At 41.5% G+C, this 72,089-nt stretch overlaps 3 protein-coding genes across 4 annotated transcripts; all 3 read right to left on the reverse strand.

Annotated features, from left to right (window-relative positions):
• Positions 1 to 624: 624 nt before the first annotated feature.
• Positions 625 to 29,261, reverse strand: dedd (death effector domain containing). 2 transcript variants are annotated; one of them, XM_046398216.1, is made up of 5 exons: positions 28,918 to 29,261; positions 27,050 to 27,653; positions 8,083 to 8,187; positions 7,477 to 7,581; positions 625 to 4,112 (listed from the first exon to the last, which is right to left on the reverse strand). In XM_046398216.1, the coding sequence occupies exons 2-5, from the start codon at positions 27,591 to 27,593 to the stop codon at positions 3,706 to 3,708; spliced, it is 1,161 nt and encodes a 386-aa protein (XP_046254172.1). In that variant the 5' UTR covers positions 27,594 to 27,653; positions 28,918 to 29,261; the 3' UTR covers positions 625 to 3,705. The 2 variants fall into 2 exon arrangements, with proteins under 2 accessions (XP_046254172.1, XP_046254170.1); XM_046398214.1 differs by having other exon boundaries at positions 7,477 to 7,614; positions 28,918 to 29,259.
• A 6,940-nt stretch (positions 29,262 to 36,201) lies between these two features.
• Positions 36,202 to 37,328, reverse strand: LOC124062711. Its single transcript, XM_046395584.1, has 3 exons — positions 36,855 to 37,328; positions 36,623 to 36,761; positions 36,202 to 36,457 (listed from the first exon to the last, which is right to left on the reverse strand). Exons 1-3 carry the CDS (start codon positions 37,060 to 37,062, stop codon positions 36,202 to 36,204), a joined length of 603 nt encoding a protein of 200 aa, XP_046251540.1. The 5' UTR covers positions 37,063 to 37,328.
• Positions 37,329 to 57,306: 19,978 nt separating this feature from the next.
• On the reverse strand, positions 57,307 to 67,750 carry tnnc1b (troponin C type 1b (slow)). Its single transcript, XM_046398221.1, has 6 exons — positions 67,621 to 67,750; positions 66,696 to 66,726; positions 63,218 to 63,364; positions 62,948 to 63,062; positions 62,532 to 62,668; positions 57,307 to 57,608 (listed from the first exon to the last, which is right to left on the reverse strand). Exons 1-6 carry the CDS (start codon positions 67,642 to 67,644, stop codon positions 57,577 to 57,579), a joined length of 486 nt encoding a protein of 161 aa, XP_046254177.1. The 5' UTR covers positions 67,645 to 67,750; the 3' UTR covers positions 57,307 to 57,576.
• Positions 67,751 to 72,089: the final 4,339 nt, after the last annotated feature.

The raw sequence follows: 72,089 nt of genomic DNA on the forward strand, positions 1-72,089 counted from the left end.
CATATTGAATCTGGACTGAGCTGCACAAAATTTAACACATTTTGACTGTCATGCAGTGTTCCATTTTAATCTAATTCCTTTTAAAAAGAGAGTATTTTACAATAAATTCACTTTAGAATAGAAATCTTTATCTTCATTATACTTTCTGTACACTTTCTTTAATTATTGCTTAATTTCATTTTATGCATGTGTTTAGAGGGCCACTGAACAACTTATATTATTATTAGATATTTTGCTTTTAGAGGGTAATATCACAAAAATGTTACAATTGCAATGCATTGCAGGAAATTTGGTGGTGAGTGTTTAAACTATAGAGTTAAATCTTTTTAACATGCTTAATAAAAAATATTAATTATTTCAGAATCATGTAGTACTTGTTTCAGAATTTCATCTGTAAATTTGAAATTTTTGCTAATATATAAATTTCACACTACATTAATTTTCACACTTCTGTTTAAGTTATAAATCAGATTGTGAAAACAGGGTTCATCATGTCAACCATGCACCACAGTGTAGTCGCGGCGATTAGTTAAATCTTTGTTTAATAATCAATAAATTAATTATCTATGGTATATAAAGACTGCTTACTTGTATTGATTAAAAAAATCAATATGACTAACCACGAAGTCATTTATCATTTATTCTTTTATCATACCTTGAAAGCAATACCATCATACTGGGAGAGTATGATTCACACTAACATACATTACATTCAAGTCTGCAAGAAAGTTCATGGCCCAAATAAACTTGGTTTGCCTAGTTTAACAGACAAACAGTGTTGCCTGGATTTGTCCTTTCTTGTCTTCTCATGTTATGCATGTGATGAGCTCAGGAGCAACAGATAAGTAAAAGGAATGAGTGTGTAAGAGAAATGAAATACCCCAGGACCTAATGTAACATAAACTACCATATAGAGATTGAGCATGTATTCAAAAATGCCACACTGTGTGTCAAAGTGGTAGCAAGTTTGGGCCAAATTTCTACAAAGATGGTAGTCAATAATAAACATTATATCCATGAGAAAAGTATCTGTTTAAATATGTCTATATTTTGTGATCTGGAAATCATCTATCCGTTTTCCACCGTATGATTAGTTTTAGTAACAAGATTAGTACATGACAAACAAAATAATTAGGACTGGGACTTAAACAAAAACCCATCCTTTTGATTTATTAAGAGTCCTACGTCTGTTTACATCTGTTTTCTTAAAGAAATGCAAAATTTAAGTAATAAAACCTGACATCCATTAAAGCTATTTACAAAATGTTATCACTGTGAGTTTCTATGACATTTCTGAAGATAACAGGTTACATGCAAACAAAGAGCTGTATTTAATAACACACACTCAGCAAAACATACACCATCCTATATAATAGATGCTAATTTGCAACCTTGACATGAAAATCCACTGGGGTAAATATATAAAATGCAGGCTTACTCAGCATAATTCACAGTAATAGTTGCCGGTCAATCTTGACTTGCATGTTCTGAAATGTACCCATAGACTGTGTGTTAGCAAAGATACAACTACGCTTTTTTTTTTTTTTTTTTTTTTTAAACCATGAAGAATATATTTGGTGAAAACATATAACTTTTAATAAGGTACACAGATTTACATGTTCAACTATTTGACTATATGCAGTAAATAACAGAAATATTAGGGAGAAATGTCAAATATTAGCATTAGAAGTTGAGATTTCAAATGAAAATTCCTACTAAAATGACATCAGTGTTATTACAAAATCAAAATCTCAATAAACACAAATTAGTACTATGCTTATATTTGACGCTGATATTTTTACTTTTAAACAAAAGTACTTTGAGTTTGTACCGAGTCATAACCAGTCTTAGTACAATACCAGTAACATTTCAAAATATCAAATTCTTTCCGTTTTTTTAAAGCCACAATTTCACAATTTAATTTAAATTAAAGTTTATGACTATGGTGCCAGCATGCATACCTCAAGAGTTATGTTGAATGGCAACATTCAAGAAGTACTGTGCCCCTAATGCAGCTACTAAAAACATAAAGGTGCAGAGATCAAGATTACAGAATGGTGTGTCTGCCTTTGATAGAGGAAACCAGAAACTGCGTCTTGCCACAGATGTGCAATTGACATTTGCTTATTTACTAAGGTAACCTCAACCTTTCTACAACTATAACATACTGGCTGGCATGCTCAGCTACTGTATAAAAGAAGAAATTGAATTATGTTGTCGTATTTCAGCATTTTGCAGTTTTGTCCAGTAACCTGGCAGTATTCCTACTGCTAAGTATCACAGTAAGACAATAAAGAAAGCTTACCATTTCAATTGTCAATTAGTTTTGCCATATGCTCTACATGTACTTTGGAATTTAAAAAAAAGTAAAAAAAAAAAAAAGCAAAAATATGGAATAACTATATGAAATCAGTAATTGACTAGGTTGAGCTACCATTTATTAGCACCCTAAAATAATACTCGAACAGTTAGTTGTTGATAAGGGACAACATAGGGACACACTTTAGGGGCTCAACGACACACAATGATGGACTCTTGGCTGTCTATTTCAGGATTTTATAATGTTTAGATCATGTGAACTCCATTACATCGTGCATGACATGTCTATGGACTAGACTTCTGAGGATGTAAAGTACAGCTGGTTGAAATATCCTTAACTTCACAAAAACATGTGAAGTAGTTTAATATTATAACATATACCTGCAAAGCTGAGATGGCTCTACACATATTGGCCTGCTGTTGAAGTATTACTGTCAATTCAAATTAAAAAAAACAAAAAAAAACAAGTTTAGTGCTAAATCATGAGTGAATATGAATGACAGAATGAGTGAGGCTTACAGGTGTAATCTGACTATGTAACACCAGTGAATGACTTACTGTAACATTAGATAAGATTCGACATCTTAGAATGACACACAGCATTGTAAATATCGGCAGTGCCAGACATTTAAAATTAGGCCAGAATCACATTTCAGTTTCCAAGGCATGTTTAAAAGAATTTGTTAAAACAAAACGAAAATAGTGATGTCAAAATTAACCAACAAAATAATGCTCCACAACGATCAATCTTCCAGGAAGCTCTGCAAAATCAAAAAGAAACAAAGCAAATTGTTAGTGAACTACAACCTGTGCTTTTTTTAAAAAATAACATACAGAACACTTCATTTGGTCAGTCCAATCAATCTGTAATGTACCTAAAAAACATGGGGGAAAAAAGGAACCACATATTTTCACAATAAAATACAACTCCCACTGGGAGTAACTTGTCAGTGTTAAACATATGTCCTATACTGAAAATAATTACACTTTTGAACATGGGTGAAGACTATCATTGGAGATGACAAACGTGTTTCATGGAGCTAACATACTAGAAACAAAAAATTAATTCAATGTACACATGACTCAGCACCTACATGAAGAAAATCAACAGTTCAACATTAAAAATAACAACCTGTATGCACTGTCTAACTCTTTTTGCTATAATACAGTTCCCCAATCACCTTGCATGCTACACTAAGTGGTGCCAAGTATATACTAAGGGTATGACCTTAGCACTGAAGGAATCAATATAGTGGCTAGTAGTTCTTTAGTTCCTTTCAGGCACACGCTTCAGGCACCTCAAATGACACAGCCACATCTCGCTCAGTTCCCTAAGGGTGAGGCACAACAGTGTTCCTCCCCTATACTACCAACTAAAGGCTATATCTAAGACACAAAGTCTTTACTAGCTCCCAGCGTGCTCCCTCCAGTTGAGACCAAATTACGGAGCAGTTTACGTCGACCAGCCTGGTAGTCCTCCTCGTCAACATTTACCAACAGTTTTATAGCTTCATGGCCCACAGCTTGTTTTAAGGAATCTGTGATAAAGACCCCCTTAAGGGCCTCTAGCAATGATCCATTGATGTAGTCCCTCCAGAAGGCATCCAAGTAGGTCAGCTCAGAAAACTTGATGTCACAAATGATGGAGCCCAAGTCTCGGGATTTAAGGATAGTGTTTGCCTGGTTGAAACGCTCAAACTGTCGCTCCACTGCCTCTTGCTTGTTAGAAAACACGTTGCCCTGAAGAGCAGACTCGTGCTGGCAGTATTCAGCACGAACCCTGAGGCGGATATCTGAAGGAGAAGAGCATAAGGTAAGAGTCAAACCATGGCTGAGCAACAGCTAGTAGCCTATATGACCTTGGACAATTGCATGTCCAAGGTGTATATACTGCCTGAAGACTCAAGGTCAAGGCCAGGGTATGCTCAAAATGAACTTCTTCTCAAAGGAAAAGTGTTTCTAGTTAGAACAATCTACCGAAGGCAAAATGCCAGCCACCATACCAGTCCAACAATATGGGTTATTGAGGCCCAGTAAATGATTAGCTACAGTCAGTAAATACCAGTTGCCTGATTGGACCACTGGACACACACACACACAGCAAAAAAAGTTTAATTTGAATAATTCACACCTTCAGCAGCAACGTTATTATTACTTTGCTCTGTTCTGCCTGTGACTGTTTTCAGCGGATTGAGTAGCAAACGATGCGATGTGAGATAATCACTTCTATAATAACCTACAAAGTCAGGTGAACTTCGACCTGACTCCATCACAGACCATCTCTGGCATGACATGAATGTTCCCAACCCATTAGCATAAGTGTGCATATAATTTTTTATCTATATATAAATATATGTCTATATATATATCTATATACATTAGATATAGATAGATATATATACACCGTACATGTACATATATGTATACACTATATTGCCAAAAGTATTCGCTCATTGGCCGTTACACACATGAACTTAAGTGACATTCCATTCTTAATTCATAGGGTTTAATATGATGTTGGCCCACCCTTTGCAGCTATAAGAGCTTCAACTCTTCTGGGAAGGTTTTCCACAAGGTTTAGATTTATTTTGACCATTCCTCCAGAAGTGCATTTGTGAGGTCAGACACTGATGTTGGACGAGAAGTCCTAGCTCACAGTCTTCGCTATAATCAAGTTGAGGTCAGGACTGTGTGCAGGCCAGTCAAGTTCTTCCACACCAAACTCGCTCATCCATGTCTTTATGGAACTTGCTTTGTGCACTGGTGCGCAGTCACGTTGAAAAAGGAAGTGGTCATCCCCAAACTGTTCCCACAAAGTTGGGAGCATGAATTGTCCAAAATCTCCTGGTATGCTGAAGCATTCAGAGTTCCTTTCGCTGGAACAAAGGGGCCAAGGCCAGCTCCTGCAAAAACTAAGGAAGTGTTGTTGCTCCAGGTGAGGTCGTCCGTTATGTGGACGCCCAGGTACCTGAAGCTGGAGACCACTTCCACCGCTGTCCCTCCAATGTACAGGGGAGGAAGGGGGAGATGTCTTCCCCTTCTGAAATCCGCAAACTTCACGATTAGGCAGCTTGGATGTTGTGCTGAGCAGTCGTGTGTTAGCAGGGTGAACAGAAGGGGGCTCAGCACACAGCCCTGGGGAGAGCAGGTGCTGAGCCGGTGCTTATTTTCTAGGTGGGTGAGAGCTGTGTGGACCACAGAAGATATGGCATCCTCTGTGGATCGGTTCTTCTTGGGGATGGGGATGATCTTGGCGGTCTTCAGACAGGTGGGGCCCGCTGCCTGTTGGAGAGAGGTGTTGAAGATGTCCGTCAGCACCTCTGTGAGCTGATGTGCACAGCCCTTCAGCACCCGCCCCAGGATGTTATCGGAACCATCAGCTTTGTGTGGGTTTATCTTCTGGAGGGTCCTCCTCACTTCTGCTGGGGTCACACTGAGGGGCTCTTCACCAGGTGGGGGGTGGGGGGTGGGGGGGGGGGGGGGGGGGGGGGGGGGGGGGGGGGGGGGTGAGTGGTGCTGAGGGGGGTGTCCGGGTCCTCAATGCGAGCAAAGACGTTGTTGAGAGCATCAGGCAGAGAGGGGTCCGTGGTGCATTGTGCATCTTTGGTGTTATAGTCTGTGATGCACTTTATGCCCCTCCACATGCTCCGTGGATCGTTGGATGTAAAGTATCACTGGATACTCTGGGCATATGCGGTCTTGGCCCTCTTCACTCCTGCAGTTACTGTTGCCTTTCTATCAGTTCGAACCAGTCTGGCCATTCACCTCTGACCTCTGGCATCAACAAGGCATTTTCGCCCACAGAACTGCCGCTCACTGGATATTTTCTGTTTTTCGGACCATTCTCTGTAAACCCTAGAGATGGTTGTGCATGAAAATCCCAGTAGATCAGCAGTTTCTGAACTACTCAGACCAGCCCGTCTGGCACCAACAACCATGCCACGTTCAGTCACTTAAATCACCTTTGTTCCCCATTCTGATGCTTGGTTTGAATTGCAGCAGATCGCCTTGACCATGTCCACATGCCTAATACATACATATATATATATGTTAGTGTATACATATATATACATATATATGTATACACACACACACACACACATATATACACGTGTATATACACCCCTGTATATCTTCACAGTTGCATGTGAAACTGGGAAACGTCAAACGTTAAAGTATGAGTTATTGCGCTTATATAGTTTTTTTCCAACTTTCCATTTCAAATCTTTTTTCAAGTTCATGAAACTTTTGGAACTGATTTTGCTCCAGACTCCTGATGGCTCAACTACTGGTGTGTGAGTGTTCATGTGAATTATTATCTTTCCTGATGAGTAGGTGGCACTTTGCATGGTATCTCTGCCACCAGTGTGCACATGGATAATTGCTGGCTTGTTTTGTAAGGAGCCTGAAGTAGTCTGCACACAAAAAACACTTGCCATTTCCATTTACTATTGGTGAGGGTAAGATGGAAGTTGAGCCAAGCACTTAGATCTCACCCTCACAGGCAACCCATGGCATGAGTTTAATTTTTCTCACAGCCCACAGATAGAAAATTTGGAAGGCAATTCTAATTTTTTTATGTTTTGACAAATATGAAAGATAATTTTAGAAAAGGTTATTTTCCATTTTTTATATGGATTCTTTTATACAAAGAATTGAACTTAAGAGTCTTACATCCAACGATACACAACTAAAAACAATATGCTATATAAGAATCCTCTTTAAAGGATACTGATGTGCCTATTGCCAGTTTTACTTACAATCACATTAATAAACTGAAAAATACATCTATATGTTTAAACTCTAGGTTGCAACAGTAACTTGGGTGGGCAGATTCAAGCTTGATTATTCAGTACCTTTACAGGTTACTCTGAGAAACCACTTCACACAGATAATCAGAATGCATTTAAATACGCTGTGGTAACCTTGTTATTGGTTATATGCTTACTTTTCCAGGGTACAACCAGCAAGTAAAAAAAATCAGACTCCTAACTATTTATTCTGATTTAATAAGCGTCCCAGTTACCAGAGTACATGTAAATGTGTTCCTAGGTTGTTCTAAACCAATATCTCTGGACTAGGCTAATTTTCTTGCCATCATTTTCTTTGAGGTCAGAGGAAAACAGTGATCCCTGTCTATGCAGTGTTTCTTTTTACCACATGTTTGCTTTTCTCTGCAGTCAGCTGAAGAATGACTTCTCCTTCGTTTGCAGTTCGGTACAGAAGGAACAGGCTTCATTCGTGGAGGGTCAACGTGGGGTCCTGAAGGGGAACAGCAAATGACCGGCTGAGGACCTATAAAGGGACCATAGTTTTGGCGTTAAACTTGTCTGTGTAGATTCTCAGTCATCCAGGTCATCTTGTGTAGAAGAGCATAAAGTAGGGAGTCCCAGGTATTAAACCTGCTGGCTGGACAATTGACTCACCCAGCCATCATGTGACCACAAGAGGGTATGGGTCGTCAGCCCAACCTTTCACCATGTGACTTAAACCCTCTTGTAGTCATATGAGGGCTGGGCGGGGCAACCATCTAGCCAGCAGGTTTAATAGCTGTTAAGGTGAAACGTCTTCGCTTTAAACTAAAGTCCAGCTGCCCCAACTTAAGTTCTTCTAGGTTAATCAAATTTCTGTATCATGGGACACAGTTTCTTTTGAAGACTTTCTATTGACTATTTGATTCAATATTACCAATCTTCTCTTGTCTTGCTGACTGAAATTTTAAGTGAAAGAAGAACTTACACACACAGACACAGGAGCACCCACCTGTTCTTCTGTTAGATGGAGTGTCCTTGCTTGGCACTGTTCCTCTTGGTGAAATGTAGCGCACTGATGTCTCCTCCAAGTACCTGTCAACAGGATCTGGGCATACTGAAAACAACAGTTGATTTCTGATGTTAATGTTAGTTGCAGTGCTAATCATTGCTTTGAAACCAATTAAGCAAAGTTTGAAACTGCAAAATAATATATGTGAATGCAGCTAAGCATTGGTATTTTGCCCATGGGGTGGCTGCGGCTCAGGAGGTAGAGAGGTCATCCACCAATCAGAAGGTCTGTGGTTCAGTCCCTAGCACCTGTGGTCTACATGTCAAAGTAGACATCCAGACCAAGACAAGACAATTTTGATTCTGATTGGTGTTGGTGAATGGTTATTACTCCTGATGAGCAGGAGGCACCTTGCATGGTATCCTCTGCGACCAGCGTATGAATCTTTGTGTCAATGTGTGAATTTTGTCTCATGTTGTAAAGCACGCCAAGTGGCCAGTCAGACAAGAAGAAACACAGAGTAAGATCATCCAGTATGCCACAAGCTAAACCATTGCATGCTTTATCTTCCAAATTTCCTGAAACCAATGAAACACAGGCTTGATAGGTATCACCCAAAAACAGAAAACCTTAATGTCAGCAGAATAGTACAAGTATATATGGAAAATAAAAATCACATAATTTTACAGCCACTGAAAAGTATGAAACGCAAGCAATCTGTCTTAACATCTTGGGAAAATAAAGCTGGAGAAAAGCACAGTTTTTGCATGTCCCACACATATTGCTCTGCCATTGCATTCTCCTTTGCAGTAAGAAGTTATTATATTTATTTTACATTTCCATTATCATAAATTTAGAGTCCATTGGCAATATGTTCAAAATATTGCAGTTTGTTGCTGTAAAAAAATGCTTAGTTTTATATTTCATTAACTTTAATAAGATTACAGTCTACAATAGTGATTTGTTCAAAACAAAGCAGTTGCAGTTTGCTACTCAGGAATGTTAATTTATATATGGTACATTTGAGAAAATAAAGTGACATTGGTGCAGACCATAGTATGGTACTATACAGAATGCTTGTAAGAAAGAGGTTTACTGTGTCAATTTTCTGGTTCCCAAGGAGACTTAAAAGTTCAAGTCCATCCTGAATCCTTACACTGTGAACAGGTGCACTGCAAAACTGTGAAGCAGTTACTGGAACTGGTTCAAAACCAGGGAAAACACGTACCTTCATGTTGTGGTGCTTTTGAAACACAGGAGCTTCGCTTTGCAGGAAATAGCTTATACAACTGACTTCCACTCCACTATGTTTGCAGGCATGTTCCTGATTCTCTGACACTTCAACCCATGTTACAGGGCAGACACATGTTGGTGACCAACAACTGCACCACAATAGCTTCTATCACTAGGCATGGCAAAATTTAGTCTGCTGCCCTGCTTAAGTTAGCCCAACTCTGAACTTCATGTCTCAGGTGTGGAGAAAAGGGGTGCTGACCTCATGTCCAGGAGCAAACCCGTATCAAACAAATGGAGGCTTCACCCTAAGACTGGTGAATGGATGGGTGTGTGTGTGTGTGTGTGTCCCTGTTTTCTTGGACATGAAATGCCTACATGTTCTACAGGAAGTTGACTGTGTGTTTGACCGTTGCAGGGTTAGGGCGGGGCCACCCAGATCAGTTATCCCTTGACTGGGTTGCCTGAGCCCCCGTCTTCTCGATTGAAGTGGCTTGGATTAAGAGAAAGTAGGTGGGCTGTGGCTGTTAGCCAGTCAAAAAGGTTATGATACTGTAACCCTAGTTCTATAAGCACAAGAGGAGCCCTCTACAAAAGAGCCTTTCCACTCCTGCAGTAACAATCCAAACTTCAAAATTAAAATTATTAAAGTAACCAAAAGAAAATGATCAAATCCTCACATTTTTGACAATGGATACAAATAAATTTTACTGTCACTACAACCATGCATGTGTAGTACACAGAGCAATGAGACAGTGTTCCTCCAGAATGCTACATAAAGGAGTGCGTATATGTGTGCATTCTTATCAATTCTGTCCCTGGGAGTTAAGGAGTCTGATGGCTTGTGGGGAAAAAACTGATAGTGCTGCTGGATCCAGAATCCTTTCCATAGCCCTGCCTGGATCCTGCTGCTCCAGCTCTGCACTGTTCTCTCTATCCTCCCTGTCTCTCCTCTCTCCCTCTCCTTTCTCTCTCCATCTCCCTGTCTCTCCTCTCCCTCCCAGCTGGTCGCAGCAGAAGGCCGTCTACACTGAGTATGGTTCTGCACAAGGTTTCTGCCTGTTAAAAGGAAGTTTTTCCTCACCACTGTCAGCAAATGCTTGCTCAGTGTGGGGTTTTGCCCTGGGACCTGTTTCTCTCTGATTCTCTTCCTTTTTTCGAATATGTTGTTTACACACCTGTAAAGTGTCTTGAGATAACTCTGTTATCAATTGACACTTTAAACAAAATTGAACTGAAGTGAAAAAAAGAAAAAAAAACTTTTGCAGAGCCTGGTTGTGAGGGTATGATTGCTCCGGTATCTCCTACCAGAAGGTAGGAGGGAAAACAGCAAGTGTGATCTCCACCGAGAAGCTGGTGAGGGTCAGGAGGCTGAGCACACAGCTCTGGGGGTCCCAGTGCTCAGTGTGGTGGTGTTGAAAATGCAGTCCCAGGTGGCTCAGCTTTCCAGTCAAGTGTTGAAGAATGTGTTGAACGCTGAACTGAAGTTGATGAAAAGCATTTGAACATGTGTCCTTATTGTCCAGGGTAAGGGCCAGATGGAGGGTGGTGGCAAGGGCATCATCTGTGGAGCAATTAGGACAATATGCGAACTGCAGGATGTCCAGTGAGGGTGGCAGCAGGGTGCTGATATGCCTCATGTTGAGCCTCTCAAAGCACTCCATGATGATGGGTGTGAGTATGATGGGATGGTAGTCATTGAGGCAGGACACGGGGGGGGGGTTCTTTGGTGGCAGTGGTTTTGAAGCATGTGGGAAAGATGGCACTGCTTGGGGAAATGCTGAAGATGTCAATGAAGACATCTGCTAGCTGGTCTGCACATCTCCTGAGCACTCTAATGGGAATGTTGTCCACCAGCCTTCCAGGAGTTAACTCTGCATAGAGCTCTTCTCATATCAGCTGTGGAGAGACAGAGCATCTGGTTGTCCAGGGTCCAGGGGAGGGGTGGTTGCTGCTGTGTCGTTCTGTGCCTCAAATTGTGCATAGAAGTGAGCCATCACTGCTACAAGTAGATGGAGTTGTCCTGTAGTTAGTGATGGCTTGGAAGTGGCAGTGGATTCTCTGGTATGCACTTTGCCACTCTGATGACAAGGGACAGTTTAGCCCTTGCTGTTCTAAGAGCTGTCTTGTCGCTATCTTTGAAGGCTGAGTTTCTGATCTAAATTACTGCACACACCTCCACAGTCATCCTTCTGGCTTCTGGTTGGGGTGTGTAGTGATGAACTTGGAGACAGTCACGTCATCAATGCATTTGGTGATGTAACTGGTGACTGATAACATGTATTCCCTGAAGTCAATAGAGTTGCTGTTGGTTGCAGTCTCCTTGAATAAATGCCAGCTTAAAACAGTCCTGGAGAGCAGAGATAGCTCCTGCTGGCCAGGTTTTCACTTGCTTCAGAACCAGTTTGGCATATTTGACAAGTGGGCAGTGTGCTGGTATTAACATAACAGAGATGTGGTCTGAGTGTCTGTGGTGGGGACAAGGCTCTGCACAATATACGCTAGAGAAAAACAAAGTTGAGCGTGTTCACCCCTCTCATTGGAAAGTCCACGTGTTGAAATCAAACTGATTTGAGATTTGCATAGTTGAAATCTCAGGCAACAATAAACAGGGGAACAGGGGGAATGGAGACACTGATTCCCATGGAAAATAGAAAGGTCTACATCTGACGGTAATAAACTCCAGCAGCAACAAGCAGTAGTTAAAAACAAGCATGGAGTTCCTGCACCATTCAGTGTTGATGTAAACACACAAGTCACCACCACGAGCCTTACTACACAGAGCAGCGTTTCTGTCGGCACGGAACGAGGTGAGCCCGTCTAAAAATATTTTTCTGGTACTGTGACAACTGAAGGAGGAAATGAGTACCACAGGGGACAAATGATCAGCCAATCAATCATAGTCACGGTATTGTCAAGCTGTGCACCAGAAACAAAGAGGAGTAGTAACCACAATAGCAACTGCTATAACCAAAACAGAAGCTTTTCTTAACACAGATACTAAATACAGGTCTAATCTAGTGCATTATATCATTGTTTAAATTTGTGAGCTGTGTGTGAAAGAACTGGCTCAGTTTCTGATAATATGTACACCCACTGGCGATCCACCGAACTCTTTTGAGCTCTGTGTAACAATGTGAACCTCTGAAGAATTTTGCAAGTTGTGTTTTGTTTTGTTTTTTGAAAGATGACATCAGGGTGGATAAAAAGCACTTTTCCTCATACATGGATTTTACACTGAGGAGATTCTACATCAGGGAAATAATGGCTGTGACTAAATTAGACCCAACCTGAGTCTGACTGTAGTAACTAGGTCACAATCATCTTATTCGGGTCATTTAAGTTGCTTTCCTGATTTGTCATCCAGTCTTCAGGTGGTTTAAAATATCAGATCTTTTTCAGTGTGTATAATATGTGGAGTAATACGTACAGTTAGGTCCATATTTGGACACTGACACAAGTTTTATTATTTTAGCTATTTACCAAAACGTATTCAAGAAATAGTTATATAATCAATACGGGCTTTAAGTGCAGACTCTCAGCTGTAATTTGAAGGTATTCACATCCAAATTGGAGAAAGGGCTCATAGCCATACCACCCTGTACACGTCTGATCTCGTCCAATCTCGGAAGCTAAGCAGGGCATGGTTAGTATTTGGACGGGAGACCGTCTGGGAATACCAGGTGTCGTAAGCTCTTGACTTGTCTCTATACTTATTCTACTGAATCTGCGCTGCCTTTGACATTGTGGATCACAGCATTTTATTACACAAGCTAGAACATGAGATGAGGATCACAGGGACAGCACTAGGCTGGTTTAAAATCATTTTTATCAGATAGATTTCACTTTGTTCACATTAATGTTTCCTCTTCACATACAAGGGTTAATCACGGTGTTTCACAGGGTTCAGTGTTCGGGCCGATCCTGTTCACCTTTATAATATTCTCTCCCTGGACGGCATTACTTTGGCCTCCAGTACAACTGTGAGGAACCTCAGCGTTATCTTTGATCAGTACATGTCATTTATCCATCATATTAAACAGGTTTCGAAGACTGCCTTCTTTCACCTCCGTAATATTGCTAAGATTAGGAGCATCCTCTCAGAGTGATGATGAAAAACTTGTCCATGCTTTTGTTACTTCTAGGCTAGACTAATGCAACTCATTATTATCAGGCTGTCCAAATTACTCTATTAATAGCTTGAAGCTGATCCAGAATGCAAAAGCTAGAGTTTTGACAGGATTCAGCAAAAGGGATCATATCTCCCCTGTCTTAGCTTCTCTTCACTGGCTTCCGATAAATTTTAAAATAAATTAAAGTTCTCCTACTTACATATAAGGCCCTAAATGGGCTAGCCCCACCATACCTGCAGGATCTAATAGTCCCATATATTCCTGATACAACACTATTACTCGTAGTTCCCAGAATTCAGAAAAGTAGAATGGGAGGACGAGCCTTTAGCTGTCAGGCACCCCTGCTGTGGAACCATTTGCCAATCTGGGTTCAACAGGCAGACACCACCTCCACTTTTAAGACTAGACTTAAAACCTTTCTGTTTGTCAGGTGGTGCAACCAATTTAAACCAAAAAATGATAGGTTTAAGTGACCAAATGGTTTCTAAATGTAATGTGTGTAGTTATTATACTAAATATATGAATTTCTGTATTTGTGTAATTATTTTCCTGTCTTTAAATGTAAAATTGGATGTTAACAATACGAAAACAATACAAAACCTGACCTACAGAATACAAAAATCTTAAATTATTGAAAAAAAACCCCCACAATGATAAAATAATAATGTGTTGCCCAGTGCAGACACCCTAAGGGATAGTTGCCAAAGAATTAATCTTAAGATAAAGATTAGGAATGTATATATATTTTTATAAATATTTGGTGGCGCCACCTGACATTTTTTTGTCATGAAGTTCAAAATACTGCTAAAAAATGAATTAAAACAGTTAGAATATTTATTCAGTAAATGAGACTTCAAACACATTGTTCTGGACTCAAAAATATGCATTACATCTCTATTGAAAATACTTTTTAAAAATACCTTTTTTTAAGCTTTATATGTCATTGACCCATCTACAGTGTCAAAAGCAGCACTGAGATCCAGCAGAACGTGTATGGAGACAAGCCTGCGGTCTGATGCCATGGTCATTTGTAACTTTAACCAGTGCTGTTTCTGTGCTGTGTTGGGCTCTGAAACCAGACTGAAACACTTCAAACAGACTGTTCCTGTGTAGGCGATCAGTTAACTGATTTGCAACCACTCTTTCAAGTATTTTAGACAAAAATGGGAGGTTGGATATCAGCCTATAATTTGCTAAGATGTCTGGGTCAAGTGAAGGTTTTTTAAGCACAGGCCTGATAACAGCAGTCTTAAACGCCTGTGGTACATAACCTGTTGTTAAAGACAAGTTGATCTGATCTAAGATGACACCAATCAAGGGAAAGACGTCCTTGAGGAGCTTAGTTGGGATGGGGTCTAAGAGACATGTAGTTGGGTTAGATTTATTAATGCTGGAGGTCAGCTCAGGAAGCTGTCCAGAGATGGATTAGGACTAAAAGAGGTTTCTAAAGATGGCAGTATACTGGCTATTCAGGGAAGATCTTGATTGATTTTTTCTCTAATGTTATTGATTTTATTGGTGAAGAAACTCATGAAGTCTTCACTACTAAGAGCTGCAGGAATACAAGGCTCAACAGAGCTGTGACTCTTTGTCAACCTGGCTACAGTGTTAAAGAGAAAACGTGGGATGTTCTTGTTTTGCTCTATTCCTGATGAATAATAAGCTGTTCTGGCTTTACGAAGGGCCTTTTTATACGTCAATAGACTATCCCTTCAGACCCTCTGGGATTCAATTGATTTGGAGGAGTACCACTTCCTCTCCATTCGTCTTGATGTTTGCTTCAGTGTTCGTATATTGAATTATACCAAGGAGCTAGCCTCCTATGATTTTTAACCTTCTTTCTCAGTGGGGCAAGCATATCTAAAACTGTGTGTAACACGGCCGCAGTGTTGTTGACAAGGCAATCAATTTCTGCAAGAGCAATATTAAAATCAGTACACTCTGTTGTACTGTTATATGGTGCTGAAGGGAGCTGTGATGGGATTGTATCCCTAAATCTGTCTACAGTATTCTCAGAGAGACATCTGGTATAGTAGACCTCTGTGTTATGTGCTGTAAAGTCTGTTAGAGTTAGCTCAAAAGTTGAAAGTGAATGGTCTGAAAGGAGAGGGTTTTGAGGGACAACTAACAGGTTCTTTATTTCTAGGCCGTAGGTGAGAACCAGATCGATTCAGATTTACTGTCTGAAGGAAACCTATTGAATCTAAGAGTGAGTTAAAGACTGACTTAAGACTGTCAGAGTCAACATCCAAATGAATGTTAAAGTCGCCCACTATAATGACTTTATCTGTACTGAGCACTAAACTAGATAAGAAGTCTGAAAACTCAGAGAGGAACTCTGAGTAAGCAGCAGCAGGTGGGCAATACACAACAACTAATAAAACTGGCTTTTCTGACTTCCAGTTTTGGTGAGACAGGCTGAGAGTGAGACTCTCAAATGAGCTATAGATAGATTTAGGTTTGGGGTTAATCTGAAGACTGGAGTGATAGATTGCTGACACTCCTCCTCGGCCTGTGCCTCGAGGAGCATGATAGGTATAACCAGGCGGAGTTGATTGTTTAAACTAACATACTCTTCATCCCGTAACCAAGTCTCAGTGAGACAGAATATATCAGACTGATGATCAATAATTAGATCACTGACCAGGAGGGATTTACGACTGCTCTGCTATCCACCCCACAAACATGGTCGTTAAGTTTGTGGACGACACCACTGTGGTGGGTCTCATATCTAACAAAGACCCACTACAGAGATGAGGTCCAGAACTTGACACAGTGGTGTTCCAGGAACAACCTCATCCTGAACATCAGCAAGACCAAGGAGGTCATAGTGGACTACAGGAGGTCCAGGAAGACCGATCACGCTCCCGTCTGTATACTTGGGGAGGCGGTTGAGCGGGTGGACAGCATTAAGTTCCTGGGCTTCCACATTTCCTCTGACCTCTCCTGGTCAGTGAACACCTCACACTTGGTGAAAAAGGCCCAACAGTAGCTCTTCTTTCTCAGGAAGTTGAAACGGACTGGACTGTCTACTAAGCTGCTTGTGAACTTTTACAGAGCCACAATTGAAAGCATCCTGTGTCTCAGTGTGACTGTGTGGTATGGCAGTTGCACAGCACAGGACCGGAAGGACTTAGCCTGGGTGGTGAGGACAGCACAGGGGATTGTGGGCTGCAGTCTACCAGATCTTGACTCAGTTTACACTGCCCGAGTCCAGAAGAAGGCAAGACGCATTGCCACAGACCCCACCCACCCGGGCAACGAACTGTTTGTACCGCTCCCATCAATAACCCCCCTACAGTGTAACACTCACATCCCACCCCCTTACAGGACTTCACACATACACCCTCCCCCGTCTAGCTGCATACACACAAACAGCATACCACAGACTGACACTAAGTGCACTTTATCTACCTCATTTTGTATTTTATATTTTTATATATATATATATATATATTTTTTAAGTGTGCAATTTTAATTTTCTGCTGCTATTTATAGGTGTGCTTTTAAGCCGAGAATCTGCACAAAATTTCGTTACACTTGCATAATGACAATAAAGACTCTTGAATTTAGAGTGGAGGGGTCGTACATTTAATAATCCACATCTGATTGTCCTATTTTTTGGCTCTAAATAATTGCTAGTTTGTATTTTTATGAGGTTATTTTGATTAACACTTCTTAAATTTTGTGCTAGTTGGACTATGGGAGGACGAGGCACTGACACTATTTCTATGTGATTGTCAAACTTAGTATTACTGTGTGCATTTATATTTATATAACTTTTAACGGAGGGCGGCAGTCCTACAGAAGCAGCACAGAAGTGTGTAAGACAGCAACTCTGCTTCCTGGTCTTGACCCTGGGTTGTCAGGGGGTTGGTAGTCTAATAAACTTGGCTATATCGGTAGAAATAAGAGCCGCACCACCCCAGGTGGGGTGAATGTCGCCTCTGCTACTAAGGCCAGGTTTTCCCCAAAAACTCTCCCAGTTATATATAAAGGCCACATTGTTTTCTGGACACCACCATGACAGTCAGCGACGGAGCGATGACATGCGGCTAAACATGTCATCACTGGTCAGATTCGGAAGGGGACCAGAGAACGCTACAGAGTCCGACATAGTTTTTGACAAATTACACACCGACTCCATGTTAACTTTGGTGATCATTAGCGCCGACGTGAATTATAATCTTACTATATTTACTCTTCTCCCTCGCCAGCAGCTTTAAATTGCCCTCTATGTCGCCCACTCTGGCCCCCGGGACACATTTGACTATGGTCGCTGGTGTCGGCTTCATGTATCGCAAAACAAAATCGCCAATAACCAGGGTCGGTTTCTCAGCGGGTGTGTTACTAAGTGGGGAAATGCGGTTACACACATGAAGCGGTTGGTGGCGAACCACAGGTCTTTGTTTTGGGCTACGCTCCTTTCAAACCGCTACCCAACCTCCCTGACTTCCCGGCTGCTCGGGGGCTGACTGACATCAGCTAAGGCCGGCCAGTCCGCACAGGCTAACTACTGCTGGCTAGCTGTCGGGGCTACTGGACTATGATCTACAGTACGGAGCCGGGCCTCTAACTCACTTAGCCTCGCCTCCAAAGCTATGAATAAGCTACACTTCGTACACATCTCACTCTCGCTAAAGAAGGCAGAGGAATAGCTAAACATTTCACACACCTTGCAGAAGACGGGAGAGGGAGAGACAGAGGGAGAGGAAGTGGAAGAAGCCATGCTAGCACTAAGCTAAGTTGAGCTGAGCAACAGAGATAGAACGGGGATCGGGGAAGGAAAGAATCCAGGGGATCGTGCAGTTAATAAACTTATCCTAAAGTGCTTGTGTACTTATTTGTCAAAACCAACCACAGTGAAAGCTAACATAAAGTATGTCGATTGAAGTAAATCTACAAAACCAAGCACCAAACGCAGGCAAATGTATGAGTAGTACAGAGCAGAGCAGAAACAGGAAGTGACGCAATACGTTACCCAACTGTAGACTCTGGCTACCTCTAGCTGCCTCTTTTGTAAGGGACCAAGGGTCATTGGACAATTGACTCAAAAGTGATTTCATGCGCTGCATGGGCTATTCTCTTGTTAACCAATCTCCAACTAAGCAGGTGAAAGGTAAAAGGCATTTGGAAGCTGTTGCTGTGAACCTATGTACTCAAAGAGCTCTCAATGGAAGTGTTAATGATACATTGTCCACACTCACAAAAGTTAGTCACGGAGTTCCACAAGGTTCTGTCCTTGGGCCAATATTATTCACCCTTTATATGCTCCCCATCTGCGATATTATTGGGAAACACTCCATACGTTTTCATTGTTATGCAGATGACACACAATTGCACTTGTCAATGAAACCAGATGAAACAAATCAGTTAGTCAAACTTCAGGCATGTCTTAAAGACACAAAAACCTAGATGATTTGCAGTTTGCTACTTCTAAATTCAGACAAAACTGAAGTTATTGTTCTGGGCCCTGAACACCTTAGAAACAAATTATCCAGTGATATAGTAATGCTAGATGGCTTAGCCGTGGCCTCAAGCTCCACTGTAAGGAATATAGGAGTTATCTTTGACCAGGACATGTCTTTTAACGAATACATATCGAATATTTCAAACACCGCATTCTTTCACCTCCACAACATTGCAAAAATTAGGCACATTCTGAGTCAGAAAGATGCAGAAATATTAGTCCATGCATTTATTACCTCCAGGCTGGATTATTGTAATTCCCTTCTATCAGGCTGCCCGAATAAATCTATAAAGACTCTCCAGCTAATCCAGAACGCTGCAGCAAGATTACTCACAACAACCAGCATGAGAGATGACATTTCTCCTGTTCTGGCTCCTCTACATTGCTACCTGTAAAATTCAGGATAGATTTTAAAATTCTCCTCCTCACATATAAAGCCCTGAATAGTCAGGCACCATCCTATCTTAAAGAGTTGATAGCTCTCTATTATCCTACCAGAGCTTTGCGTTCCCAAAATGCAGGACTACTTGTGGTTTCTAGAGTCTTCAAAAGCAGATTGGGAACCAGAGCCTTTAGTTATCAAGCTCCTCTACTATGGAACCATCTTCCAGTTTTGGTCCGGGAGGCGGACACCCTCTCTACATTTAAGAGCAGACTAAAACCCTTCCTGTTTGATAAAGCTTATAGTTAGGTCATGCTGGCCTAGGCCGGCCCCTAGTTAAGCTGCTATAGACTTAGACTGCCGGGGGTCCTCCCATGACGCACTGAGCTCTTTCTTCCTCTCCCTCTGCACACATTTATGTCTTATTAATGCATACTACTAAGCCAACTTGAATGGAGTCCTTGTGCTTTCTCGTCTCGCAGGTTACCATGGATCGTGGTTGGACCTCCTGCTGCGGTCCTGCTCGAAACTCACTGCGATTACTACTGTTGTCATAATCTATTTTAATTTTGTTACTACTCTGTACAGCTACTACCATCATAATCACCGTAGTGCCTCCTATATGCTTCATTATCATTATCTACAGTTCGAGTATTTCTATTATTATTACTGCAGCTATGAGCTCTTGAGCCAGGGTCTGCTCCGAGGTTTCTGCCTTCTGAAAGGCAGTTTTTCCACTGTTGCCAAGTTTGCTCAAGGAGGAATGTTGGGCTCTCTGTACTACAATCTAATTAAAGAGTTTGGTCTAGACCTGCTTTAATTGGAAAGTGTCATGAGATTACTTTTGTTGTGAATTGGCGCTATATAAATAAACAGAATTGAACTGAAACAGACCATCCTTGGGCAGGGCTGGGTACCGAACTTCGGTTCTTTTATGGTACTGACCGAAATGCTCCGGTAGTACCGAGGATCGAAATATGCCTCGACTTTTGGTGCCAAGTTTCGGTACCCAGAGGTTAATCACGTGATCAAGACCTGATCATGCTGCCAATTGGCTGTAATGTTACATGTGATTGCGGCATGCAGACGGGGTTCACATGCATCTGTGTTGGAAACTGTTTGTGTGTGTATTGTCGAACCGGTTAATTAAAATGCCACTGAGGTCAAGTGTGGCTCCATTTTAGCAAGATTGATGCCACTGATGCAAAAGGAAAATGCTGATGCAAATACAGAAACGCGCTATGTGTACTATGTATTCTTTTTTCTTTTTATCTGATGTTGATACGTCTGTTGTCTGTCTCTAGGGAAGCTCAGCACTGCCCCTAGAGGCCTGGAGCACTTTCGTTTTATGACTGGATATGCAGCGTTTTACTTTTGCATCCGTTTTCTTATAGTGCGTTTCTGTGTTTGCAACACCTGCCTATGCAGCGCGTTTGTACTTGTCACCGTACCAAGTGGCCTGATTCAAAATCTCCACCTTTGGAAATGCACTGGAAATTATTCGTGGTTTATTTTTTCTGTACGAAAACTGCTTGGAGTGGGAAAAATACCAAGGCTGAAAAATAAAACTCAAGATTTGTACTGTAATGTGTAATGTAATTTTCTTTTTGTTACTGTTACAACTGATATTACAAAATTGGTAAGTATCGTTCAGGAACCGGTATCGAAGTAAAGGTATCAGTATTGGTACCGGTATCGATTATTTTTGATTGATACCCAGCCCTATCCTTGGGCAAAAAAACAAAAAAAACAAAAAAGAAGAAATCCATCAGAGAGACAGAGGAAATGTCAGGAGTGGCCAAATCAACAGTTTGGTACATTCTGAGCAAAACAAGAGCGCACTGGTGAGCTCGGGAACTCAAAAAGGCCTGGACATCCACGGAAGACAACAGTGATGGATTATTGCAGGATCCTTTCCATGGTGAAGAAAAACCTCTTGATCACATCCATCCAAGTGAGCAACACTCTCAAGGAAGTAGGTGTTTCAGTATCTAAATCTACCATAATGAGAAAACTTCACAAGAGCACATACAGAGGGTTCACCACAAGATGCAAACCATTATCCTCCACAGAGGATGCCATCTCCTCCACAGTCCATCGGAGCCTGGAGCATCTGGAAGGGGAAAACACACATGTGCGGATGCTGTTTCTGGATTTCAGCTCCGCATTCAATACCATCATTCCACAACACCTGATAAATAAACTGGCCCCCCTTGGATATAACACCCACCTCTGCAACTGGCTGCTTGATTTCCTCACCAACAGACCTCAGCGTGTGCGGGTGGGAAACAACGTCTCCAGTGTCATCTCTCTGAGCACCGGCTCCCCTCAGGGCTGTGTCCTGAGTCCGCTGCTGTTCACACTTATGACACACGACTGCTACGCCAGGTCCACTACCAACCACATTGTGAAGTTCGCAGACGACACAACAGTAGTGGGCCTCATCACGAACAACGATGAGCAGGCCTACAGAGAGGAGGTGAAACACCTGGCAGTCTGGTGTGACACCAACAACCTGATCCTGAATGTCTCTAAAACAAAAGAGATCATTGTGGACTTCAGGAGGAACCGGCCCAGCCACACCCCTCTCACCATCAACAATGTAGCAGTGGAGATTGTCAGCAGCACCAGGTTCCTGGGGGTGCAGATAACTGACTCTTTAACCTGGTCCAATCAAACTGGCACGCTGGTAAAGAGGGCCCAGCAGCGCATGCACTTCCTTCGCCGGATGAGGAGAGTACAACTACCCGCTCCCATCCTCACCACCTTCTACAGAGGAACTATAGAGAGCATCCTGACCAGCTGCATCTCAGTCTGGTCAGCGGCCTGTAGTGCCTCTGACTGGAAATCACTACAGAGGGTGGTGAGGACAGCGGAGAAAATCATTGGGACTCCACTCCCTCCTCTCCAGGACATTGCAAGGAAACGCTGCCTGACCAGGGCCCACAACATCACCAGTGACCCCTCCCACCCTCACCACGGTCTGTTCTCACTGCTGAAGTCTGGCAGAAGATTCCGCAGCATGCGGTGCAGAACAACCAGACTCGCAAACAGCTTCTTTCCATATGCCATAAGACTACTTAACTCTACATGATCACTTCCCCTCCTCAACCACACAAACACCACTCAGGACTACAGCCCATTTATTTACTGTGCAATATATTTATATTCTGTACATCCACAAAAGTACTATTTATTACAAATACTCACTGTGCAATAATAATCACATATGTATATATGCTGACTGACTTTTTATACAAACTACCTCACTTTCAAGTACTTTTTACTGCATATTTATTTGTGTATATATTATATTTTTACTTTTTCTTTTATAAAGAATATGTCGGTAATTCCTGCTATGCTTGAGCCACTGTACCGAAATTTCGTTTGTGATGAAAATCCAAATGACAAATAAAGAAAGTCTAAGTCTAAGTCTAAGTCTAAGTCTTAATCAGCCTCAAAAATAGAAAGGCCTGATTAGACTTCAAAAGATCAAACATCAAAAGAAGTCAGCCCAGTTCTGGAACAACATTCTATGGCCAGATGACACTAAGATCTTCTGTAAAACATGGTGGAGGCAGTGAGATGGGGCATAGGCATGCATGGCTTCCAGTGGCACTGGGTCACTAGTGTTTATTGATGATGTGTCAGAAGACAGAAGCAGCCGGATGAATATGAATGTGCAACCAAAATTTTCTGGAGTACGACTAATATTTTTTCTAGGTCGCACAGGTGCATCTGACACTGCTCAGGTGAAAATATTAATTTATTTCACAAGTGCAACATCTCTCTGTGTGCTCCTGTGAGCGAACCACACTCATGGTAGGATCGTATCGTGGTCTAAACCAATAAGAGGCAGAGCTCGGACGGGTCTTTGCCTTTGATTGGCTGTGGTCATGTTCACTGCTTGTGTGTGTTTTAATATTTAGTTAGCGAGTTGCCTAACTGAAACGAAAAAAAAAATTAATGCAACCAAATGAGGAAAAATGAAGAGACGTCGATACATTGAAAGTTAGAGAGCTAAGCCTTCAACCAGCCCTGCTATTGTCATTCAATCCATCCAAGACACGGAGCTGTCGGTCCCAGCTAATATGCTAAGTTCCGCTCCTTCAGCTATAGCATCATACTCAGAACCAGAGGAGACAACCAAGTCTGAGATAGAGCCTTACCCGAGACTCAAATTAAGAAGATAACAATTTATTCTTTCAGACAGGACTGACTAAAACAATTTCCCTGGCTGAGGTACGACAAAGGACGCAATGCACTACGTTTACTGTCAGGAGTGCGCTCAGAATATGGCCGGTAATAGTGCATTTGTATCGAAACTTTAAAAAAAACACAACATGTCTAAAAAACACACTATATGCTGTGACAAGTGTGTAGAGAAAGTGGCCCCTCTCCCAGCTGCATTTCAGCATTTCATGACTATTTACATTGCAGATTCTCACTGAAGGCATCAAAGCTATGAATGAACACATGGAATTATGTAGTAAACAAAAAAGTGTGAAAGTACTCAAAACATGTTTTAGATTCTTTAAAATAGCCATCCTTTGCTTTGATTACTGCTTTGCACATTCTTGGCATTTTCACGATGAGCTTCATGAGGTAGTCACCTGAAATCGTTTTCCAACAGTCCTGAAGGAGTTCCCAGAGATGCTGAGCACTTGTTGGCCCTTTTGCCTTCACTCTTCTGTCCACCTCATCCCAAACCATCTCAACTGGGTTTAGGTCAGGTGACTGTGGAGGCCAGGTCATCTGGCGCAGCACTCCATCACTCTCCTTCCTGGTCAAATAGCCCTTACACAGCCTGGAGGTGTGTTTGGGGTGACTGTCCTGTTGAAAAATAAATGATGGTCCAACTAAACGCAAACTGGACTGGATAGCTGTGGTAGCCATGCTGGTTCAGTGTACCTTTAGTTTTGAGAAATCCCCAATAGTGTCACCAGCAAAGCACCGCCAGACCATCACGCCTCCTCTTCCATGCTTCACAGAGGGAACCATACATGTTGAGAGCATTCGTTCACCTTTTCTGCATTGCACAAAGACACGGCGGGTGGAACCAAAGATCTCAAATTTGGACTAATCAGACCAAAGCACAGATTTCCACTAGTCTAATGTCCATTCCTTGTGCTTCTTGGCCCAAACAAATCTCTTCTGCTTGTTGCATTTCCTTAGCAGTGGTTTCTTAGCAGCTATTTGAGCAAAAAGGCCTGATTCACGCAGTCTCCTTTGACCAGCTGATGCAGAGATGTGTCTTCTACTAGAACTCTCTGTGGCATTTATCTGGGCTCTAATCTGAGGTGCTGTTAACTTGCAATATCTGAATATCTGTTAGTGACTCGGATGAACTTCCACAGCTGCTGAGGTGGTCCTCATGTGAGCCAGTTTCGTCCTAGTGCTTGATGGTTTTTACAACTGCACTTGGGGTTTTTGCAATTTTGCGGACTGACCGGTATTCAGTTCCTAAAATAATGATGGACTGTCGTTTCTCTTTACTTAGCTGATTGGTTCTTGCCATAATATGAATTCTAACAGTTGTCAAATAGAGCTGTCATCTGTGTACCAACCTGATTTCTGCATAACACAACTGATAGTCCCAACCCCATTAAGAAGGCAAGATATTCCACAAATTAACCCTGACAAGGCACACCTGTGAAGTGAAAACCATTTCAGGTGACTACATCATGAAGCTCATTAGGAGAAGGCCAAGCATTTGCACCACTGTCAACAAAGCAAATGGTGGCTACTTTGAGTAATCTAAAATATAAAACATATTTAGAGTTATTTAACATTTTTTTCTTTGCTACATAATTCAATATATCCTGCTTCATATATTTAATGTCTTCAGTATGTATCTACAATGTAGAAAGTAGTAAAAATAAAGAAAAAAGACTGAATGAGAAAGTGTGTCCAAACTTTTGACTGGTAGTGTATAGCATATAACATATTATATAGCATTATATGAAAGTTATAGTGAAAAAAGGTGACCTTAAAGGCGACACAATGAAAAATTTTGGTTGCACCTAAATTTTGTGTTGGTGCACCTTAAAAAAAGCTGGGCACACCAATGCAAAAAGTTAGTCTGGAGCCCTGGGATATACTTTCTGCTCAGAATCAGCCAAATGCAGCAAAGTTGATTGGACGGCATTTCACAGTACAAATGGACAATGACCCAGAACATACCGCAAAAGCAACCCAGGAGTTTTTTAAGGCAAAGGAGCGGAACATTCTGCAATGGCCAAGTCAATTACAAGACCTCAACCTGATTGAGCATGCACTTCAATTGCTTAAGACAAAACTTAAGGCAGAAAGACCCACAAACAAGCAACAACTGAAGAAAGCTTCAGTAAAGGCCCAGAAAAGCATCACAAAGGAGGAAACGTCTGGTGATGTCCATAGGTTCCAGACTTCAGGCAGTCATTGCCTGCAAAAGACTCTCAACAAAGTATTAAAAATGAACATTTTACTTATGGTAATCTTAATTTTTCTATTTACTTTTGTGCCCCTGAAATAAGAAGACAGATAAAAATGGCTGCAATTCCTAAACATTTCATAGGATATTTTTGTTCAACCCCTTGGATTAAACCTGCAACACAAATGTTCCTACTAAACCCTACATGTAAAGGGTACTGCTTCACAGCAGTATGAACTTTATACTATTCATGTTTTGCGATTAATATTTGGCAGTACATTATAACTTTTCTCCCGTTTTCTGGGGGATGCACGTAATGCATGGACAATTGTGTAGTCATTTAGTCTCAGCAAATTTTTAAGGCATCTCTAAAAATATGGCACTGTCAAAAGCAGCAGGCAGGAGGTCAACAGACTGCAATGCGGAAATGACATTAGAATCAACTTTTGAAGTCATAAAGAATATTCACGATAATAGGAAGCTTATTACATCAAAGATTTTCCAAATTAGTACAAATGACCACAACAATGGGTGCACGAAACCAAAAACTATTTAGTTGCAGTGCTTTTCCGGATGAGCATTACCTTGACCTCCACTGTAAGAAATGTGGGACTTATCTTCACAGAAAAAAGGAACGGAGAACAGTGGAATGCATCTCCCAGTCAGTGGTGATGAAGCGACAGGTACTTGTGATGTAGCTTTTGTTTGTGGACTGTCCAGCAGTCAGTGGTCAAAGCCAGCTTGTCTGCCCTGGCTAGCCAAACTTTCAAGCTGATCTTTCTCCTCAAAGTGCTTCTCATTGTGTTCAGTCACAGTAGCTCTCAATGACATAACGTTATTGGACTCAAGTTAGTATGCTAGTTCTTTTAATCCCCCGTCCTCTACCACACCGCTCAGCAGCATACAGCCTACACACTTCATTTTCTACCCCTGGCCAAAGGCAAAATGACTTTAAGCTGCAAGTCATCCACGGACATTGCAGCCAGGTGCTTGTTCTTCATGTGGTACAGCAACTAATCTGAAAAGCAGCACTACACCATTTACATTTACAATTACATTTGTCAATTTTCTGAAGAAAATGATCCAAGACTGTGACTCATTTAGAGCATTTCTTTTTTTTTTTTAACCTCAGAGTGCTCTAGCAAGGTTTGTGTGTGTGTTTGTACATATGCAAATGAATCTACAGACTGAAATGCATACTGAAATTCTCAGACGTTAACCAATTAACGTCTGAGAATGACCACATTCATAACTGATCCATAACTGAAACCACCATGTTAATTATTATATGCATTTAAGGCCTGGTGTGAACATAGTGATGATGTCGCTATACTCACCAGCCTGCCGTTTCCTGAGTGTGACGTAAGGCAGCAGGTCATGGCGGGTGATAATTCTTAGAAGCTGAAGAATGTGTCGGAAGTTGGTCTCATCACAGCGACCCTGGCGCTCTAGGGCTAGCAGAAAATCCCTTCCACTCCTGATGCCACCACGCTCATACTCATCTATCACATCAACAAACAGGAACGAGAGTACCCTGACATCCCGATGTGTTAACTGGGCTCCAACTATATCAAACATGCGGTGAAGGGAGTACAGTCCATGAGAGTTGTTCACTGTTTCCTCAGGCCATGGCTCAAAGCCCCCATCTCTTCTTGACAAGCTGGACTTCCTGTTGGCCACCTCCCCGCTGGTTGCTGCCACACTGGTGCAGCCTGGCCTGCCTGTCAGAGCTCTGTGGTCCAGAGGTCGAGCAGTTGCACTGCTATGACTCAAGTCCAGCTGATTAATCTGAATGTGGGGATGGGCCTGCTGTGCAGAGGAGTTTTGGGCAAGGTGGGGATGAATAACAGCATCTGGGAGCTGTTGCTGCTGTGATGTCATCTCAGGGCCCCTTGGTGATCCCTGTAACTTCTGCCGCCCTTGTCTGCTTCCACTGATGAGCTGTGTAAGGAAAATGAGGGGGGAACACATATAATGGTTCAGTGATTCTAGAAAACTCAGTGGCCATCAGAAGCCTTCATCATTTACCAAAAACCAACTATATAGACATTTAGGATTTTGCATGGCTAATTACTGTGAAGGCAAGCCCCTTCTCCTCAGGGCAGAATCCATAATTAACCTTTCATGAAATATGAAAAAGGACACCTATTTAATGAAGGAGGCATTTGTTTCAAATAGGATTAGGTGACATTACAATATGTATGGTGATTTAGCATATGGTTTGGCACTATATGAATAAACTGAAATGAACTGAACTGAATGTGCCATCACAGGTGCCACGTTCTTTTTTTTTTTTTTAAACAACTTTAACTTACTACTATCTTTCAATTTGAAATTCTGATAATAGTAAACATTTTAATGCCAGAGCTGATAATAATGAAATTAATGACAACTCATTTCCATTTAGTTGTTTTAGTTTTATGCTTCTAGTATTGGGAATGCTGGCTCACCGTCACAATGTTGTGGCTTACAGAAACAGTTAAACTGAAGGGAGTCCCCATCAACATCCTTTTTCATAAGTCCACATGTCTAGCTATAAAATCATTCTTAATTTCTATTTGACTGAGGAACTGTATAATAATTGAACAATCATTCACTTACCAACACAATAAGTTTAATTGGGGACATAAATGTTACAGAGGAGCAAAAAAACAATAAAAAGGAACGACAGGAAAAAGAATTAGTGACGCAGAAATTCAGTCTAGTTTTGACATGAAGAGCAACGCTATTTTTGTCTACATAAATACCACAACTGTGTTCTTATAAACACAGGGAATCACAATTATAAATAACCATACTCATAACAAAGCCGTTTAGAATAATAATAAAATAACAGATAATAACAGAAACCTTACCGCTAGCAAAGGCTAATTTAGCTAACGAAAGCGGAGGGTATCTAAACACAAGAATCGAATCTTGTCATGGTAGACTGCAGAGCAAACAAACTATACAACAAAATGGGGAACTGGTGTGTGATTCGCGCTACAATATTCGCGACTAAATTGCTACGAATTTACACCAGTACCGTAAATCTGCTAATAATGACATTCCTCTCTACTCGAGCCTTGGTTTGCTGAGTGTTTATCGCTAGCCTTAGTCCACGTTTGCCATAAGTGATAACGCATCCAAACTAAGTGACAAAAAACAAAATTAAGCAGACAATCAAAACAAGTAATATCATGATTTAACAATAACTTTACATTACCTCCTGTATTTTGGGGTGTTCTTGACGAGTCCGATACTATCACAGTTCGACAAGTAAACGCTAACGCTAAGTTAGCTTCCCTGTGCCCAATGAAAAAGTCGAGCTTCTTTCCGAACAGAAAAGGTTCTGTTTAACTAACTGTTTTGGTCGAGGACTAATGTTAAACAGATAACGTTATGTCCCCAATGTCTCGGTGTGCGGCACGGCTTATTTCGTCCAGAATGCTTTTGGTCCTCAAACAAACATCAGGACAAAAATATGCATACAATTTTCGTTCTCCAGCTAAAATGAGAGAACTTCCAGGTCACCACACAGTTCAGTTCAGTTCCGGTGTTATGCTGAGTGGACAAAGCTGCAGTTTCGCAGATTAGATAAACACACCCACTTCATTACACGTCACACCCCCTTGAGATTATGGATTCAAGGAACTTTATCGTCATTTCACACATGTAGAAACGTGGAACGAAATTAGTTTCCCCGGTCCCGGTATTAGCCCAAAAACCTAACAAAATACCTAATGCTATAAATATAAAACAACACAATATAAATATAAAAAACAATCAGAATTAAAAAAATTATGTTCATCTTCCAGAGAATTTCTAACAGAAGAAATTGTAAAGAAGAAACCGCAAAGTTCATTTCCTGTTAATGCCACTGTGGCCAAAGAAACTATAATATAGAAAGAACTTTCACTCCTGAAAACTTCCGTTTTTTGGGAGGCTGCTTGCAAGTGAATGGGGGGCTTATGGAGCTGTAGCCCCAAAATGTAACTTTTATGGTGCAAAAAAAAAAAAAAAAAAAAAAAAAAAATCTGCTAATTTTCTTTGTGTTTTCGGTGTGAGCGATAGAGACAATAGATACAGTTCTATTAGATTAAAATTTCATGGCATTTTTCTGATGAAATACCTTTTTGTGTTATTATTTATGTATCTGCGGCATATGCACCAGTTTACGGTAGTCGCAATATTGGTTTCACGCATCAATCAATTACAAGTTTGTGTTTTGTTTTAACCAGGCTTCTACGTCCGCTGTTGCTTTCGTTAGGAAAATGTATAATGACAATAATAAACAAAACCAAAACTGTATTATTGTGGTTATGTTCACGTAATGATAACTGAAGTTAGCCTACCGTAACGTAACACTGCTAGTCGTAAATCTTTAACCGACCAATCAGCATACACTAGCAGAATGCTAAAACCTTGTGCCCTGTGGGGTTTAATAGGGAGTGGACAGGCTGTCCTAAGAAGGGCTGTGATTGTGCCACTGTACCGAAAAGTGGCTGCAATTCACCTAGGGGGCACTCGCAAGTAGTCCTCAATGAATGGGAGTGAATGGAGCTAAGCGGCTAAATTAATTATTTACACCTATCTGTGATACAGTGGCATGTTTTAAAAACATAATGTTTTAAGAACATAATGAACCCAGAAGGAATCAATGACTACAGTGTACCCCCTTGGAGTAAAAGGCAGACCATATTTGGTGAGAAATTCTGTGTTATCCACCAGAAATCCATAATCGTTAAATAACTGTGTAACCAATGTAGTGTTATTTGTGAACCATTTCTCATAAAATAAAGATTTATTCTCATACAATATATTTCTGTTATTCTACATAAAATATTTGTGAGGTGCATGTAATTTGCTAGCTGTTGCATGTGTGTTCATTGCACTTTCCAGTTGGAACAGGTCTAGACCAAACTCTTTAGTGTAGTTTTTATATAGAAAGAACCAACATTCTCCCATGAGCAAGCACTTGGCGACTAGGGTGAGGGTGAAAGGACTTCAGTTCTTGGTGGGCAGCCATCTGCCTTGACCAGTTGGGTTGTAAGGTTATTATGATAACAATAATAATTGTAAGAGTGGTAGTAGTAATAATTATATTAATAATAAATTTGACTAACTGGCAATAATAGCAGTCAATGCCAAGCAGGACCACATCAGGAGAAAAGATAGCACAAAGACTCAGGGGACAAGGGAAGTAGCCAAGCTAGTGACATGCATTAATGGGACATGAATATGTACAGAAAGACAGTTAGAGGAGGAAAGTAGCTCACTGCATCATGGGAGGTCCCTTATAACCCAAGCCAGAATTTTATAGGCAGCTAGATCCACAGAGGATGCCATATCTTCTGTGGTCCACACAGCTCTCACCCACCTAGAGAATAAAGACTCCTATGTCCGTCTGCTCTTCGTGGACTTTACATCAGCTTTCATCATCATCATTCCACAGACACTGATCCACAAACTCCACTCTCTGCAATTGGGTCCTGGAATTCTAGTCTGTAAAGATCAACGACATCTCCTCCTACGTCACCCTCAGCACTGGCTCCCCCCAGGGCTGTGTGCTGAGCTGTGTGACCCATGATTCAAAATCATGGGTCACAGTCTTCAACTCGCAGGCCGAGAAACAGACTGCTGTGTTTTTCTGTAGCTTTCTCCTTTTTTTTTCTTCCAACGTGGATCGCCGCAATCAGCTGATCGCACGTTAACGAGGACTGTGCGCCGACTTTGTTAAGGATGAAACAAAGTTCGTTTTTTCTTCACCAGTGATTTTCCCCACTGCCACCATGGGACACATTGTGCTGTAAGTGCTGTATTGGTTTAATTTTGTTACTGATCACCCAAGCTCATCAATTTCGTGAGCTCACGCATCACCAGTTAAAGGACCAATATCTGATCAGATAAACTTCAATTTACTGACTCCACTATTGTCTGGTGATAGTGTGGGACTCAAAAGAACTGAAGTAGTAATTTTTACTGGGCTTTTTATTTCTTCCGTGTCCTCCTATTCCTATCTCTCTTTCTCACACTTTTTCCCCAGGCAGCTGAGGTCAGGGCCCGAACACACGATCACGAACCTCCTTAAGGAGTACATGACGTTTGAGGGTCCTTGTCCCTTTGTCCTCCTTTGTTGTCATGTAAGCCATACTAAGTGGGCAATCGCCATCTTGGCTCTGAGCAGCACGCCTTGTGTGCCACTCTGCTGCCTTCCTGGTTCTTGCTGACTCATCACTCACGTGGTCACCCGCCATCTTTTCTTGCTGATTCACCACTTACATGGTCATCCGCCATCTTGTTTCCTGTTGACTCCCCACTCACGTGATCATCCGCCATCTTCCCTCTCTCCTCACACACACACACACACACACACACACACCCTCTCTCTCTCTCTCTCTGACCGGCATCTCACATATATATTGATACACACACTTATTTACCTACATTTATAAATATATCCTTGCTGCAGTGCCTTTGTTATTCCTAGTTAGTCGTTTATGTGTGTAGATAAACTTGATTATAATAGTGTTTATTGTAAGTGATAATTATCTCTGGATGGTTGTTGCTGGTTAATAAATCCTGTGATAATTTAACTTGTCGTTGTGTGTGGTTGTTGTTAATGTACTTGTAATAACAGCTGGATTCATGACAGTCAGTGCTTGGATTTACCCTTCCTATTTTTAAGAGACTGTTAATTCCCACTTATTAATTTGGCTATTGGTCCCTGGTGACAGGGTGGTGCCCCGACTTTACGTGTATAAAGCATACACTGATTTTGCTTTAATGATTATTCTCCATAATCATTGACTCTTTTTGCCAATAACCAAATTGCCCCTACTGGTGCACAACACCTGCACATTGGAGGGACAGCGGTGGAAGTGGTCCCCAGCTTCAGGTACCTGGGTGTCCACATAACGGACGACTTCACCTGGAGCAACAACACTTACTGCATCATCAAGAAGGCACACCAGCGCCTCTACTTCCTCAGGAGGCTGAGGCGTGCCGGACTGGGGAGCTCAGTCCTGAAATCTTTTTACAGATGTGTGGTGGGAAGCGTCCTGTGCTCCTGCATCACTGTGTGGCATGGCAGCTACTTTGCAGAGACAACAGAGAAGAAGGCTCTTCAGAGGTGGTGAAAAGCTGCACAGAAGACTGTGGGACGCAGCCTATCCACAACCAAGGACATTTACACCTCCAAATGCAGGAAAAGAAGAAGAAGAAGAAGAATCAGCTTTATTGGCAGTATATATATTTTTACATACACACACTGAATTCGTCTTCTGCATTTGACCCATCCTTAGTTGAACACACACATGCAACACCCGGCAAATTACATGCAGTGACACGCACACTCTGGGCAGCATCAAGCGCCCGGGGAGCATATTGGGGGGTTAAGTGCCTTTCTCAAGGGCACATCAGTCGGCTAATGGAGGGGTGGGGACCTTTTTTTCGCATTTATCACTCCACCACACTCAAATTTTTCCTGCCTGTCCGGTGGGGGAATCGAACCGGTGACCCTCCGATCACAAGCCGCTTCTCCAACCTCTAGGCCACGGCTGCCCCCAAAAAGGGCCTCCTGCATCATGAAGGACCCCACCCACCCCTCACACAAACTGTTTGCCCCTCTCCCCTCAGGCAGGAGGCTGTGGACAACCACCTACGGAACATTGCAATCTTCTTGCAGCCATCTTGCACAGAACTTTACACTGCTCTTTCATTTGCACTACTCTGTCATTTGCACAATACCGCTGTAAATATTGTTGTCATCCCTAACACTGTTTATATTTTTTTATTCTGGTTGCTTTTACATTTATATGGTGTTGTTTTACATTTATAGCAGCTACGTATTTTGTAGGTTATTGGGCTTATACCGGGACCAGGGAAACTAATTTCGTTCCACCTCATGTTCCTATTAAATGTTCAATTAGGTGGTGATGATTTATGTCCCTCATGGGAAATTTTGACAGCAAACTGATGTAATATTACCTTGAGCACATCACTTGTGACAGCTGGACTGAAATGCACTAAAAATAGGAAAGAACGATTTGAGTTTGCCAGAAGGCATGTGGGGAGCTCCCCAAATGTGCGGAGGAAGGTGCTCTGGTCAGATGAGACTAAAATTAAAGTTTTCGCCACCAAGAAAAACACTATGTCTGGTGCAAACCCAACACATTTCATCACGCAAAAAACACCATCCTCACAGTGAAACAAGGCGGTGGCAGCACCATACTGTGGAGATGTTTTTCAGCAGCACGGACTGGGAAACATGGGAAAGATGGATGGTGCAAAATACAGGGACATTCTTGAGCAAAACCTGATTCAGTCTAACAGTGATTTGAGACTGGGATGGAGATTCACCTTCCAACAGGACAATGACCCTAAGTATACAACACGCAAATGGTTTAAGGGGAAATATTTAAATATGCTGGAATAGCCCAGTCAAAGCCCAGACCTCAATCCAGTTGAGAATCTGTGGTCAGACTTAAAGACTGCTTAAAGATTTTTTTTTTTTTCGAGAAAGAATCATTTACAAAATGTTAAGACATATTAACAACAATATTGAAAACTCTGGGCACTTTTAAGATTTGAACTGAAATTGTGTAGGTAATGTTGGAATCTCTGGCCATGCGCTCTGGAGAACAATAGAGCGGCCTACATGTAACCCGTAAAGCCTGAGTTACAGAGACTAACAGTTAGAGACCCCCACCCATGACGTACACCTAGTCGTAAATTCCTGAGTTCAAACTCAGAACCGGCACGGACATTGGCTGCGTGCCAGCCATCTCCGCGGATCCAAAGTGACGTCACGCAGGTAATAAAAGGTCACTGCGACCATCAGACCGGGCTTTTTCCCGTGCGTGCTGTGACAGTGAGAGCTGCTCCAGGCTCTCCAGGTGTCCAAATCGCCGAAAGGGAGCAACAATCAGACGTTTGATTGTCATCATCTTAGATCCCGGGTCACAGTTCTGCAACTCGCAACCCGCCGAGAAACCGACTGCTGTATTTTTTTTTTCTGTAACTTTCCCTTTTTCCTTCTTCCGACGTGGATCGCTGGGCAATCAGCTGATCGCACGTTAACGAGCCGCGCGCCGACTTTGTTAAGGACGAAACAAAGTTTGTTAACTTCTTCACCAGTGATTCTCCCCGCTGCCGCCGAGGGATCAATATTCCGCACCGCCTGAGATAACGGACCGTGAGCATCCCGCTGAGGACGACGCTGCGAACGTTTAAGCGGATTATTTCAAACTCCGAAAGATCGGAGCAACTCAAAGTAAGAGGCTTATGCCTGGGCAGAAACAGTGTAAAGTAGGGTTGTTTACACATGATTTCCTGTAACTTGTAAGTGCTGCATTTGTTGATTTTTGTTTCTAGTCGGTCACTTCTGCCGTTTCAACGAGACCGCGCGTCACCGGTTAAAGGACCAATAGCTGAGCAGATAAGCTCCGGTTTACTGACTCTGCTATTGTGTGGTGATACGTTTTGCTGAATCATCCTATATGTGGTTGTTCATTTTGTGTGCTGGTTCCCCCTTGTGTCGTCATTCACAGTTTACCCTCGCCTCGCTCCATAAGGCTACAGCCACGCCAGAGAGAGGCAGAAGACAACCAGCTCCCGTCGTGGATTAATCACTCAGCTGCACCAAAACACCAAAAAACAATCAGCTGGGAACTGAGAGACAGACCTGCTGGACAGCGGACAATCGCGGACTTACCGAAAGGGCAGGTGAGCATCTCCAGGAAAGACTTCCAGCGGGGAGCAGCGTCAGCAAGTGGAGTCTGTCCCATCAGTGATATCCAAATGCAAAGAAATTTGTGGCAGTACAAACACCTCAAAATCATGCTCCAAAATCTGTCTTGTGCTATTGTATCCTGCAGGGCAAAGAGCACATGCTATGAAGACCTACACTGTTCTTGACGACACCTACACCTAACACCTTACCTCCAGCCACACCAAGGGCCGCAACTAAACTACAACAGGTAACCCAAACAAAATAGAATTATGCATGGACATAAAATGTAATTGCATGTTGGATTATCCTAGATATTTCCATCAAATAATGTATATAATGTATAATGTTTGATTATGTCTGTAGGGCCCATAAGAGAACAAGGGCAGTTGTGGAGCGTGGCATTGGCCAAATGAAGAGACGCTTTCATGTCCTCCATGGAGAGTTGTGGCTGACCCCTGACAAAGTCTGCAAAGTCATCGTGGCCTGTGCAATACTGCACAACATTTGCAAGGCTCGGCAGATTGCAGAACCTCTTGAGGGTGATGGTGATGAGGAGAGCGATGATGGTGGTGGTGGTGGTGAAGAAAACATTGACTTCCCACAGGGGAACTTGGCTCAAAGTGGACTACCTAACAGAGCCCACTTTACAAATTTACATTTCAGGCAAGTTACGGTATATGTAATAAGAAAATGTGTGAATGCATCTAATCAATGATCCACATAGTTTTACCAAACATCACTTACAATAGTTACATACATGACACAAAGACACAATATCTATTTGCCACTCAATTTATTTTTTAGGAACTGAATTTTCAGTCTATAGTACTCCTCCTGTAGGCAGAGAACTCTTTTCTGCTGCATTAAGACATCCATCGTCAACTCTAATCTTCTGTCCTGCAGGGATGGTGTTGGAGCAGCAGGTGCAGCAAGCAGGGATGGTGTTTGAGCGGCAGCAGCGGGCAGGCTGGACTCTGTCTGATGGTCATACACCTGTGATGTTGAGGGGTCCGGTTCCTCTGATGGCTCCATGCTACAAAAAGGGGAAGACATTTAGTTTAATTATTGTTTTGTTTTAATTGATTTAGTAGAAGGAACATGCACAAGTAGTACGCTAAATGGTTTATGCAATGAATAAACACTGTGCTTAATATTTTGTTTTCCTGCCTCTTGATATATGAAAACTCATTTGTTCCACCGTTGTTGCATTTCAATGGCCTGCAACATTGAGGAGTCAATGCTTTCCCTCAGCCCGGTGATGCCAACTTCTGACTGCCCCAGTATATCAAATACTGTTTCTGCAACCTGGGACAGCTGCTTAGAAGGTGGTCCACCCCCTAAAAGGAAATCCAGTAAAACAATATATACACAATAATTAGGCATTTAAATTAACTTTGCCAGCAGGTGTAAGGAAGTGGTATATCACTCACCTGTGCGTGAAGCTTCACGTTTTTGTGCCGCAATCTCCTTATTTGCTTTTGACTGCAACACAAACCACCGCTTCTCGCAATCCTCACTTGTGCACACAACCAATGGAAAGGAAGCATTTATCTGTTGTGCTATAGTGTCCCAGGCTTGCTTCTGGGCTTGCACTGTGACACTGGGGCTAAATTTACCCCTCAAAACACTTGTGCTCATTGATCAATTGAGCCAAAAGCAAACACTGTTCCTCGGTCCAGTTGGGTTTTCTTGTTCTTTTTTCCTCCATTGTTGTTCACTAGTTTGTAGCAGATGTAAAAGCCAGACAAACCTACTTCTTATATACCTGTCAGCAATCAAGGACATTGATGAAAGCGGTGCTGTGTTACTCTCGTTAATACCAAATTAAGTTGAGATGTTGATAGTTGAAAGTACAAAAGCATGCAATTAATAAAAGCAAATTAATATAACCATCACTATGTGAATATGTGTACATTCAGTAGGATTATTTTTTTTTTAGTACAGTTTACTATTGATTTAACATGTATTTTCTTTTATGTGATATGTTATTTACAATTACACAGTTTTCATAAGATTAGATTCCATGATTAAGTTTATCAATTTGAGGGTTAAGTTTTTTATCCAGCTTTTAGGATCAACCAATCACAGCTTTGGAAATGATGACTCATACCTAGCAACGGGGTCAACCATACCTCCTCACTAAGATAGGTGTTTCTGTCCATTCCTTGCTCAGAGTTCTCTGAGAATGTTCTGGAATCACTCCTAAGCTAAGACTCCTTACTGGGAATTTTTAGGCTAAGTTAGGAGCTCTCTGAGAGGATTCTCAGAATCTTTAGGAATACGGGCCCTGAACCCCGATGCAGAGTCAAAAAGGCAGGCGGGCGTGGCAGAGGTCCAAACTTTTAGTCTTTATTTAACAAAATCTAAACTCAAACTAACTCTAACTAAACTCTAAACTCCTGTTTGTCATGCCTGATGGTTTTTGGTTATGCTTTGTCTCTTGATTTCAGTCCATGTGCCAAGTTTCATGTTTGTCTTGTCATGTGTTTCCATGTATTATGTTCAAGGTTTTAGTCATGTCCTGTTTTATTTTGAAAAGCGTCACTTCCCCTGTGTGTCCTGTTTTCTTGTAGCTTTGCTTTGGTTTTCCTGATTGCTTTCTCCCTCCTGATGTGTGTCACCTGTGTCTCGTTGTCTTGTCTATTTAGTCCTTGTCTTCCCAGTCACTGTTGTCTGAGCGTCTGCATTTTTTTTTCCCCCAAGCCATGCCAAGATCTGCGTTATTTCCATGTCATGCTAGGAACCTTTTGTTGTACTTTGCCATCTTTTCCCAGGAGTTTTTGCCACAGTAGGTGTGTTATTTGAGTTTAGTTTTGTAATAAAAGACCATTGTTTTTGGACCTCCACCTCGCCTGCTCCTTTTGACTCTGCATCGGGGTTCAGTAAATTTCTGCGTCAGCGACGCCGACCCATTCGTGACACTGTTGCTCATAAGGGACAAACTTAAGCAGTCAATACACAACATATCCCTTCCCCTTTACTTTTGATGTTCCCTTAACCGAAGTAAAATATTTCACTACCTCTGTAGTCCCTCTTAAAAGCCTTTGTTTCAAATATAATACACGTTTAACAAACATGTAATGGCTGAATAACTTTTGCCTGAACTATGGAGAGAGGGTACCTCAATCCGGACTGAACCCAAAGGGGATTATTCTGCCCCAAATAATGGTTTAGTTACTAGACTACAATGACAGTCTATCTGTTTCTTCTGGGATAAGTGCGACCTGTAGGAAAGTCAGTCATATTGTCTCTTGGTGAAGATTGCAGGAGCTCTGGACTGGAAGAGATGCCTGGGGTAGGCACCTGAGCAGGTTTAGGTGTGCCTGAGGCACAGCCCATTCCTGCAGGTTGCTTCTGGGGTTCTCCTGATGATGGGTGTTGCCTCGGTAGGCCTCCAGCTCTGGAACAAAAGATGTTGGCTGAGGTGAGTCATTACAGGAACCAGAAGTGTGGAGTAGTTGATCAACGTGTCTTCTCCAGCTGAGATGATCACTGGTTTCGACTGTATAGCATGATGCAGGAACTGTCTTTGCCATTACGGTTGCCGGTATCCACTTTACACCACCAGTATAGTTCTGGGCAAGCACCTTACCCACCTCCAGCTGTGAATCTCCGGAACTTTGCTTTTGATCATCTTTCCATTTGAGCTCTCTGTTGAAGATGCACAACCTCTTTTCTCTTTTGTTGTCTCAGGAGGTCAAGTTGAGTGCGGAGCTGTATTTTGAGCACAGACAAGGCAGGACTCACTTTTGTTGTTGCATGTGGTGTGTTTCGATATGACAACAGAAAAGCATTGAGACGCCGGTTGAGAGACCGTGTGCCTTGAGAGGACTTGAGAGCTTGCTTCATGGTTTGTACAGATCTTTCAGCGAGCCCATTCGTAGCTGGGTGATATGGTGCAGAATTGATGTGCTGAATACCATTCTTTTTCATGAATGTCTTGAATTCTTCAGACATGTGTTGTGGGCCGTTATCACTAACAAGCTGTTGTGGTAGGCCAAAACGGCGGAAGATAGACCTTAGCCCGTTGATAGTTCTCTTTAAGGAGGAGGCCTTCATAATGGCAACTTCTGGCCATTTGCTATGAGCATTGACTGCCAATAAGAACATGTGGTTCTCCAGTGGTCCAGTAAAGTCGATGTGAATTCTTTGCCATGGTTCTTCAGGCCAGTCCCAAGGTCGTAATGGTGCCAGCTGTGGATGGTTTCTCAGTTTCTGACAGGCAGAACAGGACTTTGCTTTCTCTTCTATAGCTGCATCCAGGCCTGACCACCAGAAATAGCTGCGTGCAATTTCTTTCATCCACACCACTCCACAGTGTCTAGCGTGAAGCTCAGCAAGCACTTTCTATCTTAGGGGTGGTGGAATGATGACGCAATAGCCCCACAATAAGCATTCAGACTGGACTGAAAGCTCATGTTGTCTCACCAGGTAAGGCTTCAAGCTTGGTGTAATCTCTCCTCCTCTCCCATGAGTGATGATATCCATAACCTCTTACAGGACTGGGTCAGTGTGTGTGTGTTTCTTCACATGCGTCGAGGTTACAGGAGCAGCCGTAACTTCCTTGAAGTAGAAGATTTCAGCTCGTGTGGGCTCAGGGTGTGTGACAGGCAATGGGAGCCCTGAGAGCCTGTCAGCATTCTGGTGCAGATCTAACGTCTATACTTGATGTCATACTGGTGGGCTGACAACAACAGAGCCCATTGCTGCATACGGCTGCCTGCCAGTGACAGGATGCCAGTGTGAGGACCAAAGATGGAGGTTAGCGGTCAATAGTCTGTCAGTAGTGTGAATTTTCTGCCGAAGAGATATTTGATGGAATTTCTTGACTCCAAACACTATAGACTGTGTCTCCCGCTCGATCTAAGCTTTCCGCTTTGCTCAGCATCCTTTATGAAAAGGCGATTGGTCTCTCTTCTCCTGATGGCATAATGTGAGACACGCCCCATAAGGTGAGGGCTTACATGCCAACTAAAGTGGTAATGTGGGGTCAAAGTAGGCAAGGGCCTCAGATTTAGAGAGGGGCATCTTTACATATTTGAATGCAGTCTCACATTTTTTCCGTCCACTTCCATGTCTTTGTTTTGTTAAGCAGCTCATGCAGTTAATTAGCAAGGTTAGGCACAAATCTTGCATAGTATGTCAGCAAACCAAGGAATGACCTTAACTGACTCACATTTTTTGGGGATGGAGCCTCCACGATAGCCTTCACCTTTGATGGTGCCTTGTGGAGACCTGTGTTGTCAATCACATGTCCCAGGTACTTGACAGATGGTCGGAAAAAAAACACTTGGTTTTCCTGACTCTCAGAACTAATATTCTTAGTAAATTATGGCGACTAAGACATCGGCAAGGGATGGTCCCATTTCTGTCACCAGTTTTTTAGCCGGTGGGGTTTTTCGCTGGAGTGGTAATCAATGGATGTCCGGTACCTCTATAGAGCAGCGTTACTCAAAATTAATTGAGGATAATGAGTGTGGCGAGGTGTACACTACGGAGCATAAAAATCGTGGTTGCAACAACGCCACCTGGGGAATTGCACCCCAGGAAATCTGAGCCCAACTGTGTTGGTTATTTAGACCAAGGTCACACAGATTCAATACCACGGGGCGAGACGATTCCACAACAAAAGCAATTTATTAACAAATGAAATAAACAAAATACAATTCAAAAACAGTCACACCAATTAAACACACAATAAAATAAACCAGGGGGCAAATGAAGCTGGCCGTGGCTACTGTGCGGCAGGACAACCACAAGACAAGGAGGAGGGAGGTTCTCAAAAGAATCACCCGTGAAACTGCACACACACGCACACACAAAACCAAAAAAAAGAGGGGGGTTGTGAAGAGCACACCACCACCAGGGATTAACTGCCACAGGGAGCCCACGACACCTGGCAACAAAAGAAACAACGATTAATAAAACAAGCCCAAAGGTTAATATAACTGGCGTGAACTAAACAAACATTTACCTAAAGAAAGAAGAAAGAAAAGCAATATAATAAACTCATCAATACAATAAAAGAACCAACACAGAGAAAAAAGGAGAAACAAACTCCACATAAGGCCAAAACAATAATAGCGCCCAAAAACGGCAGTAGAGCCAAAACGGCAGCGCAGACCCAGGGAGGGGTGGCTGATATTTGCCGGCAGTTTACCCTCGCCTCGTTCCGTAAGGCTACAGCCACACCAGAGAGAGGCAGAAGACAACCAACTCCCGTCACGGGTCAATCACTCAGCTGCACCAAAACACCAAAACAATCAGCTGGGAACTGAGGGACAGAGCCGCTGGACGGCGGATAATCGCGGACTTACCGAAAGGGCAGGTGAGCATCTCCAGGAAAAAACTACCAGAGGGGCGACACATCCCCACAGCCCGGCAGCCGGTCGCGCTCTACAGAGCAAAGATCGCGTCACCAAAACCACCGCGCTGTGCATACACCAGCAACGAAAGAGTAGCAGAATGCATTACCTGAGCGAAGAGGATCATACGACCACGTCACACAATCACGGTGGCCACAGGAAGGAAGCGGAAGAGGAAGAGGCAAGTGCATCGCACATCTATATATAGAGACGCATCGCACCGCCCCTCAATCAAGGCGCTCAGTCCTTTGGCACAATGCCATATAGTGGCAGGGAGAGAGATGACCGGTCACACCAGCATAATCTCAGGTTTCCCTTCAGCACTGTAGCCAGGCTGACAGAGAGCCATAGTGCTATCAAGCCTTGTATCCCTGTGACCCGTAGCAGCAATGACTTTATAACCTTTTTTAACGACAAGATCTTAAACATTAGAGACAAAATTCAGCACCTACTGACCTCAGCTGGTACTGATGTAACATTAAACACTAGTGTCTTAGAACCAACAGTAGAAACAGATAATCATTTTGACTGCTTTTCACCGATTCATCCAAGCCAACAACATGCCTCTTAGACCCCATCCCTACCAACCTTCTCAAAGAAGCTTTACCCTTACTTAGCACCTGTCTATTAGACATGATCAATCTGTCCCTGATAACAGGCTATGTACCCCAGTCCTTTAAAGTAGCTGTAGTCAAACCTCTCCTTAAAAAACACACACTTGACCCAGAGGTTTTAAGCAACTACAGACCAATATCTAATCTTCCATTTCTTTCCAAGATCCTTGAAAGAACAGTCGCCAATCAGTTATATGACTTTCTTCAAAAATAATAACTTATTTGAAAATTTTCAATCTGGCTTTAGAGCTCGTCATAGCACAGAAACAGCACTGGTCAAAGTCACAAATGACCTCCTCCTGGCATCAGACAAGGGATTTATCTCTGTCCTTGTACTGTTAGACCTTAGTGCTGCATTTGACACCATTGACCACTCTATATTACTGCACAGATTGGAACACCTAATTGGCATCAAAGGAACTGCATTAAGCTGGTTTCAGTATTATTTATCAGATCAATTTCAATTTGTTCATGTTAATGATACATCGTCCACACTCACAAAATTTAGTTATAGAGTTCCCCAAGGTTCTGTCCTTGGGCCAATATTATTCAGCCTGTATATGCTCCCCATTGGTGATATTATTAGGAAACACTCCATACATTTTCGTTGTTATGCGGATGACACACAATTGTACTTATCAATGAAACCAGATGAAACAAATCAGCTAGTCAAGCTTCAGGCATGTCTTAAAGACATAAAAACCTGGATGACCTGCAATTTCCTACTTCTAAATTCAAGTTATTGTTCTGGGCCCCAAACACCTTAGAAATAAATTATGCAGTGATATTGCATTGCCAGATGGCTTAGCTGTGCCCTCAAGCTCTACTGTAAGACATTTCTTTGAGTTATCTTTGACCAGGACATGTCCTTTAACTCACACATAGCGAATATTTCAAAGACTGCATTCTTTCACCTCCGCAATATCGCAAAGATTAGGCACATCCTGAGTCAGAAAGATGCAGAAAAATTAGTCCATGCATTAATTACCTCTAGACTGGATTATTGTAATTCCCTTCTATCAGGCTGCCCCAATAAATCTATAAAGACTCTCTAGCTAATCCAGAACGCTGCAGCACAACTACTGACAAGAATCAGCGTGAGAGATCATATTTCTCCTGTACTGGCTTCTCTACATTGGCTACCTGTAAAATTCAGGATAGATTTTAAAATCCTCCTCCTCACTTATAAAGCCCTGAACGGTCAGGCACCAACCTATCTTAAAGAGTTAATAGTACCCTATTATCCCACCAGAACTTTGCGTTCCCAAAATGCAGGGCTACTTGTGGTTCCTAGAGTCCTCAAAAGTAGATTGGGAACCAGAGCCTTTAGTTAACAAGCTCCTCTACTATGGAACCATCTTCCGGTTTTGGTCCGGGAGGAGGACACCCTCTCTATATTTAAGACTAAAAACTTTTCTCTTTGATAAAGCTTATAATTAGGGCTGGCCTAGGCCGGCCCCTAGTTAAGCTGCTATAGGCTTAGACTACCGGGGGCCCTCCCATGATGCACTGAGCTCTTTCTTCCTCTCCCTCTCCTTCTGCACACATTCATGTCCCATGTCCCATTCATGTCTTCCCTGGAGTCCTTGTGCTTTCTTGTTCCACAGATTCCTATCGGTCGTGATTGGACCTCCTGCTGCGGCCCTGCTGTCGTCCTGCTCAAAACCTACTGCGATTACTACTGTTTAGTCATAATCTGATTTAAATCTGTTACGACTCAGTACAGCTACTACCATTATTGTTACTACTATTGTTATCAAATCTCCATAATACCTTCTGTATACTTCATTGTCATTATCATTATCTACATTTCCGATACTTCTGGTATTATTACTGCTGCTATGCATCTCTGCTTGTGTGCTCCTTCTCTCACATCCCACCCCCTCTCCCTCTCTCCCTTCCTTCCTCTTCCTCTCTCTCTCTCTCTCTCTCTCTCTCTCTCTCCCTCTCTCTCTCTCCCTCTCTCAACCCAACCAGTCAAGGCAGATGGCCACCAATCTAGAGCTGGGGTCTGCTCCAAGGTTTCTGCCTTCTAAAAGGCAGCTTTTCCTCGCCACTGTCGGCAAGTGCTTGCTCAAGGGGGAATGTTGGGCTCTCTCTATTTACAGTTTGATTAAAGAGTTTGGTCTAGACCTGCTCAAATTGGAAAGTGTCATGAGATAACTTTTGTTGTGAATTGGCGCTATATAAATAAACTGAATTGAATTGAAAATTACCCTCACCGCTGGTGGTGCATGGCTTCGATGTATCCATAGCTACAGCATTAGCATAGCTGTGGAATGCTTACTTGTCATCTGCGTTAGCATTAGCAGTTTTGAGTTGAGAGAAATCTTTGTTGCTGTGAATGGACATAGTCTTCATTGGACTTCCTTCTTGTTCACTACTGTTGTGCACTAGTACGAGCAATTTGGTTATTGGCAAAAGAATCAATGATTATGGGAAATAATCATTAAAGCAAAAATTAGTGTATGTTTTATACACATAAAAATCGGGACACCACCCTGTCACCAGGGACCAATAGCCAAATTAATTAACAGGAAATAACAGTCTCTTAAAATTATGAAGGATGATTCCGAGCACTGACTGTCATGAATTCAGCTGTTATTACAAGTACATGCACAATAACCACAGACAACGACAGGTTAAACTATAACAGGATTTATTAACCAGCAACCACCATCCAGAGATGGTCTCACACTATCACCACACAATAGCGGAGTCAGTAAACCGAAGTTTATCTGCTCAGATATTGGTCTTTTAACCGGTGACACGCAAGCTCACGGAAAGGATGGATTTTGATGATCGGTAACAAAAATTAAATGAGTGCGGCGCTTACAAGCGAAAGTCACACATTAGCAACTCTATCTTAATAATGCCGGTACTCAAAAATTAAATGATTGCAACACATATAAACGAGAGTCACACGTTAGCAACTCTATCTAATGCTGGTAACAAAAATTAAACGATTGCAGCACATATAAGTTAAAGAAAATCATGTGTAAATAACCCCACTTTACACTGTCTCTGCCTTAATAATGCGTCTGCCTTAATAATGCCTCTGCCCAGACATAAGCTTCTTACTTTGCGTTGCTCCGGTCCTTCGGAGTAAACATTCACCACATTCAAGTCAACTTTCAAGTCAAGTCAACTTTATTTGTATAGCCCATTTTTACAAGCAGTTTGTCTCAAAGGGCTTAACATAACATCAGCAACATCCTCTGCCCTTCGACCCTCACATCAACTAAGGAAAAACTCCGAGAAAAACCTTTAACAGGAAAAAATGGAAGAAACCTCAGGCTGAGCAACAGAGCAGGGATCCCTCACCCAGGACGGGCAGACGTGCAATGGATGTTGTACAGGCAGGAAAGCAATTAACAACATGAGAAATGACATTACTAAAAAGATAAGTAAAACAAAATCTTAACTGTTTAGTTTCACTTTTTGATACCACCTCAATATGATTTTAACATTTCACAAGTTATAAGAAAATTATAGTAATGAAAATTATAATGAACTGCTGTAACATTCATGTATTCTTTTTTTTATGTGCTGTTGAGAATCACTATCCTATCAGTTCCATTTCGGCCCGTAGGGAGAACCACCCCGCCCATAGTCGGTACACAGAAGAATGACAGGGAGATGTCAACAATACACATTGGGTTGGTCATAGAGCCGGCTACAGTTCAACTTGAAGATCTGGATGGAGAGATACCTGCAGAAAGATACAGAGAGAGAAAGGGAGGGAGAGACACAAGACTACGAGGAGAACTGGACACACAGTTAGTGACATAAAATAATGAGCTGCATGTTAATCTGACGAGGGGAGAGGATAGAAGAGGAAAAGGAGGAGGGGAAACTGCTTGGTGGATCATGTTTGTGTCCCCCGCCAGCATAGGCCTATAGCAGCATAGCTATGATAGAGATTTAAAGATTAACAGTTAGTCAGACCTATTCTACCTGTGGCTATATAGCATGAGGTGAGTGAAACTATGCCTACCAGCCCTACACACTTTATTTGGTGCTAACTATATGCTTTACTAAACAGAAAGGTTTTAAGTTTAGTCTTAAAAGTGGAGGTGGTGTCTGCCTGCCGAACCCAGATTGGCGACTGATTCCACAGCAGGGGTGCCTGATAGCTAAAGGCTCGTCCTCCCGTTCTACTTTTATGAATCCTGGGAACTGTAAGTAAACCTGCACTTTGTGATCTGAGTGATCTATTGGGAATATATGGGACTATTAGATCCTGCAGGTATGATGGGGCTAGTCCATTTAGGGCCTTATATGTAAGTAGGAGAATTTTAAAGTCTATTCTGAATTTTACCGGAAGCCAGTGAAGAGAAGCTAAGATGGGGGAGATATGATCCCTTTTACTGATTCCTGTTAAAACTCTAGCTGCTGCATTCTGGATCAGCTGCAGGCTATTAATGGAGTAATTTGGACATCCTGACAATAGTGAGTTGCAGTAGTCCAGCCTAGAAATAACGAAACCATGGACAAGTTTTTCAGCATCACTCTGAGAGAGGACACTCCTAATCTTAGCAATATTACGGAGGTGAAAGAAGACGGTCTTAGAGGTCTGTTTAATGTGATGAATAAATGACACGTCCTGATCGAAGATAACGCCGAGGTTCCTCGCAGTCGAAAGTAATGCCGTCCAGAGAGAGAATATTATCAGCTATTCTATTTCTAAGGTGTTTGGGGCCTAGAACAATGATCTCAGTTTTGTCTGAGTTTAATAATAAAAAATTGGAGGTCATCCAGTCCTTTATGTCCTTAAGACATGCCTGGAGTCTGGCTAACGGCTCTGTTTCTTCAGGCTTTAAGGATAAGTACAGCTGAGTGTCATCAGCATAACAATGAAAGTTTATGCCATGTTTCTGAATAATATTTCCTAGAGGGAGCATGTATAAAGTGAACAGGATCGGCCCAAGCACTGAACCTTGTGGAACACCGAGACTAACCCTTATATATGAAGAGGAAACATTATTAACTTGAGCAAAGTGAAATCTATTTGTTAAATATGATTTGAACCAGCGTAGCGCAGTCCCTGTGATCCTAGTCTCATGTTCTAATCTGTGTAATAAAATGCTGTGATCTACAGTGTCGAAAGCAGCACTGAGATCTAGCAAAACAAGTATGGAGACAAGCCCGCGGTCTGATGCCATGAGGAGGTCATTTGTGACTTTAACCAGTGCTGTTTCTGTGCTGTGATGGGCTCTGAAACCAGACTGAAACATCTCAAAGAGACTGTTCCTGTGTAGGTGATCAATCAACTGATTTGCAACCACTCTTTAAAGTATTTTAGATAAGAACGGGAGGTTGGATATCGGCCTATAGTTTGCTAAGATGTCTGGGTCAAGTGAAGGTTTTTTAAGTAAAGGTCTAATGACAGCGGTTTTAAATGCCTGTGGTACATAACCTGTTGTTAAGGATAAGTTGATCTGATCTAAGAAGGAAACACCAATCAAGGGAAAGACATCCTTGAGGAGCTTAGTTGGGATGGGGTCTAAGAGACATGTAGTTGGGTTAGATTTGTTAATGCTGGAGGTCAGCTCGGGGAGGCCTATGGACAGGAACCTGTCCAGAGATGGAGTAGGATTAAAAGAGATTAGATAGATTAGATTAGATTTCTATTTCTCTATTAATGTTGAATAATAGGCAGTTCTGGCTTCACGAAGGGCCTTTTTGTATGCCAATAGACTGTCTTTCCAGGCTCTCTGGGATTCAGCTGATTTGGAGGAGTACCACTTCCTCTCCATCCGTCTTGATGTTTGTTTAAGTGTTCGTATATTTGAATTATACCAAGGAGCTAGCCTCCTATGATTTGTAACCTTCTTTCTCAGTGGGGCAACCATATCTAAAACTGTGTGCAACGTGGCTGCAGTGTTATTAACAAAAGAATCAATTGCTGCAGGAGGAACATTTAAATCAGTACGGTCTTGTACTGGGCAGTCGTGGATCAGCGGTTAGGGTGTCGGACCCGTAACCGGTGGATCGCTGGTTCGATTCCCCGTCCCGGTGTCCATGGCTGAGGTACCCTTGAGCAAGGTACCTAACCCCCACCCCTCCCAGGGCGCTGCACGCGGTCGCCCACTGCCCCGGGTTTGCTGTGTGTGTGTGCACGTCACTTGGGTGGGTTAAATGCAGAGAACAAATTTCGTTGGAGTGAGTTCCCTCCAATGACAAAATATGTCACTTTAATCTTTTTAATCTTTAATGGTGCTGAGGGGAGCTGTGATGGGATTGCATCCCTAAATCTGTCTACAGAGAAGCATCTGGTGTAGTAGACCTTTTTGTTGTGTGCTGTAAAGTCTTCTAGAGTTAGTAAAAAAAACTACAAGTGAATGGTCTGAAAGGAGAGGGTTTTGAGGGGCAACTAACAGGTTCTTAGTTTCTAGGCCGTAGGTGAGAACCAGATCGAGTGTGATTGTGGCAGTGTGTTGGTTCATTCACTATCTGAAGGAAACCTATTGAATCTAAGAGTGAACTAAAGGCTGTCTTAAGACTGTCAGAGTCAACATCCATATGAATGTTAAAGTCACCTACTATAATGACTTTATCTGTACTGAGCACTAAACTAGATAAGAAGTCAGAAATCTCAGACAGGAACTCTGAGTAAGCAGCAGCAGGTGGGTGATACACAACAACTAATAAAACTGGCTTTTCTGACTTCCAGTTTTGGTGAGACAGGCTGAGAGTGAGACTCTCAAATGAGCTATAGATAGAGACATTGTCCTCAGCGGGGTGCTGGAGATCGGCTGTTTCGCTCATTTGGCGATGCGGCGTCTCACTGTGCGTTCCTCGGCGGCAGCGGGGAAAAATCAAAGATGAAGAAAAAAAACTAACTTTGTTTCGTCCTTAAACAAAGTCGTCACGCGGCTCGTTAACGTGCGATCAGCTGATTGCAGCGATCCACGTTGGCAGAAGGATAAAAAGGAAAGTTACAAAAAACACAGCAGTCTGTTTCTCAGCCTGCGAGTTTAAGAACTGTGACCTAGGATTTTAAAGTGATGATAATAATCAACGTTTGACTGTTGCTCCCTTTCGGCGAGCTGGACACCTTGGAGAGCCTGGAATAGCTCTCACTGTCACAGCAAGCACGATGAAAAAGCAGCGACTGAGGGTTGCAGTGAACTTTTATTACTCTCTCAGACCCCTGTGGAGATGGCTGGCACACGGCCAATGTCCATGCCGGTTCTGAGTTCAAACTCAGGAATTTACGACTAGGTGTATGTCATGGGTGGAGGTCTGTAATGGTTATGGTCACTTTAACTCAGGCTTTATGGGTTGCATGTAGGCCTCTCTATTGTTCTCCAGAGCGCACGGCCAGAGATCCCAACACTACGGTGTTAGTGAGTTGTTGTGAGTAAGATTTCAAGTTAAGAACAATGTTTATGTAAATTTTGGGACCACACAACAGAGCTTAAAAGTTTTTGTGTGCACAGTTCGCCATCTTGCAGGTATAATTGCCCCAAAAAGGTTGCTCTGCAAAGACTTTAAGGTTTCTATTATTTTGCCCGATTTGTTGTTTGCTTCACAATTAAAATAATTGTATCTTCAGAGTTGTAGACATATTCTGTTAATGAAATGATGAATGATGATGAAATGATCCATTTTGATTCCAGGTCATGAGGCAACAAAACACAAAAAATACTTTTGAATACTTTTGCAAGGCACCTCATTTTCCACTCCATTGTTGATCTCCTTCATATTTCTATATCACTAGGGTTGCTAGGCATGAGTTCCATCCATCCATTTTATAAGTGCTTTATCCATGCAGGGTCATGGGGGGGCTGAAGCCTATCCCATCTGACTATGGGCAAGAGGCGGGGTACACCCTGGACTAGTCAACATTCGGTTACAGGGCTGACACACAAAGACATACAACCACACACTCACACTCACACCTAGGGGCAATGTAGAGTAGCCATTTAAAGTGCAAGTATTTGGGACTGTGAGAGGAAGCTGGAGTACTGACGCAGACACAGGGAGAACATGAACACCTCACAGAGGGGCCCACACAGGGTTTCAAACCTGGTACACTCTTGCTGTGAGGTGACAGTGCTAACCCCTACACCTCCATGTCACCTCAGTTAAAGTCATAAACTGGAAAACACAGCCGGCTCATTAGAAATGGTATTGAGTAGTTTCTTTGAAGATTGCAGTTGCCTCCACACCATACTCTGTCATGTAGGCATCTATAGGAGAAATAACAGAATAACAGTTTCTTGGTGGTAATTAAAGGTCTGAAAGGTCCTAAAATGTATTCCAGACCATGTAAAGGAGCACCCTACAAATATTATTCACCGATATTCTTATATTATAGAATACACATAATGTATTAATGTCAGAAATGTGTCATAATCTAATTATCAGTTAGCAATTTCCCCCTACTCTAAGTCTCACCAAATTGTTAAGACGTGGATACCCAGTCATACAGTAGAGCAATAGTGAAGTTAAGCACTGATGTTAGATGAAAAGTCCTGACTTGCAAACTCTGCTCCAGTTCATCCCAAAGATATTCAATGGGGTTGAAGTCAGGGCTCTTTGTAGGCCAGTCAGGTTCTTCCACACTAAACTCATCCCCCCATGTCTTTATGGACCTGGTTTTGTTCACTGGAGCACAGTCATACTTGAATAGAAAAGGACCTTGCCTAAGGTGTTGCCACAAAGATGGAAGTATAGCATTGTTCAAAGTGTCTTGATATGCTGTATTAAGATTTCCTTTCACCAGATGTAGGGGGCCCAGCCCAATCCCTAAATAAAAGCCACATATAGAAGTGTGTTTTGATAATTTTGTCTCTATAGCGTAATTCAGAGCCCTTGTGTTGTTGGTTCTTACCGGCTGCAGATAATCCACACCTAATAAGTGTGAGAACTGCTGCAGCTGCAGCTTGCCTGAACAGGGTGTGTTGTGTGAGAATCCTGTTTGGACTGTTTGAGGGGAAAGAAAGACAGCCAACATAAGACATCAACAAAGCTACTGTTTATGATGATTTTTTTCTTAATACATAAAAAATCACTTGCCATGACTTTCAGCAAGGCATTTTTCATCCTTGTTCTTAATGGCATATTTTGGCCTATTTTGTGAGCACAATATCAGTTGAAGTAATATTCTTTCTAAAACACAAGGCCCCTCTAAACAACAGGGCCTACAAAATTAAATTAACTAATCATCATTTCTCGATGCCCAGTTAAGTTCATATTGTGATAAAGTGCTACATGGTGTTACAAATCAAGCTACATACTTGGTCTAGGGTTTTAGGGCCTATATGCTTCCTCTCCATTCTAGCTGGCTTTGGACATAGAAACTGGTACAATATTCATTCTCTAGGGCTTTTTCTTTGTGTTGCCCACTATCTGCAAAACAGGGTTTCCTCTTAGGTCAGTACCAGTGTAAAATATCCACATGAATACACTGTGTTACTCCTGCAGCACTGTTAACGACTGTGCAGGATCTCTTCAACATTATATGTAACTAGTTCAACAGAGATCAGTACCTGGTGCAGATTTAACTGTATGTTTTTATACACTGCATCATGAATACCTTTCACTGATTTTTTCCACAGTTCTACACAGCAACAACCAGGAAGGTATTTCATGCAATCATTTTTTTCTTTTTAACTTAAATATGCAAGTTTTATTTATTTTAATGAAGGAAGAAGAGGAGGAAGATAAATGAGACATTCAAGAAGGTCCATCACCAGGAATGTCTGAACCAATGGATTCACATAGTACTCTGCCTGAGTAGATAAGAAATGTTCATTCTGCACCAACTGGGCCTTCACTCCCAACCCTTGACAGCAATGGCACATCATAATCATGTAGAGTTACCCAGAGAAGTGTTGTGAGTGGCCAACAATTGTAAGATGGCTTAAGATGGTTCATTGTCATAACAATGAGGGTCCATCAGCAGAACAATCAGGACCACAATTATTTAAAGCATGTTAAATTTCAAATTTTGTCAAAATCATCTGTCTCTAGTCCAATGTTTCTCAGTCCTGGCCTTTTTCTAATGTAAAATCTGTGCCACGGCTCAGAAAAGGAAACACTGAAATACAAAACCGCAAGTTAGTATTTACTTTTGTGTTTTGTACTACTTGTGACTCTGCTCTTTGTGTGCCTCAGGTTCAGATTCTTTCTCCACTGCTAGAACCAAGTGCAGTTCCAGCTCTGTGTTCAGTTTGTTGTCTGATTTGTTGTCCAGATTCAGCCACACCAATCACCTGTCTGTCGACCACCTGTCTTCGTCACCACCCTGTCTTCTGTCAAGGAATCCAGGACAGAAGACAGGACTGAGAACATATAGGAGACTCCAGGGACATGGAACAGGTCTGAGTTCACTTTTGTGAACCACTTTTGTGTTTTTCACTTTTTCTGTGTGACTTGAATTAGAGCATGGGCTGATGGCAGCATGACTTGCATGAGGAAGTTGGTTTGGAAGTGTTGGGAGGAAGAGGTGTGGGTGTGTGTCCAATTCTAGAAAAAATGGTAGCAGCAAGGGTAGGTGGAGTGAAAGGAAGGAGTAATGAGGCAGTAATAATGCATTTGGTGGCTGGATGTGAAGCTGCATAACCAGCATAGATCTTGCCACAAACATGCAGGAGTAGAGCTCAGAGTCATATGCATCCCAGTAGGAGCCCTGGTTGAACTGCTGGAGGTGGGCAGCATCTAGGAAACAAATAAGAAAGAAAGAAAGAAAGCGGTATATATAGCAACCGTTGCTACCAAATCAGAGCCAAACAGAAGATGAGGGCCTGGTGATGATGGATCTGTATCTGAGTTGGGCTGAACAGTAGGGTGTTGAGAGCTGCCCTGAGAGTATTACAGCCCATTATTTGTGCTGTACCCTCATTTGGATATGGCTCCACCCCTTGTTTCCAGAGCATTTCAAAACATATATGTTGCACAGCTATTTAAATAAAATTATAATGCCCTGGTCCCTGAAAAAAATGAACATTATCAGTGATTCAGTTTATTCTCTGCCACAACATCTGATGAAACTCTACTAGTCACCTAGCCTCCAGGCACTTTAACGAAAAGCTCAGTGCAGCTCATGTGGCCATTGAGCATGCATTTGACATCCTGAAATCCAAATTCAGGAGGCTCAGGTGTCTGCAATTATCATTTTCAAAGTTTTATTTTGTGTGTGTGCTTTCTTTGAGTAACTATCATTTATTGTGGCTTTCCCATCTAATTGAAATGGGATAGTATTTGACCTATGTACACTGATCAGCCACAACATTAAAACCACTGACAGCCACTGGCTCCTCCTGTCAGCAGCAGCCTCTCCCCGACTGGACAAGGTTGCCCATCACATTTTCAAATATGATGTGATTTAACATAATATAGTAACTAGCATCATACACTGTCTTTCATGTGTTGCATACCTTTGTACTTTGCACATTCATTTATATTATTTATTCTACTTTTGCTGTTATTTTGTTCTATTCTTTCTTAGAATGTATGTTTTACTTTCAGTGTGTTCTGACTTGTCAAATTGTCAAAAGCATCAGCTGGGTCAGCAGCTCCACAGTCAAGATAACAATACCAAATATACATAGTCCAATTATACTTTCAAAATAAAGCCATGTTATGACATTTGGGACTGCAAAATACCCACCTTTTGGTTAGACTTACACACAAAACCTACCATAGTAAGTTTAGGAAATCATCAAATTAAGTCTGTTATGTAAGATCAAACCTAAATGAACTTACCATTATTTACAATAAGTTATTTAAGTTATGTTCCCTATGTTATGTTACTCACATAATGCAAGTAAAAAAATTAATTGACCTTGATATTTGGTCACACATAGATTTGAACTGTAGTCCTGACCATCTCCTGACTCAGACATTTCTCACTCTTATACTACTAGGTCAAGGTCAAGGAGTTTTTATTGTCATTACAACCATGTATGTGTAGTACATAGAGCAACGAAACAACATTCCTCCAGGATGGTGCTATATAAAAGGAGTATACATAATGAGTATGAAAATAGAAAACAATATAAAGCAAAGTACACTAATTTAAACATGAGGTATAAACACAGGGAACAGACAAGACAAGAAATATGAAGGACAACAGTGCAACAACAGTATAGACAATAAATGCAGTGTAGTAGTACTACAATACAACACAATATACAGTAGACAGTGCAGAGTAGACCATGACATTAAAGTGATAGTATGGATATTAAAGTGACAGTATGGGTGTGAAAGTGAGTGCAGTGGTGTACTATTAAGTTAGGGTTAGGGTTGAGTATGTGTATAAGTTGTGAACATGTGCATGTGTGTGTAGAGAGTGAGTATGTATATTTGTGTGGGTCTAGTCCCTGAGAGTTGAACAGTCTGATGCCTAGGGGAAAGAAAATGTCTCACAACTGTCTGGTTGTGAGTGAATGTTCTGGTACCTCCTACCAGATACCATTGAAGAGCATGTGTGCTGAGTGTGTGGTGTCATCCACAATTCTTTTGGCTTTATGGATGCATCGTATGGTGTAAATGTCTGTGATGGAGGGAGAGAGACTCCAATGATATACTCAGAAAAGACACTGCCCCACTAGCTGTCCTGCAGGGAGTTGGTGGTGCAATTCTCAAACTAGGCAGTGATGCTGCCTGGTTTGTCTCTCTATAAGATATGGTCAGGATGGGGTGTGGAAGATGGGTTTTCCTCAGCCTTCTCAGAAATATATAGACACTGGTGGGCTTTCCTGGTGATAGAGTTGGTGTTGAGGGAACAGGCGAGGATCTCCCAGTGGTGAACACCAAAGAACTTGGCACTCCTGACAATCTCCACGAACTACACAACTTAATAACTGTTATAAATGGGCAGCTTTGGAAAAAAAGAAATCTTGGCAATAGCCAGCCATGGCACCAATACATCAAACGAGAGACAAGACAAACAACAAAAAAAGAAAAATAACATTTAAGTGTTATTTAAATTTCTAATGTCCCAGTGATTGATTGAAATACAAATACAGCTTTTGTTATCTAATACTAGCAGTGCATTTTTGCTGTATGTAGCACTAGTGATAGACTCAAACAATGTGTTTCACTTATCTCTTCATCTGGAGGTCAAACTGCATGACATCTGCATTAATGCTGCATTCATTTCTTTCCTCTTGCACCATCTGCTGGTAGGTGCATTGAACTACATCTACAGTAATAACAAAAGGCTAAAACTCCATCTGGTCAATCACACCTGTGACAGAATATTACGCTAAAACTGTATCACTATTCAGAGACTCTAGATCCTTGTCTGCATTTTGTCCAATTTAAGAGGCGGACAAATAATTTATCTTTGTTTTTGGTCCTAAGTATTTCATAATTGATCAGTGATCAGCTGGTGGGTGGTCCCAAAATCTTATGTGGATGTCATGTGAACAATGACCAAAACAACACAATCATATTGAAAAAGGTGAAGATGGATGATAGAATAATCATTACTTTATAAAAATCGTTTTGTTGCAAACTTCTTACTGTAAAAATCTAATTCTAAAAAGTGGTTAACTTTAGCAAAATCCATCGGAGCATCAACTATTATTAACAAATATTTAACATCTGAAAATAACATCAACAACATCCATCCATCCGTCCATCCATCTTCTTCCGCTTTATCCGGGACCGGGTCGCGGGGGCAGCAGCTTGAGCAGGGATGCCCAGACTTCCCTCTCCCCAGACACTTCCTCCAGCTCTTCCGGGTGGACCCCAAGGCGTTCCCAGGCCAGCTGAGTGACATAGTCCCTCCAGCGTGTCCTGGGTCTTCCTCTGGGCCTCCTCCCGGTGGGGCATGCCCGGAACACCTCCCCAGGAAGGCGTCCAGGGGGCATTCGGGACAAATGCCCGAGCCACCTCAACTGGCTCCTTTCGATGTGGAGGAGCAGCGGCTCTACTCCGAGCTCCTCCCAGGTGACAGAGCTCCTCACCCTATCCCTAAGGGAGCGCCCCGCCACCCTGCGGAGAAAGCTCATTTCAGCCGCTTGTATCCGAGATCTCGTTCTTTCTGTCATGACCCAAAGTTCATGACCATAGGTGAGGGTAGGAACGTAGATTGACTGGTAAATTGAGAGCTTCACCTTGCGGCTCAGCTCTCTCTTCACCACGACGGGCCGGTACAACGACCGTATTACTGCTGTCGCTGCACCAATCCGCCTGTCAATCTCACGCTCCCATCTTCCCTCACTCGTGAACAAGACCCCGAGATACTTAAACTCCTCCACTTGAGGCAGGAACTCTCCTCCAACCTGAAGGGGACAGACCACCTTTTTCCGGTCGAGAACCATGGCCTCGGATTTAGAGGTGCTGATTCTCATCCCAGCTGCTTCGCACTCGGCTGCGAACCTCCCCAGCGCACGCTGAAGGTCCCGGCCTGAAGAAGCCAACAGGACAACATCATCCGCAAAAAGCAGAGATGAAATCCTGTGGTTCCCAAACCAGACACCCTCTGGCCCCTGGCTGCGCCTAGAAATCCTGTCCATAAAAATAATGAACAGGACCGGTGACAAAGGGCAGCCCTGTCGGAGGCCAGCATGCACTGGGAACAGGTCCGACTTACTGCCGGCAATGCGGACAAAGCTCCTGCTCCGAGAGTACAGAGACCGCACAGCCCTTAGCAAAGGACCCCGGACCCCATACTCCCAGAGCACCTCCCACAGGATGCCACGGGGAACACGGTCGAATGCCTTCTCCAAGTCCACAAAACACATGTGGACCGGTTGGGCAAACTCCCATGAACCCTCAAGCACCCTGCGGAGGGTATAGAGCTGGTCCAGTGTTCCACGACCAGGACGAAAACCGCATTGTTCCTCTTGGATCCGAGGTTCGACTATCGGCCGGATTCTCCTCTCCAGTACCCTGGCATTTTACAATGACTATGTTACATCACATATGACAAACAAAAGTTGCAATTATGAAAATCATTTTAATGAAAATTGTTTGACATTGATTTATCATAACTATTACAAATGAAGATATGTGCAATGAATGACATCTCTCAGCAAACCTTTTAGGGTTTGAAAATAACTGACAGGGCAGTTATTTGATGAAAACAAGCATGTTGTTTACATTATTAAAGCAGTCAGGAGGCATGTCTTCATGAATGGCCTAGATGGTGATGATGATGGTGATGAAGTCACTGAAGAGTGAAGATGCTGCAGTGTGAACTGAATCCTTTATTCAACACCTTTCATGAACTCCAAGAACTCTGTTAACAAGAATGCACAGTCAGTATACATGTATGTATACAAAATAACAAAAATAAAAGCGCAGCACTCTACCTACCCACTCTACCTCCTGAGCCACAGCTACTCAGTGTTGTGTGACGGTGTGAATAGGTGAATACACTAGTGTAAGAGTGCTTTGAGTGTTCAGTACGACTAGAAAAGTGCTACATAAGTGCAGTCCATTTACCATCTTGTGAGCTGTGACAAAACATATCCTCCATAGAAAAGTCATCCTTATGTTAAAAATCAAGAAGTTTATACATTTATACAACAACTAAAATCTTTTGAATTGTGTATACCTATGCTAAAAATGCATCCATTTTCTATACCGCAGTCAGTCAGTCACAGGGCTGACACATAAAGACAGACAGCCACACACTCACACCCAGGGGCAATGTAGAGTTGGCAATGAACCTAATATGTATTTTTGGGGGATTGTGGTAGGAAGCCGGAGAACCCAGAGAAAAGAGAGAGAAAACCCACGCAGCCACAGGAAGAACATGCAAACTCCACATAGAGGGCCCAGACCAGGATTTGAACCTGGAACCCTCTTACTATGAGGCAACAGTGCTAATCACTGCACCACCATGCCGCCCTAGCTATGCTATTATTCCAAAATATATTTACAGTTTCAATTCAATTTGTTAAAAATTTATGTTCTGTATTTTGAAAGTGAATGTTCCTGTGCCTGTCACTGTAAGAGATTATGACATGCCCAAAAAACCTTTTAAAGACTCTACAAATTAGAAAATATATGCATCAAAAGAATTATAATGGTTATAAATACGTCAAACAATACACAAGTAAACATTAAACATGATTTTCCATAAAAATAAATCAAATCAAAGTTGTGTCCTCAGTTTCAGTCAACACCATCAGATTTTTTTCATAATCCTAAATAAATCAGAGGATTGTATGGTCAGCTATATCTTTGAGTACCCTTTTCCCACTTCCTGTGTATCATGAATGCAGCAATACTACACATGCTTTGGTAAGTTTTTGTTTTTTTGATACTTTATACAAATAATGTTGACATCACTGCAGTCACAGGTTTAATGTGTCAACACCATCTCCAACCTCTTATTTAACTTTGTGTACATTACACTTTTGACTTGTAGAGCATGGCCAGGATGTGGTCTTCCTTTGATTGTGCTTTAATAATTTCCAGCTTATATAAATATATTAAATTTATGATTTGAAACCATAAATATTTGTCAATTAAATAAAAATCAGTTTCCAGGGTCAAATTAGAATTCTAATACATTTTTCATCTTAGATTTGTGTTGTAGGAAACCATGGCTAGACAGAAAGCGTCAGTGGAGGAGTAAAGGAGAAGAAATAGGGAGTACCAAAGAAAAAGAAGAGAGAAATTATACAGTAACCCAGAGTGTAAACGTGAGGTGCTGGAGAATGAAAGGCAAAAATAAGTCAAATAGGTGATTTGGGAGAAAGAGAAAAAAGGCATAAGAGAAAGGCTTGGAGAGATGCACATAAAAGGTCCAGACATCGACACAATATTGAAACAATATCTCTCTGACAGTTTTCCTCTTTCTGTGTACTACTTTACTTCTTTCTGTGACTGTGTACTTTGATTACGTTCAATATGTCCAAAGACAAAGATTGGTTAGAATTTTGTTGGAATGATTTGTTGTCATCTCCATCAGTTGTTTATTGTGTTTTTTTATTTTGTTTTTAGTTGTACATTTGTTAGTATACTTAAAACTGACCGTGTTGATTTAAGATTTTGTCAACACCGTCAGATGCATATTTTTGTTAATTTTCAATAAACATTAATTACTCTTTGTTCAGTTTTTGTTTATGTTTATGATCTACATCTTATTTTTCAAGGAAGAAAATAGTTTATATAGTCTTAACATTAAAAACAAAGGTAGAAAATAACAGAATTTAGGAACAGGGGTTTTCATATCAGTGTGAAATCAGAACAAAAATTTATATATTGTATTTTATTACATATTAGAGTAACTGAACACTATCATTGGATACTTGAGAACTTTAAATTCTTGTTGTTGTGAATAAATTAAAAAAGCATACTTTTTAATAGGTCTGACGGAGTTGACACAAATGAGTTATGAAGTAAATAATATTATTTTCAGAAATGTGAGTGTTTTGTCCCTTATCTGAAGAATCAACTTATTTTTCTCAAGTTGAAGTACCAGCTCAAAGACTTTTTCTGTGAATGCAAAATAATTATTTCTCTCATGTTTGAGAAAATTTGTTAAAATCCTTGGTGGTTGTTTGGTGAGCACTTCTTTTTGCAAATATAATAATAATAATATCATATACTGATCAGCCATAATACTATGAAAACTGACAGGTGAAGTGAATAATATCTTGTTACAATGGCACCTGACAGTAGGTGTCATTTATCAGGCAGCAAGTAAATATTTTGTCATAGAAGTTGATGTGCTGGAAGCAGAAAAAAATGGACTGTGAAGGACAGTAAATAACTCTTAGTTGAAAAAGATGTCCGAACATCACATCAGGATACAAGAGAATTAGTCTATTTGTCCAGGTCAGTCAAGATTGAGAAGATGAAGTGCACTGGTTTATTTAACCTGTATTTTGACTGTGATTCTTAATGTTGCTTGCAAATGTCCTGGTTACAAGTTAACTGAATTTGTTAGCAACGGTTAGCAACGCAGTCAAATAGGCTACTGCTGATGTTTGACACTAGGCTTGTTCAAAATATGCCAGATCTACACCGAATCAATCACTGACAATTATCGTACAAATAGACATGTACAAAAAGTGTCTCGGTTAATTTATTCAGCTCCTAAAAGTAAAAAAAAGTAAAACTCGAATTTCACAAATCCCCCTCTTCCTGGCTCCGTTGAGTCCACGGCTACACTTGCTGCTAACAAACCATATACACTACCGCTCAAAAGTTTGGGATCACTTGCAAATTTCTTTGTGAATTGCATGAAAATGTGATTTTCTTTGGAAAACAAACAATTTTATTCATTGCAGAAACAATTAAAATGAATCAGAAGATTTTAAAATAATGATCTACAATTTTGCTTAGAGGCCTATTATCAGCAACCGTAAAATGATAGAGCAGGGTCAGCAGATGCTGATGCGCATAGTGTGCAGAGGTCATCAACTTTCTGCAGAGTCAATCGTTACAGACCTCCAAACTTCATGTGGCCTTCAGATTAGCTCAAGAACAGTGTGTAGAGAGCTTCATGGAATGGGATTCCATGGCCCAGCAGCTGCATCAAAGCCATACATCACCACGTGCAATGCAAAGCGTCGGATACAGTGGTGTAAAGCACGTCACCACTGGTCTCTAGAGCAGTGATGCAAGTCATTGAGTGAGTCATGGAGTGACGAAACACGCTTCACCATCTAGCAATCTGATGAACGAGTCTCGGTTTGGCGGTTGTCAGGAGAATGACACTTGTCTGAGTGCATTGTGCAGTTTGGTGGTGTGGGGTTGTTTCTCAGGAGATGGGCTTGGCCCCTTAGTTTCAAGGAAAGGAAGAGATTTTGGACAATTCCATGCTCCCAACTTTGTGGGAACAGTTTGGAAACAGCCCCTTTCGCTTCACCAGTTCACAAAGCAAGGTCCATAAAGACATAGATGAGTGAGTTTCGTGTGGAAGAGCTCTAATGAATTAGAGCAAAGACTGCGAGCCAGAACTTCTTGTCCAATATCAGTGTCTGACCTCACAAATGCGCTGGTCAAAATGGTCAAACATTCCCATAAATACACTCCTAAACCTTGTGGCCTTGTGGACAGATGAATCCAAGTTTGAGGTCTTCGGATCAAACAGAAGAACATTTGTGCAAGAACAGTGCTTAATGCCATCAGTCAAGCATGGTGGAGGCAACATGATGGTCTGGGGGTGCTTTGTACAGCGTGGAAGGGACCTTGAGCAAGGAAAGCTATCTCAAAATTTTGCAACGTCATGCCATACCTTGTGGACAGCACTTGATTGGGGCCAATTTCATCCTACAACAGGATAATGACCCAAAACACACCTTCAAAATGTGTCAGCAATATTTAAAGAATAAGCAGTAAGCCAGAATTCTGACTGCAATGTAGTGGCCAGCACAGTCTCCGGATCAGAACCCACAACCCATTGAGCTGTTGTGGGAGCAGCTTGACCTTATGGTATGGAGGAAGACTCCATCAAGCCAATCCATCTTGTGGGAGATGCTCCAGCAAGCATGGGGTGAAATCTCATTCGATTACTTGAAAAATTGACAGCTAGAATGCCTAAGGTCTGCCAGGCTGCAAAAGGTGTTTTTTTTCTTTTTTTGGCAAAGTTTGAAGAACATATTCATCATTTCCATTAAAATTCCATTTCTAACTCAGACAATGTTGGCATGTCCTGTTCATTTGCTGTATTTCTTATTCAGACTAATTTCGTGTGTGTTTGCATGGAAAACCAGAAATTTTCTTGATCCCAAACTTTTGAGCGGTAGTGTAAATGCAAAGTTAGAAATTGAGCCATTCATAATCTCTTTAGAATCTACACCATTCATTCTAAGTAGTTGTAAAATTAACATTTTACTGGCCCTCGGTTACGGTCATGAATGCTGGGGAGCCCAGTCTGTTAGGTGCTGTGAGTCCCATGCACTCACTCGGTTTAGTCAGTTACAGCCTGATCAAACTGATCCAGATCTACTCTGCCAGATGCCTGTGTCCCCTGATGATGAATAAGATAGCAACTACTATCAACCACTTGTGGCTGTGTGAATAATGACTGTGGCTCACTCAGTGACAAACAAGAAAATGTTCATACCTGTTGTTTTGGAAGTTGATGCAAGTTAATGCATTGTGCTGCTTTTGTTTCTTGCAAATTTTTCAAATGCAAAGTGCACATTGTAAGACATGGTTGGTGTCTGTGACTGTGCAATGAATGAGCTGACTCACGTACCATCATAATCAATTTTTCCATCATTGTTTTTGTCTCCATCCTTCATCAGCTCTTCAATATCATCTTCTGTGATGGCCTCTCCAGTAGACTCCAGCATGGTCTTCAGCTCTTCTAAGTCTATGTAGCCATCTCCATTCCTTAATACAAGATAAAGAAATCAGTTTTCTCATCTGGGATGTCTGAGGTGGGCTGAACCTTGTGAACACTAAACTGTTCTAAGTGTACTGTAGAGAACCAAACCATTTCTTCCTAACATTGTTATTTGTTGAAATCAAGTTTTAGATCAAAGTCACTGAGAGAAATTTTATCTGTCAGTCTACTACTGGAGAAAGCACTGATTTTTCTAATATTAACTTCACAATTTTCCATTGAATTTTTAAATGGTTCTGTGAATAGGAATACAAACAGAAACCTACTTGTCAAACATGCGAAACAATTCAGCCAACTCTTCCTCGGATTTTCCTTTGCTCTCTTCTTTCATGCAGCGGACCATCATAACCAAGAACTCATCAAAATCTACAGTGCCACTACCTGTGAACATCAACCATAAAATTATAAAAACTCCATATCTCTATGTCATATTTGCAGTTATTTAACCTCTCTGATTTTCCCTTTACATGTATACTCAAGTTACTTTAGTGTTGTTACAGCACTGTGCTCTGGCAGACTTAATGATGCTGACATACCATCCTCATCCACCTCATCAATCATCTCCTGCAACTCTTCAGGGGTTGGATTCTGTCCCAGCATCCTCATCACCTTCCCCAACTCTTTGGTGCTGATGCAGCCATCTTCTGCATCCTGGATGAAGATGTCAAATGCAGCCTTGAACTCTGCAAGGGACACAGCATCTGTTGCTATTTGACAATGAGATACATGCTTAAGGTAGTAGGAACTAGAAACAGAGAAATCCATGCCCATATACTACTAACACTAAAAAGGAATCACTAGAAGTCAATGAATGTTTGACAGGAAAAGTCATTATCCAACATGGATCTGTGATTTACCCCTCCATGAATGGCCACCTTATTGTGGTAGAGGGGTTTGAGTGCCTTAATGACCCTAGAAGCTATGTTGTCAGGGGCTGTTTGCCCCTGGTAGGATCTCCCAAGGCAAACTGGTCCAGGGCTAGGGGCCAGACAAAGCGTAGTTCGCGAAGACCACTACGTAGACAAAAAACAAGGACAAGTGTATCCTGCCCAGAGGGTTACTGGGGCCCTGCAAGAGGAGTCAGAGGGGTCTGGTAGAGTGTGGGGGTACCCAGTTGTTGAAGCTAGCTTTTGAGAAATTGAAGGTCACCTCACTGGCCCCCACTATGAGTGGGCAATGACAGTGTCAGCTGAAGGGGTGTGAATGGGAGAAATTGCCTTCCTGATCTGAACCCAAGTGGTCTTCAGTTATTGGACTTTTGTGCTATTATGCTAGTTACAGGGCATGGTTAGCTTGTGGGACTCCTGAGGCATGTGGGAGGAGTTCAGTAATACCATGGAAAGAGACCGTTGGTCAGCCTTGAAGAAATTCTGGCAAACTGTCTGGCAACTCAGGAAGGGGAAGTGGTACAAAACTCTCTGTAAATGTCGGCTTTAAAGAATCTGTAAGAAAACCTTGCAGCTCAAAAACATAGCCTGTCTTTGCCCATCACTCCCCTTTTCTGCCGTTGAAACTTTGATGTGTGCCTTGATCTTGTCTTGAACTTCTGGCAAACTGTCTGGCAACTCGGGAAGGGGAAGTGGCACAAAACTCTCTGTATATGTTGGCTTAAAAGAATCTGTAAGAAAACCTTGCACCTCAAAAACATAGCCTGTCTTTGCCCATCACTCTCCTTTTCTGCAGTTGAAACTTTGATGTGTGCCTTGATCTTGTCTTGAACTTCATCCAAAGTCCTAAATAAATTCCAGCACATCAAAAACTCTGCTCCTCTCCTGCTGTATCCAGGACCCACCTTCCCTGAGTGACATGCTCCACCATCACACTCTTACCCATAGTTTCTGCTACTCTGATACCTCCTGTCTTTATCACACAGTCTCCTCAGGTCCAGTGCTTAGCCTCCCCCTTCTATTTTATCATGAAAACCACTATTATTCGAAATGTATTATTATTATTGTTATTATTATTATTGTTATTATTATTATTATTGTTATTATTATTATTGTTATTATTATTATTATTGTTATTATTGTTATTATTATTATTATTATTATAAAAACTATGAAGGGCTGGAACCAAAACTGAGCATGTCATGTTGTTAAGAAAGTACACTGTAAAAAATCTCTGTAGATTTTGCAATGAAAAAAATGTAAATCATGATAGTAAAAAACTGTAAATTGAAATTTTTTAACTGTTTCTTTAACAATTAATCACCGTAAAAAAGTTTATCAGGGAAAATCATTATTTTTACATGTTTACTCCAGAAAATATACATTGCCCTACTGTTAAAAAAATCCATGTACTGTTTTTAACAGAAATATACCGTAATTTTCCTAACAACCAACACTGCAATATTTGCATTAATTTCTCATGAAGGATACAGTTTATAACTGTTAAATGTACATACTGTTATAGCAATAATGGAAATATGCTTGAATGTTTGAAGTTCTTGGTCTTGTTCTACACAGTGTCACAGATTATTTTCATTAACAAAAAAGGTTTGATTATTTTTTGTGGTTGTTTTATGTACAATATGTGTACATATTTTACTTTTTACTTCTACCATGCAATCTTAAATCTTTATGGTGTTATGGTGTATTTGGTATTTTCAACTATGAAGTTTTTATCTGTAAAATCAGCAGTACTAATACACAAGTTTTTTTCAGGGGTAAAAACCATTAGTTTTGCAGAAACTTATGGACTCTAACGCAATTATTAACCGTAAAATCTACAGTACTAGTGCTCTGTTGCAGTTACAGTATAAAATGTTTGACAGTTATTTTTACGGTCAAGTTCTGGCAACCGCAGCTGCCAGTGTTTTACTGTCAAAAAATACTGACAAAACCTTTTTTTTGCAATAATTTATGGACATGTTTACAGAGTATGTTTGTATTTTATAATTTAGACCGTTAATTTTACAGTTAAAACCCTTCATATTTCATGGCACAAACTTTATTTTATATAGTATTTTCATGCTGATTTTGGGGCAAAACAAGGTATTTTTCAGTGATAAAAACATTAACTCTTACAGTAAAATGTGTAATCAAACACCATCCTTAACCATAGAATCAGCGATATTAGTGCTGATTTACCGTAATAGTAGAAAATGTCTTTCTGTAATTTTCACGGCGAAGTTCTGGCAACAACAGCTGCCGGTGTTTTACCGTAAAAACATATTTTTTTTACAGTGTAAGTCATTTTTTCATTATCTATAGGTCGATCACACCCTACTTAGAGGTAAAAGTGCCAGTGTTGTTAGGGATGGGAACTTTTGCACATGTAAAATCAACATCAGTCACTGTAGTGTTCCTTGTTCTTTGCTTCTGCAAGATTCTGTTGTTTGATGTTTGAATAGAGTCACACAGAAAATACAGACATAGCCAGTTTATCTCTAAAGAGATCTCTTGTAGATCTCTTGCCCATCTCTCTCACTCTCAGCTGCACACTGCTTCTCTTTACCTCACTCTTTCCACACAACATCAATAAACAAGACAATACATGTATTTCCATCTTCCTACTATTAATCCTGTTGGCACTCAGTGTTTGGGTGAGTAAGAACCTTTTTCAGGAACCAAATTTATTCACTGGTTCTTTCCTTTAAAATGCAAGTATAGATATTGTGTTTCTAAAAATTACTGGAAAAAGTGGTTGTTGGAAAAGTTGCTGTGGTCTTACCGTTGGGCTATAAAACTACAGTATAGGGGAATTTCCTCTCTTGAGAGGTTTAATGTCAGATTCATGGGTGTATGGCAGCTGGTTATAAAGGATCTCATCTTTAAAAGGGAGGGCCACAGGGATAGCCTTAATCCAATCATTAAATATTTTATTGTATTGTTTTTATCTTTTTTATTGTTTCAACAAACTGTAACCTCTATAAGACACTTCCTTTATATATCATTGTTTGCAGTTATCATGTGTTTATATGAGTGTTTATATGAAGTAGGTATAAAGTAGGTGAATAAAAAAATGAAATGGTAGTAGCAGTAACAGTAAGTAATAGCAGTAGTATTTCCTCACCATTTTTCTGCTCCTCTGTCAAGTTCTCAACCTGGGGGAAAAAAAATCAGGATGAACATATATGAAGACAGATGAAAACTCTCTCACTTCTGTACAATCAGAGTAAAACTCCATGCTTAGCTACTAAACAGATAATCTCTACAATGACTGCAATGTAACACTGTCCTCTTCACTTACTATTTTTGTTATGTGTGTGTGTGTGTGTGTGGTGGTGGTGGTGGTGGTGGTGGGGGGGGGGGGGGGTTAATATCCAGCAGCTGTCTCTTCTCTTCTTCCCCCTGAACTGTCTGTTCTATTTTCTATCGTCAGGCATACATGAAACAGTGGTCACATGAAAAAAGTGGTCACCACAGTGATCAGTGATCACAAGAAAGACAGTCAGGGGCACAAAAGAAGAAACACCATGTATGTGTTTTTAAATGTTGAAAACACCCCCCCCTCCAAATGCCAAGGACATGACCTCAGTGTCCTTAGTCCTGACCCTGGCAACCCTTCAATTTAAATCAGTTTCGTTTACAGAAATGCATTAACTTATCCCAGAAATTCTCTATTTTTATGTAACCAAGATCTGTCCAATACAATGACTATGGTTTATAGCTTACTGTAAAATATGTCACATTTACATCAATGTGTACCAAAAGCCTTAAATTTCTAAATTTTGTGTGATAAATCTACATAAAATAACATGACTGAAATTTCTGACAATATGTTAGACAGTGTGCCCCACTGAACTTGAAAGAAAAGGAGCAGCTGTTCAGAGGAACAGCTGTCACAATGGCACAAGCACAACACACTGCCATGATCTATTCGAGGATTTCTCAAGATTTTTTGATTATTATGTGCTTTAGTCGTCATCACCTCAAATGAATGTTCATCAGACAGGAAAATACAAGAGAACATCATAATTGGTATTGTCTGTACTCACTGCTGCTTTATATACGTCATCCATGACTGTCGGTCCTTCCGCACCACTCAGACACAGGACAAATACAGCCAGCAACAACTGCCTTGGTCTTTATTGTTGTAGGAGAGTGGTACTAAAAACCCTTGACCCATCCCACAAAAAACAAGAGTGATCAAGGGAGGCGTGACAGAGAGAAAGAGAGAGCTCTAAATAGGAGGCAACAGAAGCCACCCACCAATAGTGCAATATTGACAGCAGCACCTAAGCAAAGGCTTGTTTATTTGTTTATTTATTTTTTAGGATCCCCATTAGCTGTGCCGTAAAACAAATCTGGTCTTCAAGGGGTCCACATTTAAAACATACATACATTTTAAACCACACATTAAGCATTACAGTCTATACAAATCAATGCATTTGAAAAACATACATCTGACATTACTATCAACTCAAATGTCAACATAAGACATATACTTACTGTCCTATAAATATGATGTGCTTTGCTTTTCAAACCTTAATTTCTGTGGTCATTTATTCAATGTCAGTGGTAAAGAATTCCATGTTTTCATTGCTCTATAAACTACTGTACAATTTAGAAAATTTGTATTTGTCTTAGGGAGTGAAAGCCACCCTTCTGTTATGTGTTCAGTGGAATATATATATGACTCTAAATTATGTTTTAATTAACTGTACTGATATGCATTTTAGATTGTAAAACTTTCCGTGTTTAAAGTAGAACACAGTGATCTTTAACTAGTAGACAGTTTAGATGGAAATGCATGCTACTGACATTAGTGTTGTACAGAGAAGATGTGCCTCCTTGTTCTGTTCTAGATGAAGTCTGCTTAAACAGAGAATCTTTACAGTGCAAAGAATAAGAATGAGATGTTAGTTGCAGTATTGTGATGTACTGTAGTTTTTGACATTCTGACACAGCAATCTATATGCAGATTAATCTTCCAGACACAGGTGTCATTATACTACAATCACTGCACTCAGATGATCTCCATATCATTAATTGTGAGACTACATCAATTGGCTGGACCTCTGCTGAATAAGGTCAGTCTAAAGTGACTGAGCATTTATGCGATCACTTATTATATATTTTTAATTTAATGACATTACTTTGTCAAAATCTGTTTTCATTTTGACATGAAAGAGTTTTTTTAATTACTGTCAAAAAAGCCAAATGATATTGACTATGACTTCATTTATAAAAGCAAGGGGAAAACATCCAAAGGGTTTTATAGGTGCTTTGAGTGGACCTAGGCACACCCTTGAGGAAGTCCAATTCCACAGCTATTTGAACAATTTCCTTTAAAAAAGACTTGCTGCAATTGTTTTATCAGATAGCTTTCCATTCAGGCTGCATATGGTCTAAATCCATACCACTCAAGCTTTTCAAGAAGACGCTGCATAAAATACTGATATAAATTCCTTATATAAATCCAAGAGGAATGCTCCCCAGTTCAGTTTGTTGTCCAGATCCCTCTACCAGTCATCTGTCATTTGCACTAGAGCTGTGCATGTAGAGCGTCTCTTTCTGTTGTTAGCAGATTATTTACTTTCCAAAGATCTTACGTGGTGACAGTACGGGGCTTATTGGATGACTGTTAGGGTCATTAAATGATGCTTTCCCACCTTTGGGCAATGGAATAACTTTTGTTTGTTCCAAGCCTGTGGAAAGAATGACTGCCTTAAGCTAGTATTTGTGACAGTTTTGGAATGCAGTAGTCAGTCCCTGATTGTCTTCTCGTCTGAGCCAATCCGGAGCAGAGCTGGGTGGCTCCTGTGTTTCTCCAATCATCTTCTCTCCTGCACACCTGTTCCTCATCTTGGCCAATCAACCCAATCAGCTCTGTGACTATTTAAGGCCTGGTCCTCTCACTCCACATTCACTGGATTATACAGTAAGTTTTAGTGGTGTACATGTCAGGCTTCAACTCTGCTTTGTCTTGTGATTTTTGAGTTAGCTATTGTTTCTTGTGTTCAGGTTCCCTGCCTAACCTCTGCCTTTCTTGCCCAGTCTACTCTGGCTAACACGCGAGTCCTGTAACTGGAAGATTGTGTTGAATTTATCCGAAGTAAAGACTGAACTTCACCTTTTACTCTCATTCTCAGTGTCTGCTTTTTGGGCTCCTGGTCTTTAGAGAAAAACTCTGTCATAATCTTGTCTATCATTTAACGTAACTTACCCATTATATTATTAAGTGTGCTCCAAAACCTTTTCCCAACATTCTCCTTAACTGGAGAGGATAACATTATTTCTTTAAAATAAGTTTTGTAAAACCATTTTTGATTTCCTTTGCCTCATTCATCTGAGAATCAGGCCTTTAATTCCTTGCTAACTCAAGGTGCTCTTCAAGTACTCACCTGCGACTTCTGAACAGGTGCATATTGGTCAATGACTGGCTGAAACCTATTTAAGAATAGTTATAGTGCTCCCTCTGGCACTGTTTCACTGTCGATGTTTGGCACCTAGTCATACATTCATATATGAAAAAAGCATCCTGAGGGCCATCCTGCCATTGTTTTAGGTACATTACTTTTCCCTGCAGTTGCTACTACACTGTGATCACTACTACAATGTACTGGAACTGATACAGCCTCAGTATAAAAAAATAATAAAAAAAGACAGCAGTTACAGTAAACACTTGATGATCTCAGGGACAATTATGATAGCCAATCAAGTCCCTGTGAAAACAAATTCCTTTTTCTAGCATCTCTCCCATAGTGTCTAAATAACTGCAGATTGAAGTTCACTGGAATATGATTTTGAACATAAATCTTGTCTTAGATGTGGTCCTTTCCTTTTCGTATAGGAAAGGACTTACCCTTTTACTGTATGTACACAGTTCATCAAACGTCTCATCCAAATGGATTTTAGATGTTATTTGAAAACAATCTTTAATTTATTCACTTCACACCTTAAACTCCAAACAAATTCTCAGGCTCTTCTTTGGATGTGAAGCGGCAATAGACATGATACATGAAATGTTGCTGTAAAAATATGGGATATTTGGTACAGTAGTGTACCGTTTTTCATTAATACTGTTGAATACTGTAAATTCTGATGTCTTCGAGGGAAAAAATCTCAACAGTAAGCTTCTGTAAAATCTTACAGTATAATACAGTATTTATTCATTTTACAGCAAGCTACCGTATGATCTTCAGATCAGATCAGATCAGAAGATCAGAATTCTTTATTTGTCACATGTGGATGTGCATCCACAGTGAAATGAAAAAACAACACTCCTTTTTACAACTGTGCAAAAATAATAAAAATACAATTTACATGAGATAAAAGATAAAAAGTTAAAAAATAGAATAGAATAAAAAATAAAAAGATAGAGATAGAGATCTAACCTCAGTGGCAGAGGGAATGTAAATATACATAAATATACATATCGTATACATAGTATACAAGTATGCATGTGTGTGTATGGGGGGGTGAGTTAAGGGGGGGAAAGAGAGTTCAGTGTCCTGATGGCCTGGGGGAAGAAACTCTTCCTCAGTCTTTCAGTTTTGGCCATGCCGGACCGGAGACGTTTCCCCGATGGCAGCCACTGAAAGAGTCTATTGTGCGGGTGGTTTGTGTCTTTTAAAATCCTCTGTGCACTGGATGTACACCTGCTGGCATACACCTCTTGCATGGAGGGCAATGCTGTCCTGGTAGTCCGTTCAGCACAGCGGATCACTCTGTGCAGAGCTTTCCTGTCCTGTGCCGTACAGTTGCCATACCAGGCAGTGATGCTCCCAGTGAGCACAGACTGTATGGCTGCAGTGAAGAAGGTTCTCTGCAGCGCTGTGGAGACCCTGAATTTCCTCAGTCGCCTGAGGTAATACAGCCGCTGCCTCGCCTTCTTCACCAGGGTGGAAATGTGGGTGGTCCATGTCAGGTCCTCGGAGATGTGGACGCCGAGGTACCTGTAGCTGCTGACTCTCTCCACCAGTGTCCCATAAATCCTGAGAGGGGTATGATGGCTCCTCTGCTTCTCCCTCCTGAAGTCCACAATCAACTCCTTGGTTTTGTGGACGTTCATGTCTAGATTGTTTGTACGACACCATGATGCCAGAGCATCCACCTCCTCCGTGTAGGCCGTTATCCTGTTATTGGAGATCAGACCTACCACCACTGTATCGTCGGCGAACTTTACAATGATGTTGGAGGGGTGCATGGCTTTACAGTCATGGGTGTAGAGGGAGTAAAGCAGAGGACTCAGGACGCAGCCTTGGGGGGCGCCGATGTTGAGGGTGCGTGGGCTGGAGGTGTGTTTACCAATCCTCACTACCTGTGACCTGTCAGTCAGAAAGCTCTGGACCCAGGAGCAGAGTGAGGAGTTCAGCCCCAGGTCCCTGAGCTTAGAGACCAGTCTGTGGGGAACTATGGTGTTGAATGCGGAGCTGTAGTCGATGAACAGCAGCCGCACATAGTTCCCCAGACCGCTGTCCAGGTGGGTGAGGGTGGAGTGGAGGACGTGATTGATGGCGTC

This window comes from Scatophagus argus, chromosome 8, assembly GCF_020382885.2.
Source record: "Scatophagus argus isolate fScaArg1 chromosome 8, fScaArg1.pri, whole genome shotgun sequence".
NCBI classification, from domain to species: Eukaryota; Metazoa; Chordata; class Actinopteri; family Scatophagidae; genus Scatophagus; species Scatophagus argus.

What these genes read in the sequence shown, in the direction of transcription:
- tnnc1b (XM_046398221.1), bottom strand. Translation starts at nt 67,644, where the DNA reads ATGGATGACGTATATAAAGCAGCA. An exon ending in ATGACGTATATAAAGCAGCA is followed by an intron (nt 66,727 to 67,620) that starts GTGAGTACAGAC and finishes TTTTTCCCCCAG; the next exon opens with GTTGAGAACTTGACAGAGGA. An exon ending in TGGAAAAATTGATTATGATG is followed by an intron (nt 57,609 to 62,531) that starts GTACGTGAGTCA and finishes TCTTGTTAACAG; the next exon opens with AGTTCTTGGAGTTCATGAAA.
- dedd (XM_046398214.1), bottom strand. Translation starts at nt 27,593, where the DNA reads ATGACATCACAGCAGCAACAGCTCCCAGATGCTGTTATTCATCCCCAC. An exon ending in ACTCAGGAAACGGCAGGCTG is followed by an intron (nt 8,188 to 27,049) that starts GTGAGTATAGCG and finishes TGTTGTTTTCAG; the next exon opens with TATGCCCAGATCCTGTTGAC. An exon ending in CAGAGAAAAGCAAACATGTG is followed by an intron (nt 4,113 to 7,476) that starts GTAAAAAGAAAC and finishes CTTCTCCTTCAG; the next exon opens with ATATCCGCCTCAGGGTTCGT.
- LOC124062711 (XM_046395584.1), bottom strand. Translation starts at nt 37,062, where the DNA reads ATGAGCACAAGTGTTTTGAGGGGTAAATTTAGCCCCAGTGTCACAGTG. An exon ending in ACGTGAAGCTTCACGCACAG is followed by an intron (nt 36,762 to 36,854) that starts GTGAGTGATATA and finishes ATTTCCTTTTAG; the next exon opens with GGGGTGGACCACCTTCTAAG. An exon ending in GCCATTGAAATGCAACAACG is followed by an intron (nt 36,458 to 36,622) that starts GTGGAACAAATG and finishes CCCTTTTTGTAG; the next exon opens with CATGGAGCCATCAGAGGAAC.